The sequence below is a fragment of the Larimichthys crocea genome, chromosome VIII (genome assembly GCF_000972845.2).
Source record: "Larimichthys crocea isolate SSNF chromosome VIII, L_crocea_2.0, whole genome shotgun sequence".
NCBI classification, from domain to species: Eukaryota; Metazoa; Chordata; class Actinopteri; family Sciaenidae; genus Larimichthys; species Larimichthys crocea.
The window spans coordinates 2,236,160-2,297,107 of record NC_040018.1 but is presented as its reverse complement, the minus strand read 5'-3'; the positions used below and the strand labels follow the sequence as shown (position 1 = coordinate 2,297,107).

At 39.9% G+C, this 60,948-nt stretch overlaps 3 protein-coding genes across 3 annotated transcripts in view; 1 reads left to right on the top strand and 2 right to left on the bottom strand.

The window, feature by feature from the left end:
- Positions 1–9,962: 9,962 nt before the first annotated feature.
- Positions 9,963–30,618, bottom strand: LOC104930524 (mothers against decapentaplegic homolog 6). The gene is made up of 4 exons (XM_010745329.3): positions 29,186–30,618; positions 26,684–26,737; positions 26,176–26,253; positions 9,963–10,864 (listed from the first exon to the last, which is right to left on the bottom strand). The coding sequence occupies exons 1-4, from the start codon at positions 29,925–29,927 to the stop codon at positions 10,218–10,220; spliced, it is 1,521 nt and encodes a 506-aa protein (XP_010743631.1). The 5' UTR covers positions 29,928–30,618; the 3' UTR covers positions 9,963–10,217.
- A 16,482-nt stretch (positions 30,619–47,100) lies between these two features.
- On the bottom strand, positions 47,101–52,070 carry tmem208 (transmembrane protein 208). The gene is made up of 6 exons (XM_027280982.1): positions 51,817–52,070; positions 50,329–50,424; positions 49,640–49,699; positions 49,417–49,553; positions 47,975–48,059; positions 47,101–47,855 (listed from the first exon to the last, which is right to left on the bottom strand). The coding sequence occupies exons 1-6, from the start codon at positions 51,820–51,822 to the stop codon at positions 47,718–47,720; spliced, it is 522 nt and encodes a 173-aa protein (XP_027136783.1). The 5' UTR covers positions 51,823–52,070; the 3' UTR covers positions 47,101–47,717.
- Positions 52,071–55,577: 3,507 nt separating this feature from the next.
- Positions 55,578–60,948, top strand: part of slc39a1 (solute carrier family 39 member 1) — a 6,363-nt gene continuing 992 nt past the window's right edge. The window contains exons 1-4 of the mRNA XM_010745332.3: positions 55,578–55,858; positions 57,141–57,271; positions 57,941–58,255; positions 60,084–60,948. The exon at positions 60,084–60,948 is cut by the window's right edge and continues 992 nt beyond it. Of these exons, the coding sequence (XP_010743634.2) occupies positions 55,744–55,858; positions 57,141–57,271; positions 57,941–58,255; positions 60,084–60,437 (915 nt within the window). The 5' untranslated portion in view covers positions 55,578–55,743 and the 3' untranslated portion in view covers positions 60,438–60,948. The remainder of the gene's footprint in view (positions 55,859–57,140; positions 57,272–57,940; positions 58,256–60,083) is intronic.

The window sequence follows — 60,948 nt, the reverse complement described above, 5'->3', positions numbered from 1 at the left end:
AATTACTCCTGCATTCCTGTATATTTTTATTTTTACATACTTTATACTGTTGGCTAGTTTAATCTACAGCAATACATCATGGTCTATGAGATCATCATGTAGTATTTGTAGCTGTCCTGTAAGAACTTACGATACATTTTCCATTTTAAAGAAGTGAGCAAATTTCCTGAACATACAAAGGAACATTTCATCCTTCAGTTTATGAGTTTGTTTGGAGATACAGTATGAATAATTGTAATCTGAAAAGTAACTAGTAACTAAAGCTGTCAGGCAAATAGAAGTACAAAAATTGCCTCTGAGGTGTCATAAAAAGAAATTCTTAAGGAAAGTACCTCAAATTTGTACTTGAGTGCCTGAGTGAAGACGAGTATTGTTACATTCCACCTCTGCTGTGTTGATGGTATGTCACAGTTTGAACTCTGATGAATGTTCACCCAACACAAATCATTACTGAGTGTTCAGGACTATGTTGTGCAGTGTGATGACAAAAAGTTACATTTATGTCACATTTTGGCCAAAACTTCAACTTCAGAGGAGTGGATGTTGTCGGTAAAACAGAGCATTATCTTCAAGATAAAAGTTAAAGATTACGTTTTTTTCTTATGAAATGAGACTAATGGTGTTTAAGAAGCTCATAATATGCTTTTTATTCATACAATGTATCTGTATTTGTGGTTGTGACAGAGGAAATTAAACTGTCCAGTCAGCACAAAGAAGCAAACAGATTAAATGATGGCGTAAATGTTTCATGACTAATTTAAAAAGAATGTTGAGATTCTGAGACATGACAGATAATTATTCTCATTATATACCGTAATAATATATACCGTCTCATTATATACCATCATAGTTCTCAGTATATTTATGCTCATTTAATGTTTAGATCCTAAAAACCATTCAATAAATTCCACGTCAGTCATTTTCCATGACCTCCTCCAGTTGTTCTCTGCCTCTCAGATCCGACCTCTTGAGGAAACCGTCAGGTGATTTGGAAGAAAGAGCTCTTTGGATGATCTAAGGGGTTAAACAGGAGTCGAAGAGTCTCCTGGCTGCTTTTCAAGAGGCGAGCAGCTTCAGGCGGTGCTGGTCGCGGCTCACAGCAGCTGAAAGAGAAGGCTGTCTCCAACGCCTCCCCCCCTCCTGTGTCTCTGTCTCCATATAATTACACTATGGCTGACAGACATGGTGCTTAAAGTAACAAAACAAAGACGGACTGGAAAATAAACAGCACCTCCGTCATTCATTGAATGGGTGAGCCTGAGATATGTACATTGCTTTTCTACTGATAGTTTACTGGAGACCTTGTTTAGTTTACAGTGGAGGCAAAGTTATGACCTTAGAAAGCATAAAGATGACAGCCAGTCATCCTATTAGTCATTTCCATGTATTAATGATGTAACAAGAGCTTTAACCACAACTGTTATTATTCTTTTATTTCCGGTGACACAAGTGAGTCATGTTCTTTAGTCTGTAATTAGTTTACATTGATTTCATGCTTTAAATTTCAGAAATAAAGCTGACAAACCTCTGTGGATGGATGTGTGTGTGTGTGTGTGTGTGTGTCACACAAGTCATTTGTGCATGAGTATGTGCGCTAATGTTTGCTGAAGAGAAAGTGATAGCAGAACATTCAAATGAAAAAATATGATGATGACATCAGCAAAGAGTCTGTACTCTATATTTAAATGGTTTAAATGAACGTCAGTCACTTAACAATGTAATATTTTAAACCTAATGATAAAACCTTTCATGAAAACATGCAGCTGTTTCACAGAACAAAAGCTAAAAATAGAAATAGACAAGGAACACATTCAGTTTGGCCAAACAATGATAAAATGTTCTAAGGTTATATAAAAAGCGAATAATAAAAATAAAAATAAGCTTAATAAATAAATAAACAAACACATGGAAAAAGTTACCAGTGAATAGAAACCAAGGACCAATTCACCAAGACCTAAACATTGTAACAATAAAAACAAAAAAATGTTACAAGTAAATTAAAGTCTATTGGGTGAATAAACACAGGAAATGAGACGTATCATGATCGAGGCTTAAAAACAAGGCAGTAAATGACGAGGCACCTTAAATAATTTATTTAATTTATCAAGTAAAAATTATTTACTGGTTACTGCTCCAAGACTAGCTCATATCATCAGTAAATAAATTATATATTAATACAAAACCGAGTATTGTGGCTGTGAGTGAGAAGTGAAAGACAAACTAGGATCAGTTCAAAGCATGCGTCTAATTAATTAAAAATAATAATGATGAATAAAATAAACAATAATAAAATAATGATATATATTTTTTAGCTGCTTCAGTTGCAGAGTCCTGTGTCTCGGATACTCTGTAAGTACACTTCTATGTAGTACACTGTGTACTACTCTACTCTCTGCTCGGCACGGTAGATGTTGACAATCCCAACATTTTACCACATTTTCTAATTCTTTGCCAAATTGCAACTGGGTGGAGCATTAACGCCAACATTGAACTGCCAAACTATAAATATATAAAACAACTTACATTGGTATATTGCCATACTCACTGCAACCACTTCCAGGGCCCCAAACTTTCACAATGCTGATGGTTCCTCCCCTTTTTTGAGCATTATGAGTGCACCGTGTGGGTACTCACATGCATTTTGCCATAACTGAGTATGCAAATTGAGACACAGCACTGGTAGTAACAAGTCAAAATGTCTGACGGACCCATGTTCTCATATGAAACACAAATATTTTGATTCTTGGTGTGTCCAAAGTGTCTTTGTGCCCAAGCTACTTCATAATCGTCGGCACGTTGCCACAAAATCTGCTTCATCATTATTATTATTATTGTTATTGTCTGAAAGACTTAATAAGGTTCCCTGGCTAACCGTCATGGCATTACAGCAGCCTTTCGTCTGGCCTTACTGAAAGTACCCGAGTTAATTAAAGTCATTAAGCCACAGTCTGCTTTTTCAGCCACAAAAGTTTACCTTCATTCCTGAGGTGCTGTGTCTCGTCTTCAGAGTGGATCAGATTATGAAAAAATTTAATTTTGCCAGCAGTAAATCCACCGCTGAACTGTCCACCAAAGAAGCCAGACACACACAAAAAAATGGCATGACTACAGTTTCTATTACAAAAGGCACCCTAGGAGGCAGCGTATCACGTTTTCTCCATTTTAGGGGCACCCAATTAGGGAACTGCAAGTTTTCTCCACTGGAAGGCACCAAAGAGGGAACTTTATTGTGTTTTATTAACAGTTTATTTCAAATATGGGAGCAAAGGGCGGCTTCATGAAAAATATCATTTTAATGTTGAAACTGGTCACAGATTAAATGCGTATATTATATTTTAAGGGTTGAGTAACTGAACTGAACTTGATCTTTGTTTATATCGCTCTAACATACATTTATTTTGAGTTTTCTGGTATTAAAATGACTGTTGAGATAAGACTGATGCAGCAGCATGTCACACCTCTATCCTTTGGGATATTTACTCTTCACTTACTGATGACTTCTTCTCGATATTGACTTTAAAGTTAGTGAATTTGTTTGTTGCAGAGATCTGTCTGAATTTTAGCATCTTCCAAGAGCCACGCCTTTAATCCCAGACTACACGTGGATTAACAAACATCAGAAATGTGTGTGTACGTTTGTAGTTTTTCAGCTGTTTATTTTAGAATTAGTGAGAACCTACTCAGGAAATGTCTGTCACCATTATTCGGGTTGTGAGGATGACATTAATAAACACTGATATGCAATCAGCAACAAGACAGTGATGGGATGTCTGAGCTGTCTGTGGTTTCACACAAGAGAGCTCACTAACAGCGGAGGTATCGATCCACATGCACTCTGAGCAGCAAAGTGACAAAACACTGTCAAGATGATGACGGTGTGATGAAGGAGGAAGAGTGTGGATTTGTGTTTTGCTCTGGTGATCACTTGTGCTGCTTCAAATTTCTGCACTTGTGGGATTATCAGAAAAAAACTGGTGACACCTCTTTAGGTATCAAATTAGGCTATGTTACTGACCAGCACGGGTAAAATCTGGAACTGGAGTGGTGTCTTGACCAGGCTTTAGCAGGAGTGATTGCTGGATGAGAGACAGGTGTGCCTTGTTACTGAGATCAGCACAGACAGCCACGCCCTCCGGCAAAAGCACAGGGAACAAAACCAAACAGCAAAACGAGACTAACCATGACAATGCAGTTATACTGAATTTGATGCCTGCAACACGTTCCAAAAAAACAACCATGAACCATTTCACAACCAGGAAGATTGTGAAATGTTAATAACAAACAAAAAAAACAAAAAAACAAAACACCTGTTGCACAGATTCCACAGGTAAATGGGTGAATTGTTAACAGGTGATAGTATCATGATGGGGCTCTAAAAAAAACTGCAGATAGTCCAACAGTTGAAGAAAAATATTTCTCATTGCACAATTGCACAAAAATTTTGTGATTTCACCATCTTCAATCTATAATAGAAATAACGCTGTGGCCTTCAATCCCTCAGACAGAGCAGTGTTAAAAAGCCGACATGATTGTGTAAAGGATATTACTACATGGGGTTGGGAACACTTTGGAAAACCATGTTTGGTAAAGCTGCAATCTAAAAGTTCAACCATACAAAGTGAAAGCCAACATTCAGAAATGCTGCTGACTTCTCTGGTGTTCTGCGGTCGGACGAGTCAGATTGTTTTTGGAAATCATGGACATCGTGTCCTCCAGACCAATTTACATTTTAGACAGTGTCTAACTTTTTTTTTGTGGAGTCAGGGCTGTAGGTAGGAAGAATGGCTTTATTGAAAATAAAAAAAAAAACTGTTATTTGGTGTGCTTACTGAAGAAAAATCATTACATTACATACAATTATATTATTAATAAGTTAGGTTACTAGCACTGCTAACAACAAAACAAGCTACCTGTCTTTGTTGTGGTAAAATTAACAAAATACATTTTAAGTAAACTTCATTCAGATTTAAAGAAATACCCTGAAACTTGACCAGAAGTGTAACTAAAACCACTTTTTTCAGATGACACTGACATTTTGACATTTTAGTGCAAAGTATTTTACTTCTACATATTGTGCTTTAACTATGCAGTGCAACTCCTATGCAGTGTTGAATTTCTTGATTGACTGATCTGGAGGCAGGCAACATGTATGTAGTTCTGGCCGAGAGGAAGCTAGCAGCTAGACTTTAACTTTAACTCCGTATTTTTATGGCAGTATGTTTTCTTCTCCTTTGTTGACCTTAAATGGCTGCAGTACAATGACATCACTTTTGGGGGTGGTTACAGGTGCGACAAAGCTCATTTTTGACCACACCCAGATGTGAAACAAGTTCAAAACTTTCAACCAGAGAAAGCAGCAAAACATTTTCCAGCCTGTTGTTACAGCAAGTTAAATCAAGCTTGTCAGATTTTACAGCGTGCCTGCTGTTGATCGAGTTCAATTGGACCTGAAACAATTCAAAGTAATACCATCATCAATCATTGGCGCAACATGCTGTCTGAATTAGCTTCTTCGTTTGTTTTGTGAAATGTTACTCAGTCAGCACAAAGCTGGAGCATACCAGTTGTTTCTTCATGTTTTAGCCTGTTTACTGAATCACCAAATCATCAAGTATTTTGCAAAACAGTGCTGATGTAATTTTGAAGTTTACAACTATTTTGTTTTCCAATCAGTCCATGCATTTATTGGCTACTACTTCTCTACTCATCATACGGTATGAAACCCTATTAGCAAGGCATTAAGAGAGCACTAAGTCTGCTTCAGTGTTCACGCAACGATAATGTGACTTTAAAGAGAACCGATGCAGATTTGATCTGTGATGAATTACGTTAATTGATTTATATGGAAATGAATGGAAGCTAACCTGAAAATCAAAAACTCTAGACCAGCGATTCCTAAACTTTTTAGCTTGTTACTAATGAAAATTAAAGTAATGTCTATGCCAGATGTGACCTTAAAATTCTCACAATTGACAAGAAATAAAGCAACCATAAGAGGAATGTCCCAAAAATGTCAAAACCATCGGAGGGAAATCTTGTTAATCTTGCAGCCCCTCAGATTTTGAAACTCTTTAAAAAGGGCTCCAGCCCACAAGTGGGGAACCATTGCATTAAACCAGACATTTGAAAATGATCAATAAAAATATGTAGTATACAGTTAAGGAGCAAAAACTTGTAAACACAGTGGTACGGTCCTTCAAGCGATCGCTCATCTTGTTTGTAGCAAAAACAGAAAATGTCTTCCATTAATTACCCATCCCTGATGTATTCATTAACATAATTATAACATCATAATCTGGACAGGGATAATTATATGGTGAAGGGGTGGAGCTGGAGAGCCAGCGGCAGAATTAGCCCATTTTCCTTCAGTTCACAGTGAGGTCAGCACACACCGCAGCCCTGACGACGAGGGCCAAAAACCCTCCTCCACTGCTCGCTGCCTGGGATCCATTTCATCGTCTCCATGACTCTGAATCCTGACAAAGGAAAACAATTAAGACAGGAGACTGGGCAGGGGTGTTTTCAGATGAGAAAACCAAAAAAGAGATGGAAGAGAAACATGGTAAGTTTTTAGACTAGTCCTGCCAGCAGCAACTCTCCCACCCCGATCCCTCCTCTGAATCCTTCCATTGTATCCTAACCACAAATCCCACACTTTGCCTGGAAAAGCAGAGAGGAGACTTGACTGAAATATACATTGGAATTTTTGGGGGGTGTATGGGAATGCCCAAAGCTTTTATAAAAGTTGTATTCACTTTAGCATGTTGTTACATACAAATACTTGTCTTTCTGTGTGTCCTTAATGCTTTATTTAACATATTTTAAGGTCCGAGTGCAACACTGGAGAGATCTCTGAATGTTGTAATGCTTCATTTTTCCTCAGGAGTGCTGCGACTTTGTAATCAAGCCCTCTTTACTTTTACAGCTAAAGTTAATTACAGGTTTCAGCAAGCAGCCTGCAGAGGTTCAAGGTCAAAACAAAAATGCCTGACTGCTGGAGCTCGGCGAGGAGCTGCTTGCCTCTCGAAAACGTTTCTAGCTTTTGTTTTAACTGCTTACATTGCTTTTTCATCTCACTGTTCTTGCTCTTCAACCTCTTAACCAAATATGAGTTTCCATAAATAATTGTGTTGTTGAAAGACTCAAACAGGATGCCATTAGACATAAACACAGAACTTTCTCCTACCAGAGTCGGTTTGGGCCCCGGGTGCCCTGCTGTGGTTTGTTGTGTAATCTCTCAGTTATGCACTTTATTTTCTTACCACTGGCACTGTAACGCCTTGCACTGTTTTCCATTGCCACTGGTCCCCTTTCAACGCCAAGAAGATAGTTAAAACCTGATCATGATTCATATAGTTTGAATACTTTTTTAGAAAACTATGTAGTGCATTCATAGTGAAACCTTTTGCAAATATACAGACACAAAAAACAAAACATTTGTGCATGATATGCCATTCTTGGCCTTTGGGAACAGAATAATCAAAGCTCAATGTAAACGTATTAGCTTTTCAGAGCTTTGAATTGCATCTTCCTCAGCAAGTCCAGCTCAGCTCAATCAAGTTTTACTTGACAAAAGGAGCGTTTTACCATCTGATAGTACCTCTGCAACACTAGATGTATTGTGCATGGCTGTGCTGTGTTGTCCTTTAATTATATTGCCTACAGTAACTCTGTTTACATACTTTCATTTACTTTGCGATAGGAGTGAAGGTGGGTTGTGCTCATACAGTAAGAGCTGGAGTTACACCAGATAACCTCTATTTTGCATGTTGATGTCATGCAATCACCATGTTTACGTCCTTTCATTTACTATGATAGAGAGTGGTGATCGCAGTGTTGCAGTGGAGATGGCTTTGTTAGAGATGTGATACTGAAAAGGAGAAGATAACTGAGGGTTCCTTCAACTTTCTTAATCTCTTGTCTACACTGTCAACAATCCTTACTGGAACTGGAAACTTGTGGGAGAAAACACAGCATTCTGCAATGTGGATATTACATTTTTGAAGAGCTGCACATCAGCTTCAGTGTAGATACTTGCTTGTAAGGTCACAGCATCAACTTGAAGAATATCAGTCAACGACTGGAGCCACTGTTATGCCCAGCTCATTCAAGAGCACAACCAAGAAGGGAGAACCACAGCAACCAGTTAAATGAACCATGAATTTATTAGAGAACTGAATTTAAGTGTAATCAAAAAAAACTAACAGAACAAAACTATGCAGGGTGCCCGGAGGCACCAGCCATCCAGGAGGGGGAGAGAGAGACTGCCATCTTAGAAAGGCCATGCCTTTATAGATGAGGCCACAGGTGAGGTGAATCTCCCTGACGAGTTAGGAGGGGAACAGGCAGGGAGAACCTATGAAGGGAGGAGCACAGAAAGCAGCAAAACACAAAATGGCAGAGGGCTATCGCACCACCGATAAGCCATCCCTGAACAGAGACATAGGTTATGATCATGGGCAGTATAAGGAATTGATGTTATATCCATGAAGTCTCCCACAGGTTTCTGAAGAGCCGTTGTCAAGCTCAGAGTGTGGTGCCACTGGCTGTCGCCATCTTGGCAGTCCTGCCTCTGTCGCTTCTAAAAAAAAAATCCCCAAATTGGCAAATGACACCTCAGGGTTCAAACAAGCCATCTGTAATGACACCCATCTGTCAATCAAAGTAGCCACACTCTTAATTATGCATACGCCTTAATATAATTTGAACACACAAGTTTTGCCTCAGTACAGTTGTTTTTTGTACCAGGCTGTAAACATGTTTATATCTGCTGTGAATTTTAACATGGGGGCTTATGGAGACTGACTTGTTCTGTAGTCAGCCTCAAGTGGACGTTTGAGGAACAGCAGTTTTTGGTACCACATTGGTTTCACTTCACTTGGTTATAATCTCTCCCAAATATACCACCACGTTATCACATTACTGGAGATCCATTGTTCTTTAACTGTGAGACTGTGAGATGCAGTTTAAAATTCCAAAAAGACAGAAAAGAGCTTTGACCTGAACGTTTTGTCCCTGTGAAGGGACAGAAAACAATTAAAATATATATTCCTCCTGTGTGGAATGCAATTATAGGTATGAATTTATCTGTGGAAGGTATTTATTGTTAATTCAATGATATTTCACTTCCACAAAAATATCATTAGTGCTAATAAATGGAGATTACCCTTTCAACCTTATCCACTTTACCCACCATAAATAGTGTTGTTTTTTCTCAAACTGCTTCCAGACCTGAACTTCACAGCAGCTGATGGCTCGTTCAGTACACATTTGACTCGCCTCTAAAAGAAACAGTTTAACATTATGGAAATTATACTTATTATTAAGAATCAGTATTATTCTAATATTTGCCGGGACATGGTCACTTATCTTAGCATAAAACTGGGAGAAGGGTACAAGCCAGCCTTGATCTGTCAAAAGGTAAAAATCTGCACCTGAAACAAGCATCTGTGGAATATAAAAGTTTCGAGTCAGTCTTCTGGCAAAAAAGTTTAAAAGACTTTATTCAGATGGTTATTTCATGAAGGTGAAATTCTAAAAACATAAACAGTGTTTGTACATGTTAAAATAGAGCTGGGTAACAACCCACTGTCGACATGAATAAAAGTTTTATAACTTTATGCCAGAAGAATGTCTTGGACATCTTTTTTTGAACTTCCTCACCACAGAGCACCTACATTACGCTCATTTAAACTTCTGATTGCTCTGAACCTTTTCTTTAAAAGAAGAATACTGAGAGATGAGAAGTGTTTGTCTTGCTAAAATGTTGATGAAAATGTCATTAATGGAAAGTATTAGTAAAGAGGTGCCAAGTCCATACAAGTCAAAGACTGATCTATAGCTCAGGGAGAAGCACTTGAGACCACCTTCATTTAATACAAATACTTTATTGACAATGTGTGTATAGTATACTCTTTGATGGAACTGCAAAATCATGAGAACATAAACCAGGTTTTGTTTTATTTTTACAGTTTGTATTTGCAAAACGACGCTGAGAAACTGTAATGCATATATATAATCAAAAGTGCATATTCTTGTTCCTTTTTTATTTTGTCCATATACACACTATACATAAATAATTGCATTGTAAAAATGACTCAAGTATTTACATGTATAATATATTTTATATAATATATAAATTTTATATTAAATCTAGGTAGATTACAATAAGGATACTGGGTCAGGAAACCTCATACGAGTCTGTGAGTGTATGTGTGCTATCTGTGGTTGTTGAGTAGCACCTCCAGCCAGCACGGACAGGAGGTGATGAACTGTCTCGAGTAGCAGGGGCCCCATCCTTTAGCAAAACTGATCCGAACACTGTGGGGGTCCCAGGGCCCTTCTTGGCTCTCAGGTTTAACGCCGTGCTCCGCCATCCAGCTGGAGCGCTCATAGTCAAACACCTTAAGGGAGAAGCCCGGCATTACCCTCTTAACACTCAGCCCTCGAGCACTGGGTGGGTCCAGAGTGGGTGAGTGGACAAACACTGGGTGCTGGCTGCGATTGTACACCCACACTCCATCCGGCTCTCGGCTCAGCACGATGCCGCAGCCGATTTTACTGCGAATCTGTTGCACACTGCTGCTGCTGCTGCTGCTATTCCCTCCACTTCCATGGGTGGGATGTCCGTGAAGACCCGATGTGCCGTGGCTGCCAGGGTCGTCCCGGCGGCTGTGGTAGGCGTTGGCGTGGAGCTGGCCGAGGCAGAGGCCCGTGCCTTGAGGTAGGTCATAGAAGATGTTGAGCGAGGGCTCGTAGGCTGGATAAAGGCGACCCACGCGAGTGCGCTGCTCCCAATAGGCAACACTGCACCAGTGAGAGCGATGTCCGCCGGAAGTCGAGGAGCCGATGGAGGTACCAGTGTCTGCGGAGAAGAAAGGAGGAAGAATGAATGTTTGCGTTGGTAAGTGGGCTTATTTCTGGGCGGCGGTAATAACTCTTGAAGGGAAGAGGATGATATTATGTTAAGGGGGATGGAAGAGGAAGTCTTTATGAAAGCATGAGTGGATGCTCATTCTCTGTTTTCACTTGGCATGGACAATAATTAATACCAGAGCCTGAATCATTACCAACACTTTAATATTAGAAGCAGCTAATGTGCTATCACGTAGTGGAGGGCCATGTGTCATGTGATTTATGAGGAGAATGCATCATTTACAGGGCTACATCTGAATTTGTTTTCATTACAAGCAAATACTTTGCAAAACATTAAGTGTTTCTTTATACTATGTGGTAATTTCTTGATTAAATGCACATTACAAAGGCATTTATCTTATGCCCAGAATGTTCTTGGTATCAATCCTGTTGATCTGAATTACCCCGAAGACCACCCGTAGATTTTACCCTGCAACAGAACACATGCACGCCTCAAAACAACAGAAATAAAATAAAAAAATGAAGAGAAGCTTCAGTATTGTTTGCCAAAGTGTCTTATGCATAAGTGGGCTACAATCTGATGGCTGCAAAGGCTAAAGTATACGATTAAAAGATGAAAAAGATACATGCACGCTGCTATTTCGTTCCCAGTTCTTGTTCTATTCAGAAACGAGCTGCAAAGTAGCGTTAACATTACATCTTCCTTATCCTTGTCATGTCTGCCCCAAGTGATCTTGCTCACTTTTTAAAGGTCTTAGTATTGTCTTCGATCGCATTTTTACTCAAATTTGTCTGACGACAGGACTCTAGGACTAAAAGGATTTTAGTTCAAGACCGATCAAGATTGTCTGATTTATTCATTTTTTTATTGAACTGTCTGGACTAAACTTTGGTTTCCTAAACCACAAAGTGTTCTTGCGTCCAAGAGAACACACAGCAGTGTAAATATTTCAAGGTGACTCTTCATGAGGTTCGGTGAATATGCAGTAGGCTATATACTGTCTGGTCTTGGTCTTGACTCTGTCTCAACTCCTCAAAGTCTTGGTCTTGTCTCTGTCTTGATACACTGACTACAACACTGCCTTTCAGTGACCTTAAATTCTGGGTTCACTGTGTTTCTTCTCTCATTTATTTATGCTTTTTCTAATTTATCTGACTTCTGTCAGCCCACTTCCTCCACTGACATCCCTCCCTGAACACTTCTTCAGGTCCAGAGTTAAAGAGGAGGTGGAGAGCAGCAGAGAGGGGAGTCGGAGGTGGGGTGGAAAGCATTCAGCTCTCTGTCAACCTAGCACAAGCCTGTGAACCCTTGACCCCCCAGCCCTCATGCTATCAGCTCACATTAACTCCCACACAGAGTGATGCCATTATTTTGCTCCAGATACTCTATTGACACAGAGAATTTAAAGACCCATGTGCCTGTGGCCCCATTCCTTTCATATTCCAGCGAGCACCTCCTCTTCATCCACAAGGGGCCAGGACGGCTGTGGCCCTTCTCCCATTAACAAGCTGCTTTTGGGTGAAACCAGGACCGAGATTAGGCTAGGTGTGTTATGTTTGCACAGCGGCCATTTTCATTTCAGGAGGAGGGGGAGAAGAGGAGGTGGTAGTACACAGAGTTGAGAAGAGGAGGAGGAGGAGGAGGAGGAGGAGAAAATGTGTGTTTGTGCACAAATACAAGCACACACGCACAAACACACTAGATGATGAGATAGGGTCTCATACAAACACATGTACACACACAAATTGGGCCTTCTGATGCAAACAGTATGACTATAATACACACACACTGACACACACACTAACACACACAAAATTGCACTTCTCATCTGAGGCCCACGTGTGTCATTAGTGAATTCCAGGCTGGCAACTCCTGCGGTCTGGAGTTTTTACAGCTCTCCAATCAGAGAGCAGGCTGCTCAGCTAGCAGGATCTCACTCTTTCTCTCACTCTATCTTTTTCTAACTCTCTTACACCCACACACACACACACACGCACACACACACACACACACACACACACACACACACACACACACACACACACACACTTTTACAAGCCATGCTCTTCCCTGTAATAAGGCAACACAAACATGTCTGGGGAAACACAGGGAGACTTTATGAGCTCACGATCAAATTAATTCCCAAGACATAAAACAAACTGGGACTTTTTAGGGGTTTTAGACATAGTACACTTTAATTTCTCTCATATAATGAATGACGCTGATGTAGTATTAAATCCCGGCTTTTAAGTTTCTAATGTTCTCAGTATTTGTAGCACAGATAGTATGATACAAAGAGAGAAACCTGAACTCAAGACTGTGATGTGATTCAACGCTCATTCATTGGATCCGCTAATTTCTTATTCACTTGGATATATTTTTTATTAGAAGCAGTAGATTTAAGGTGCTGTTGCTCTGTGTTTTTGTTTTTTAGATAAAAGTTAAGGTTGTTCTTTTCCCTTTTGATTTTGTTTAGCTAGTTGAGACTCTTTCTAGAGAGGACTCCATTTATTTCGTTGGTTTGAACATCATCCGCTCGCCTTTTATTTCCCCTGTAGTTTACTTCACCTCCTTTTGTCTTGTTCTTATCATTAATCCAAGTTCCTGGAAAGTAAAACTACAACTGTTACTTCCTTTTCCTCAAGCTTGGTCGTAACAATGGCGGATTCCTTGAACCTGCAGCGTCTGTTCATAGAAAAGGCTCAGTCTAAGGTAACAAAAAAAAAACCCTAAATGTGACTCACTGGATCTTAAAATCCAATTTATGCATGTTTTTTTATATTGTCTTGTGTTTGTTTTATATCTTTTGTATCTTACAAAAACAAACTTTCATACTATTCAAACTTTTCATACTTTTTATACAATTCATACAATTACTATTCAATATTTACCTTGTTTTTTTTACTTATTTATTGTGATTATTAATTACTGGGCTACAAGTTACTTTATTTTAATTTCTTAGTTTTCTGTCACATGTAACTCATACACGTCCTCAGGAGGCATTGAGGGATAAAGAAAACTTCCAGAAAGTTTACAAGGTCATGAAAAGGCCCCGAAACTGAGAAACATGTGAATGAGAGCATTCTTCACATAAAGCATTAGCACCACAGCCCTCTGAAGATTGACTGATATGCTGCGAAGTAAAAACACTCAGTCATGATTTCCACCAGTGTTTGACAGCGCGAGTGGTACAGCATGTCATGTTTAATGTTTCTGGCACAGTCCTTAGTGTCATCATGCTCAGCCTGGCTATCATCCAACTAAAGGTATAATGAATGACCTTGTGTGAGAATGACGAGGCGAGGAGCGAGGAGGGAGGAGGCAGAAGGGGTGGCTGCCCACTTCTTCAATTGAATTTTTACAGACGGGTTCAAACGGGAGGTTATCAGTATGTTTATGTTCGAGCGGAGGAAGTCGAAAAAACTGTGTGCTAGTGTGTGACTGTGCATGACTGCATCTGTATGTGAGGGCTGGCAGCAATTACAGTGTCCTGCAAGCATTTAAGCCAACCACCATTTAACGGCTCTGTTTACCAATTAGATAAGTAGCCTTTGTTATTTCATTTCAAAATCACTGTCTCTTAGTGCCAATCTCATCGAAAAACGGGCCCGGTACACTTCACTGTTGTTTTTTAGTCCAAGGCCTGAACAAAAGTGGGAAGATAAAACTAACAAACTGCTGTAATTAAATCACAATAATCCACATCTTTAATGTACGGGCTGGTTTTGTTTTTGGACTCATAAGAGGCGGTGGCAATTCAAAGTTTAGAGGTCAGACAGTTTCCTGTCGGCTAACCACAGACTGTCGGACGTGGGCTTCGAATGATGACAGCAACACTCGTCTTTCCTCGTCCTCCTCCCGTCACAACTGGATACAAACTAAAGATATACATTTTGGGGAATATCCTTTTCATGCTGAGATGTTTGCCATGTCTGCACAGAAATAATAAAGCTTCAACTTTAGCTTAGCTCAGCACAAAGACTGGAAACAGAGGGAACCAGCTAGCCAGACTTTGCCCAAAGGTAACAAAATCTGACTTCTGGCACTTCTAAAGCTTACTAATTAGCATGTTATGTCTCATTTTATTTCATTTGTACAATAAACAAAATGTAAAAAAACACAATTTGTGATTTTATGAAGGGTTGTGTGGATTATTTATTGGCCAGGAGCAGTGACTTCCTGGTTGTGGTGACAAGACATTGTTTTTTGTACTAATTCAATAAATTAGGTACAACCTGTTAATTTGTGAGGTTTAGAGATGCAAGAAGGTGGATTTTTGAATTCTCAGCTATGAAACGTCCAACGATTCCTTCAAACTCCCTGAATTTCTCTCTCCTTTCCTAAACTCAACCTGCACGGAGAAGAAGAAAGTTGTGAGGGGGAAAAAACGGGAAGTAGAGGAGTAAAAAAAAAAAAAGAGAGAGAGAGAGAGACTGGGTGAAAGAGGGAGCGGGAAAATGAGAGGGAGAGAGGGAGAGAACCTGCCAAGCATAACCAGCATCCACGGAAAAAATGAAGAGAGAAAGAGACTGTGAGAAAGAGAGGGAGGGAGGGAGACCCTCGTCTTTCATCCAGTGCCAAGGATTAGATTCCCCTCCAGTTATTAGACTCTTCCACTGTGCTGAAAGAAGTGGGTGGGTTGGGGAGAGGGATAAAGAGGCGAGGGAGTGAAGCAGGGGGGGTGGACAGAGGGACGAGAGGGGAGGATAGGATTCAGCTACTGACCATTGTCGGTCGCCTCTAAGATGCTTTGTTTTGATTCAATTTCCTCCCCAAAGCTCTAAAAAAAAAAAAAAAAGACTAGAAATAAAATAAAATGAGTGGAAAAAAACAGAAAAAGAAAAAGAAAGCACCCCTCCCTGGCTACAAATGGTAGGTTCTGTATTGCTTGAGACAACTATCATTACAGGGCAACTTCAATCCAGCAAGCCACATTTAAGCTGGCGTCTCGACTATCTCTGCCATCAGAGGGCTGCGTTATCGCCAGACATGGGCTTTACAGTCGAACACAACAGGGCTCTCGCTCACGAACACATACAAACACACACATTCTTGCACACACACACACACACATACACACACTCCTTCCTTCTCTTTTCTCATTGTAAAGTGGCTCTTGTGTTGCAGCCTGCTTTTGCATCTTTCTCTGCTTCTTGTATAATAACACAAGAAATACAATTCTACTAACGCCGATCTAATATTTTATACAAACCACATTCCTCGAGCCTGCAGAGGACAACCGAGCCACAGGAAAGTTACTGTGTGTACCGGTAAAATTCCTAGGAAGACGTGTTTGGAGGCAGTTTATAAAGCTCCTCCAAGAGGAAGAGAGAAAGTAACCAGTTTCCTGCATTTCTGCTGCTGCTACTTCAAAGTGCCAAAAAAAGTCTTAAGCCAAGGAATGTCTCAGGTTTTGCATACATCATTGCATCCTGGACAAACTCTGCCTGTCATGTCGTATATCATCGACAAGACACACACAAGTTCACAGTGTCTCTGCGTACATAAAAACACTGGGAATCAAAATGTAGGTGAAGAAACTAAAACATGATGAAAGCTGGTCTGAGTTCCTTAAAAGCTGACACTTTGGAAATAAAAGGTGGTGTGAGTTTACTGAATCGATTATGTATCATTTCTCTGTTTGAAATTGGCACTTTCAAACAACAGATCTACATAACAATAACTACTAACTACTTTTCTTGTCTCTCTATCCTGTTGGTATATTAAATAAAGGTTCGCATATCTCAAACATTAGGAGTAAAGTGAGAATCCAGCCAGAAAATCTACGTCCATCGTGGGGAAACTGTTGAACCTTTTGTTCTTGGTTTAATTTGAATAAATTCAATAAGAGGAGAGTGTACTAAATTGTATAAGTTTCTATAAAATGACATATCAGTTTACACGCAATCACTCAACGTCCTCTTGTAGAACGTGCACAAAGGCACGTTTACATCAGATTCAGAGCTCAGTGGCTCCAGCACATGATAACAGCTCTCACTGATGCAGTCTGGGTTTGTTTCTTCAACTTTGCGATTTGATGATTGTGAGTCGGCGAGCTCGAGATTTCACAGTTTTCTGCAGGTAAACGCTAGAACAACACAAGCAGATGTGACGCTTGAAGTAGTAAAATGCCCCTTACATCTGAAGATCTACGTAATAAATAAGCAGCAGAGAAAATGTTTGAACAATGAGAGTGCACTGCGAGGACTGCTGATGTTATTATTCTTATTTGACAGCAAGCTACCTCACCAGAAGGATTTATTAGATTCATGAGCAGCTAAAACTTCTTGTTTACTTAGAAACTACTTAGAAAATGTGTGTTATGGTGGATGGTCTTGAACTTTGTATCACCCCTGATCAGATTTTTATCTCTGTCAAGCAAGTTTCAGTACATTTACAACTGTTTTTTAGTGCAACTTAACGAACCAAGCAAGAGGCGGGGTGGGACTGAAGCTAAAATTATACTTCTACAGTACATTAAGGTGTCACAGCAGCTACAGCATGAAGTGATATATTGTTCTTCACCGTAGTAGAGTAAAAGCAGCAGAATGTTTGATCGATTGCTCGGCGTTCCTCCTGTTCCTGATGTGATCACGGTCATTCATAATTAATTTGTGACTGAGAGGGCAGTGAAAACAATCACATCAAAGTTTCAAAGTTTGCACCGCTGGATGAGGACGAGCTAATCTGTGGACTGTTTTTGATAAAGAGAACATTGGACCTTTCTTCAGTCTGCTTTATGTTGTCTTCACTATCAACAAACAGCTCAGTCACAGTTCATGTGGGGTCTGAGGAGCCCGTACAGCCCCTATACATGTGGTTACATTTTTCAAAACCAGACACACATAAACAGGTATCACTGCGACAGAGACTTAATCACGCTTCACTGAGACACTTCACTCCTTTCGTGAAAGAAGATGCTATATTATAGCTTTAAGAATAACCGGCGCTGACAAAGAAAGATGATTTAAATCCAAATAGAGAAACAAAAGCAGACGCAGAGAAGCAGAGCTCTGCAGTTGACAAGCCTCCCCTCCCAACACATTCCTGGACAGGCCCTCTTCCTCGACACTTCCTCCCCCCGCTCAGCCAGTCACAGGGGTCAAGTTGACAAGTCTCTCATTGAGCCTCACGTGGTCCGACTATATGGCCTTCACTCCTCACAACATAATTACGCACATTTATTGGTGGAATGCATCCATTTGTTCCACTATGAAGAGGGAATTATGAAATTCCTGCTAAAACTTAATTTGGGAGAATTATCTGAATGTGAAACTCTCTCTCCGTGTAGACGCACTGAAAACAAACAATGCACAATCATTATGCATAACTCACACACACACGGTCAGGAGGTGACACGAGGATTGTGAGGCCTAATTTAATAGCTCTTAGTTAGAAAATGTGCTTAAAAGAAGTGCAAACACAAGCACGTTTGACATTTGACACATTTTTTAGTTGTTAAATTTTCTTTAATTTGGGAAAGAAGCAAAACAACTTAGCAAACAGTTGCTTTTACACATCCAGCACCCACTTGATGAATTTCAGGCCAATACTCGCTCTGATTTTAGCTCGTCTGGCTTTTAAGTTCCTCCACTATGTTCATCTTTGTTTATCTGTCATTTAGTTCAGGTAGTGTGAAATCGGTTTAGAAAGACGAGTCATGCAAATGCCATGTAGACACACCCTGTGAGGAGTTAACAGTTCAGTACCTTGCTCAAGGCCACATTGGAAATGCCCAGGAGCCCCATGTTGTGGTCCACACTAGACCTGAACCAACCAGCCTCCTCCGGTCCCTACAGACTAAGCCACCATGGAGAGATTTGTCACTTGCGCCCATTTTCACATCAGTATTTGATCAGAAATAATTGATTGTTGCAGCTTTACCCTTGAGTATTCAGTATTTAATAAAATACACTGCTTCGCATAAAAAAAACTCTTGTGATGGTTGTTGTTTTGTTTATAAGGCATTTAAACAATATTGTGAACTGAAACTGGTCCAAGAATCACATGACAAACGGGACTGTTTGCTTATGTGGTGTTAATCACAAATATTTAGCCACTGCACTGAGTAAACAAGCAATCGCTGGATTTGATTCACCATTGTTTAAATCAAATACAGACATAATTTCAGTATGACCGATATTCGAAGCATCTTTCACTTTAGCTTTCCAGGTTTGACATTTAATATCTCTTTAAATGGTTAAATGAAAAGATTACGGCGTGATTGTAATCCTTGACATTCCACATGAGTTTGCAGTTTTATAAAAAAAAAGACCTGAACAATGATCGATAGCTGCTGAAAGCTGTGTCTGCCTATGCAGTATATGTACAGTATATATGGCCTCTGGTTACTCATCTGATAGTGAAGCTTGAATACTGTATGTGTTTGACTGTCAGTGTGAGCTCCAATAACATGGATGAATGCTTAGCACAAACACACACACACACACACACAATTCTCACTACAGGCAGCTTCGTCACCTGAAAACTGCAGAAAAGTTTGCCTCCCTCCAACATACTTCAGTCTTAACTTCAGAGCTCGCAGCACAGGCGACAGTTTCCTACATTTCATAGAGTCAGAGCCTGTCCACATCTGCAAAGAATCTTTAGGTTCAGCAGCATGGCAGGATTCCATTAAAAGCCAAATTGCGGGTTGGCAAAAACTCTGAGGGAACAACGGAAAGCCACAGCCAGTCCTGTAATTTAAACCTTATTTTAAATTGTGATGGCCTGACAACATGGACTGAAAAGAGAGGGGGCGAGAATAAGAGTTACAAAGACGGAGAGAAAGAGGATAAGAGACAGAAAAAGAGAGTGTGGACAACAAACAGTAGAGGCTATGAGGGCAGAAGTCGAATTAACACAAAGGACAGTAAACGTGGGCTACAACATGAGAAGGAAAGGATGAGGGGATAGCAAAAGAAGGAAGCAAAGCCAATAAAAACATTTCTGTGATTCTGCACAATATAAGACCATGTCAGCTCGATAATCAGTATTGCTTCTGATGTGTAACACTTCCTTAATCCATGAACTTGGAGAGGTCAAGAGCTGTCAGTTCAGTGTCACTCACAATAAAATGTAAATGCCTGAAACATGCTTCCTTAAATATATTCATATCTGGCTGCAAACTGCAGTGTTAACACAAATATATAAAGTAGTGTGGCATCTACAAAAAGACACTAAAAATAAAAATGTCAAAATAGGAAACTAAATATATAATATACCCTTAAATACTTGGAGTATTTTGACTATTTGGGGGCATCTACTCAACCCAGAAACTAGCTTTCTGTGTATCCACACAACATCAGCTCAGAGTTTACAGCTTATTTATACAAGAGATGATTAAATACAGACGAGAAAGACGGGAGAGATATAATAGAATTAGAAGTTGAATCATTGCAGACTTTTTCTGTATTAAACCAACAATCCTCCCTCAAAACCTTAGGTCCAGTGTGGAGGATTTGGTGGCATCTATAGCTGTAAGGCTGCAGGCTTCCAAGCTTGTAGGAGAAACTATGGTGGTTGCAAAATTTGCAGAAAATACAAAAGGCCCGACTAGATCAGTTTGGTTTGTCTGTTCTGGGCTACTGTAGAAACATCATGTTTCAACATGGCGGACTCTGTGTAAGAGATCCACCTCTTTCTATAGAAAGGCTCATTCTAAGGTAATTGCCAATAGATCCTCCTAAGGGTAAATTAAAACCGTGGCAAATTGGGGCAGGGTGTGTCTATTTGTGCTGAAAGTAACCGCTGTGAAACAATCAGGAAATAACTTTTTATTCCGTCGATGCCAGCGCTCACTCACTCTCATTCACTATCTATGTCATTCAACTACTGCTCACTCTCTCTCTCTCGCTCTCAAACCATCAGACACAAACCAAATGAATCTTCCTGTCACTGTGAGCTAGACAGATTTAGAAGCTGGGTACAGGTACACAACAGGTAGAGTGTCAGAGTTTAGTCCATGAATACACCTGGATGGTCTCAGCTTCACAGACATTTCAAGCTTACTGTGGAGGTTTGACCAGCTACCGCCACTCAAATTAATGGCAAAACCCACCTGCGTTTTCGCAGCATTGTACCTGAATGGTGTAGCCTGCAACCAACTGAATAATGTTCGCCTCACCTTGTTTTTCTTGTTGCTTGTAGGAGAAACTACGGTGGTCCCTACCTAGAGCCAGTGTGGTACTTACTTGGCTACTATAGAAACATGAAGAAATCTATGTAAGAAAACCAACTCTTTTTGTAGATATAAAGAGCTCATCTAAGGTGACGATACACAAATAAAATTGCTAATAGATCCTCAGAAATGTTACACACTGGACCTTTAAGCAAGTGTTGGGCGAAGTGTGAGCAAACAACATAATGTGTTGTCAGTGAACATTTTGCTGATACATTCGGTAGCAACATTTTTGTTACTTTCCAGATAAGTTAATTAACATTTCCTTGTTAGATTAATAGGAAACACATTATGTTTCCTTCATAGCACGTCGTTAGGACTTTTTAGGATAAAGGATTGTTAACAGCAGTGTTAACTTTCTGGCATTCAGCCTAATTTGTGCAAAACCAACTAAAGAAAACAAAAAAAAAGAGGAGCTCTGGGTGAGTTGTGCACTTCATCCTCAGCTGCTTGTAGTGAAAAAGAGGCATGATGGAAAATATTTGAGGAAATGGCAAATGGTTAATGGGCCAGCACTTGATGTTGAATTCCATAGTCTAATGTGTCTCAGTCAGGCATAAGAGCAAGTGTTGTACGCGTGCCAGCAAACAGGCTGGAGGTTCAGGTCACTGAGAGGACCCGTCCAGACTTTGACGGATAGAGTCTCACTAAAGGCAGCATAATATGGGTGTTTACTCTTTCTATTTGTGCAATTTTCACCTCTCAAGACTTCGACACACTGTTAAAATTAAGTCTACATTTAATATTCATCCTTCTGTGAGCCTGAGCCTCAGTAGATAATTTACAAAAACCTCGACTGACCTGGAAAGCTTCACACTCTCTGAACTAAACTCACTAAAACAGCACGGCGCGGTCACACTCTTAAAACTGTCTCCCAGGCTTCCAAGAATTTCGGCTCAAGCTCCGTGTTTCTTAAGTATTAACGGTGATATGTTCAAACATGTATCAGATGTCACTCTCCAGAGTCAGACCCCCTTATCCCCCCCTCTCCTACCTCTTTCACTCCGAGACCCTACTCCCCCTCACCTTCCCAATTTCCCAACATTCCTGGACCGTGCCCCATCAGTCAAAGGGCCAATTCATGGGGTTAATGCTGCAGCGAGTGCAGACAGGGCTTTGAGACAGGATGTTTGGCTGATACCTTGCTCTGCTTAAGCAAACAAGCCACCAAAATATGATTACTGAGAGGGCAGAGAGGAAGCAGTCTCCTTGTCTTACTTCAGTGCATCCAGGCCATGCTAATGTCCACTAAGTATCATTGCTTTACTTGTTTCCACATGTTCAAAAAGCTCAAGCCTAATGACAACAAGGTGGGCGAAATGTTTGACAAGTACAATGATGTCATGCGGTGAAAGCTGACGTGGGCATCGATAACTCTTTGGTATTGTCTCTCAATCCTTTAAGATAAAAAACAATGCACTTGCACAGTGAAATGCTGGTAAAAACAAGACCCTGCAAGCAAATCCATGAGGCTGTAACGTTCATTGCACAACATTAAAAGTCCATTGTCTTACATAAAGGAGTTTATCCTACATACAGTGGACATTTTATGTAATTGTGTGTCACATTTATCAACTTTATTGCACACAAATAAATACGAGAAGTTGTAGGGGAACCACCATTAACGTCAACCCCCTACTTTTAATTACATGAGGGAGAAATGGGGGATTTCTGACATTAATAATATCTTCTACTGGGAAAGAACTAAAGGAGTGTCAACAATGCTCAGGTCAATGTAAATAAAATCCAATATCAAATGATTTACCCCATTATAGATTAGATATAGAATACACAGTTTGTTTATATGTCACTTAACCTGCAGAGAACATGAAGAGCAGGTAATCTATGCTATATTTCACTTATATGGTGTGACGACAGGACTCGCAACACTGCTAAATAATGTGCGAACAGTTTATGTTTCTTCACATTCAGACATTCAGATATTTGTGTCATACTAACCTAGGCTAACCTATCAGTCTGGTAGTTGTGCTTTGAGCTAAATGCTAACAGCCATAGATACATTAATTAACGTAAATAACGTACATACAGTACATCAACAGCTTTGATATTGAGTTGCAGTAGTGATTGCTAGAGGGCATGTAGCATATTCTCACACTCAGAACAGATTACAAGTTGTTCATACAGTTGTTTCGTATGTTGATTTACAACAACCTGCACAGCTGTGTTGGACCATGATTCAGATGTCTGGAACGATACTATCAACATTTTATGTTAGCTATTATCTAAGTACAGCTGAGGATGACAGAAACTAATTTTATAGGTATCCTGTGATGCACAATGCCAATACAGCCACACCACGTTTGTGTTCTTGTAAACAGTGTTCATGATTATAGGTTCATCACAGAAAGAGCAGAAAGTAGTGCAGATACAAATAATGTGTATTTAGATTTTTAAAAATAACACACTGCAGGAGTGTAATTTTTAGTTATAGATCAGTTATGACGCAAAAAAAAAAAAAGCAGAACTTTGTCTCCCGTCCAGCACATCGCGTGATTGTTGAATGTGCGTGTGTGTGCATGTGTGTGTGTTTTTGTCCTGATAGAACCCCTATGTAAGTACTCTGAGACGATCTTATCACTGAGTCAGACAGAAATTCCTCCCTTTCTGTCTCCTTGTCACACAAACACACACACACACACACACACACACACACACACACACACACACACTAATAAGCAGCTGAATGACACGTTTTGTTGGAGTCAGAGTGGGATGGTCCAACTAGATATAAGTCTACTAAACTTCCAGTAGACATTTCCCTTTTTCAAAGCAGGGCTGTTTGCTGCGGTTTAAAGGGAACGTTAACTGATCGAATGATAAAAGAGGCCAGGGCAAAGGTATGTATGGACCACACCCTGCCTGCTGCAGTCTTTTTTTTTTTCTCCCCCCTTAAAGCTTGCTGGTTTAAAAGGAATGAAAAGATGCTGGAGCACATGTTCAATGATTGTATTTGTTGTAAAGAAAACACCACAGGCTTCAGATGATATGCCAGAAAGATCACCTGAACAAAAACAAAAAAAAAAAGATTTTGCATTTCTAACCAACATCAAGGGCCACATACAATTCTTTGACACAAGCTTAATTTCCTGTTATTAAACCAGCTGTAGCTCAAAGGACGAGTCAATAACCTGGAAAAGTTAAAAAGCTACATGCAGATTTCTTGGCTACCTCTGTTTAGCCAAGTCTCCTTCCTACTCATGCTCTTGGCCTGAGCTCCAGTTCTTGGCTCCAGCGTTCTGGTGTGGGGGGCAGGGGGATCAGAGACCACACACACACACACACCAGATCTTGTGAGAAAACTGATCTATTTCCACTCAGTTCACCAGGCAGACAATAGGAGGTAGCCTCCTCTCACTGCTCGGCTTGGACATGGCTCAAAATCACAACCTAAAACTTGGACTCTTGATTGATGTGCGACCATAACTTTGAACATTTACATTCACTTTCATCCAAAGTGACAAGGACATGTTAGTGCTACTCTACTCTGCTAGATCTAGCATGTCCAGTTGTTGCTAGTGCTCTGAGAGGAGGTACTACTCTGAAGAGCTGGGTCTTCAGGACTGTTTTGAAGGTACTTTGTAGGCAAGTATTTGGCTGCTACAGGTAGCCAGTGGAGCTCGATGAATAGCAGGGGTAACATGTGCCCTTTTGGGTCAATTAAAGGCCAGACGGGCCGCCGTGTTCTGGTTCATTGCGTTCATAGCTGTCCTTGTTTTGCCAGTCAACTTAAAAAAAAGTATAAACTAGGCAGATTTGTTTAAATTGTCTAATGAGAGATACAAGCAGGGAAAAATGGCATGATTAACTGTATTAAAATTATATCTAAAACGTCCAGTCCAGTGCAAAAAACCCTAAACATGAATATATAGCTACTAGAGTGGACACTGAGGTCTGCATTTCATATTTTTTGTGTGTTTGTGAAGGAGTTTACATTTATTAAAGTGTTTTTAAGCTGATTCAATATATAAAATTTAATAACTTTTAGACTTTTAGAAAGGTTTCAGCATTTATGTTTCCAGATTTTTATTCTGGCCCTGTGGAGATGGCTTTAAAACAACATTTAGACCTTCATGTTGGGAAATAAAATGCTCAGAAATCATGGTGAATGGTCAATATCTTCTGAGAGTAGTGATCTATGCATTGGGAGATCTTGTGACCTCAGTATCTTTAAAACTGTAAAACAAAGCCTTGAGTTAATTTCTGGCAAACACACCCAAATAAAGTCTCTCCGGGGGTTACTGCCGACTCACAGACAGACAGACAGGCCCATGACGCCGTGACTACACTACGCAGACTTCATAGGTGCCCATTCACCTTTCAGCACCGTCCACAAGCGAGCCGAGGGAGGCTTGATCGAGTGGGTTTGTGGGTTTCTTCTAACGCTTACAAGGACCTCTCCACCCGACCCCAGCACGTAAACAAATAAAGCTCCAGTTTCATCATCTAGAGGGGGCTGTTTCCTGTCCAAACGCAGCCCTCGGCCTGCACCCCCCCCCCTACACACACACACACACACACACTTTCCACATATACACACATGCACACAAAACTCTACACCTCCGCCTCATCAGAGCTGCTCTGCTCCCCCCGCCCCCAAAATGCCAGCCTCTTTCCACTGCTCAATTGCCGAGAGGAATGGAGGGATTTGAGGGAAGAAAGAGGGAAAGAGGGGGGATGGGTGGTTCGAGAGGCAAAGGGGATTGGGAGTATGCACGGGGATCTTATTGCAGCTTCATCCCAGTGAAATATTTTGCTGTGGAGAAAGCGTAGGGAGAGAGAGAGCGAGAGGGAGACAGAAAGGCTACACTGCTGTGGCATCTAGATAGTGAGAGACCCCCAGACCCCCACCGAGCCCTCCATGCCTCTCTGACAATAGGAGCTTTATGCAGTGGAGTTTTTGGTTGTCTTAACAGCCTTTGAAAATAAGGAAGGAAAGCACAACATAATAACACCAGCAAATGTAATTTACTCATAGAGGATGCATGCTATGTGCATGCAAGTACACTCAACATGCAGCTCCAAAACTTTTATGGAAAGTTCGGGAACTTTCACGACTTGAAACAAACATCTGGCTCATGTACGTCTGCAGGTTACTCACCTGTGTAGTCTCTTGGCGTAATGTGAGGCGGACTGGAGAGGAGGGGGGGCACAGTTTCAGTGTAAGACAGACTTGAGTCTGGAAAAACGTGGAGAAAGCACAAACATAGAGAAGAAGAGTGAAATCCGGGTTATCAATTGACAACAAATCCGTCAGTTGAGTGATCGTTTAAGTCACTTATAAGGCAAAAATGCCAAATATTCTCTGGTTACAGCTTCTTAAAAGGGTTGTCGGTCGGAAAAAAGCTGCAAATGCAATCCCTCAAACTGTAGAGCCTGTTTGCACAATCACAGCCTCCCTATTGTAAACTGTGGATGTCATCAAAAGGAAGATGAGAACAGGTTAAAGCCTTAAAAACTATTTCTATGTCATCGTGTTTCGACACAAGCAGCTTTTCAAAAACAATCTGTGTTTCCAGTCTAAAAATATGTCTGTGATGACATCCCCCCTCTCTGTGTCTGTGTCATTTATTGGTTTGTAAAGTGGTAGACATTTTTTCCAAACTCACCCAGTGGCTTATGTTCATCTGAACGGGACAGAGAGTACGGGGGAGGAGGTGATTCTGGAAAGACAACAAGAGTTAAGGTGAAGTTTAAGGCTGTACGGTACTTAAACTAAACATGCCCCACATCGTATTATCTGCTGGGAATCAATCAGAAACTTAAAGTCTTACAGTAATGCTACCAGATGTTGGTTTTACTATGTGAAAATTACAATTTGCATCGTTGGTTTGTTCGTTAACGGGTCATGAACATAGAAGAGCTCAGCCCACGTGTACTCAAAAGACACCAGACAAGAATATAAATAATTACATAAAACATTACATCACAAACAACTAACTTCTCAACACACAGCTCAAATTTCTTCCCTTTTTATACATCGAGAAGAACTCAAGGACATTTTACTGGAAACTGGAGCCTGTAAATCATCATATAATGAATGTTAAATCGTCAGTTAGGCCAATAAACTCAAACTCTGTCTATGTTAAAGACACCTGAATGTAGCTGTGCACACATTCAGTCAGGTGATTCTTGTGCTCATTTAAAAAGAAAGGTAACATGCACACATACTCATTTCATTTGTATCTGATAGTTCTGTGTAAAAATGATAAACACGCTCGCCGAGGCTTAACATGAAACAACAAGGACTTTAAGTGATAGGAAAATCCGCAGTAGCATACTTCAGATTTTAAATACACTCATTGAATTAGTGACGTTTCGTCAATTGGAAATCTTGAAATTTCATCTGATCACTAATATATCCAGGTTAATGAAATAAAGTGCTTTTGCAATGTAATTAAATGTAAAAAAAAAACAAGAATATTTTCTGTATCGTGGATACGGGTTATTGCATATTGCTTTTTTTTCGAATGTGAAATTCACATTCGGCTCTGAACTGTTTTTCATGATGATGGTTCGTGCCAAACATCAACAGATCATCTTTCTTCATACATCTTTGCTCTGGGCATATGATTGCAAACCATTGCATTGCGTGACGTCACTCATAGCTTTCTGAAGAGCTGCTTTGAATCTCAAAATTTGTGGTTCTGGCTGCCGCCTGACTAATTACATAAGACAAATAACTTCTGAAGGACCAAAAAGCTCAACACCGCTGGCTCTTCCTCTTCCCGGCTAATCTAAAAATCAGCAAAGACACGGATCATCGATGGACCTGAGGCAGGCTGAATGACGCCTTGGTGTTCAAACAAACCATCTGTAACGGCGACTAACTGTCAATAAAAGCGACCACACTATTAATTCTGCATAACTTTGAGCCTTAATATAATTTGAACAGTTATATAAATTCACCCTTAATACAGTTGTTATAGAGACCAAAACGTGTTTTTTTGTACCAGGCTGTAAACATGTTTATTACTGCTGTGAAGCATTTTAACATGGAGACTTATGGAGGCTGACTCGCTCCAGCCTCAAGTGGACGTTTGAGAAACTGCAGTTTTCTGCATAGGCTTCACTTCACAGCCATGGTGATTACAGCTTGTTGCACACCTGTAAATATATCTAGTCTGTCTTTGGAGCTTCTAATATGTATAACTCAACATCAAAACTCAGATGCAAGCAGGCTGTTTCATGGTTTTATCCTCCTGCTTATTGTTCATTTCTCTTCTTTAAATCCCAGCTAAGACATTTTATATTCACACACACACTCCAGCTTTAAGCAAAGCAATGCTTCTTCTGTTACTGCTGTGATAGTCCCTTCAGTCCAAAGTGGACATGGGTTTGTGGCTGCGGCCCCTTTAAGAGCAGAGCCAGTAATTGCCGGAGTCCTCAGTCAGTCAGATACCCAGCGAGTCAGTCTGGCGCCAGCACTATGCAAACTGTATATTATCGGCACTCCTTCACCTAAATAACAAGAGGAGGACCTCCTTGTCAGAGAAAAAAGAGCCTAAGTGCAACTTGAGAGCGACCTTCAATTGGGTGATGTGGGAAGGAGAGCAAAGTTTTGCGCAAATTTAAATAAGTGTGTAATGTGTTAGGAATGTCGAGAGGAAATCAAAGTAATGGCTGAGCAGAGTAAACGTCGACTTATGGAAATGTTAAAGTGTAAGGCGTTGTGCAACATGACTGATTTATTCTCAGAGCTGCATTATGAGCCAAATTAATCAGCACACTCCTGCAAATGTAACATTACTTCATCGGTAATAACTGGTGCTTGTGACGTTGTTTGTGATATAACATATTTCTTGAGCTGCAGGCAAACAACTATTTATTGGGTTAATTTAATGATATCTGTAATACTGTATGAGCCATCAATCTTTATGATGCATAAAAGTCTAATTAAATTCATGACGCCCTTTCTGCAAGGCCCGCCATCTGACTTTGGACCTCCAGGGGTTCTGGATGGGGTCCAATGGGGGGCTCCATGAAGCTGTGTGGTGGTTTTGGGTGTATTTACTGCATACTTGTGTATTTTAAAGGTCTTTTCTGGGTGGGAAAGATCTCTTCTGGATCTACCCCCCTCCCCCTCCCCCTCCTTTGGACGATGTTCTTACCTGGCCCACACAGGCGGCTGTAGTGATAGGGGTTGCAGCACACCTTTGCGCTGTCTTCTGCGCCGAAGCTCTGGCAGTGGCACAGCGTTTTGAGCCTGGCCGAGAGCTGCAGGTCGCTCCAGCGGTACATCTTACACATAAGATACTGTGGAGAGATGTGATGAGCACCAAGACGCAGCTCAGTGCTCGGCACCATGACGCACTCGCTGGATATCCCTCCTTTGGTCTCCACAGTCTTCACCAAGGCGTCCAGAGATCTCTCTTTGAGTCTTTTCAGAAAAGCATGAGCAGTGCTCGCGAGTTCCTCCTCCAGTCCCGCATGCCTCGGTGCGCACTGATAAGGGCCCCCTCCGTCTTTTCTTGGGGCCCAATAAGGGCTCCGAGGTCTGATATCCCATTCCCCAAACAAACAACACGTCACCGTCCTACTGTCGCCCTCCTGTCCCAGTCGAGAGCCTCTGTGCTCCGGGACGCACATGGCACCTCGGTCATCGTCAGGCTGCTCCTCTTCCTCCCTCTCCACGCTCTCCGTCAGGTCTCCAGCCTCCCCTGTGAGTCCCGGAGCTGGGTCAGTGTGTGTCACCGACCGCTGCTCATGTCTGTGGAGCTTTCCTGAGTGTCTGCCACACGGACCGTTCCGTCCTCCCTCACCTCGTCTGTTTCCATCCCGCCCGTCGCTCTCGGTGACCAGACGGCTTCTCCAGAGTCGCCGTACAAGACCTGAGCGTTTCGACTTGAACATACGACAACCTAGACAGTTTTGGATGTGTCCTGTCGGTCCCGTCCGGGTCCCGGGAGATGCCACATCGATTTACACTCGTCGCGCAAGACCGGGGGTTTGTGCACGGTGCGCACAACATGCGCAGCCGGTGGTCACCGTTTCCAGGCTCTCCCGCAGCATTAGAAAGTAATATTCAACCATGCGTTGCGTTAAACATCACTAAACGTCTGAAGAAGGAGAAGGCTACACACAGTCACTGCTCAGTGACCTGCTGTCGCCAACTCAATTAAGCCACAACTTTTGCCAGCCCTCTCACAAAGCCTTCAACTCCCCAACACTCTGGAGATCCCGCACACAATCCGCAAACCATAGTTAAGGTTGGCAATATCAGTTTACATGAACAAAAACATAAATCCAAAAGTTTTCCAGAGTTTCTCCTTGAGCTCCTTGAACCCCTTGATCCTTCTTTCACCCAGAAATAAATCCTCAACAACGCTGAAAACCCGTTGACTTTCTGTCACTGTGCTGGAGAGCGATAATCCCGTTGCACAGTCCCGGGATAAAGCGAGAGATGGTCGGGGGGACTGCAGTGCCAAACTCCGGGACGGATTCCGTGCTGAGAAGTTGTTTTAAAGAGAACTGGAATTACTCCACTCTCCACTCCCCTGCAAGTCCTTTTCGGACGCACACACACAAAGAGGCACACACACTTCACAGGCAAAAGCACACGCGCGCCTCCTGTACGCACACACACACACACACACACACACACACACACACACACACCAGAGTCAAGTCAGACAGAATGAAACCAAGCTTATTCGACTGTGATTTTCAAAATAAAAGCATCACTGTGAACACATTTGTCAGTCAAAAATAGAAATAAAAGCTTTTAAGATGGAAATCTATAATTTCTCAATAATTTCTTGTGTTACTGTGAAAGCAAAGCCAGATACAAATGACGTTATTTACCTTTTTCAAATAGATATTAAGTCACAGACCTTAGCTGCCTAATTAGTGAGTGTGCACACAGTTGATGACAGGGACCTATTGATCATTATCACAGAGCATGATGGGTAGATGGGGGGTAAACAGGAGGTTAGGGTATCCTCCCCAAAAAGTGGCATCATGCCAGTCCCCCCACTGCCCAGTCTCTGCGCCAAGCTGACCACCTCCACCACTGCTCGAGACTGGCATAAGTTCAAGACACACCTCATAATTTAAAGGTCCAGTGTGAAGGAGCAGTGAAGTTAAGCAGATTGCAACCAAATGAATCTCCCACTTCTCACCCTCTCCTTCAAAGCATGTTGGAAAAAAGCTGCCAACATAAAAAGCAAAAGGTTGGATCAAGTTTGTTTTTTCTGGCGGTTCAACATGGCAGACTCCATGGAAGAGGACCCACTCCCACCGTATATATAGTGTGCACATTTTAAGACAACAAAAACACTATTACACTATACACTATATATAATAATCACATTTCAGGTGATTATAAACTGATATAATAATATCCTATTCTATTCCAGCCAATAGATACTCCTAAATCTGACACACTGGACCGTTAAACCTAATTAAATATCAATGAATCATTTGCATATTACTGGAAACTTTCTTTGTCATATATGTTAGGTTGTTTCATTTTATTCAAACTGACCTGCTGTAACTGGTTAAAAGACGAGGATAAGCTAGTAAATAACTGGAAGTAATGAATTGGAAGTGTACCATTGGAGGAGTTTTTATTTTCCGAAATTTTGTACCAAAATAAAATTCAAAGTTCACAAAGTCCTTTCCAGGAAATATTACACAGTTGTCATAAAGACTCTTTTAAAAAAAGTAAACATTTCATTTTTCCAAAACTTAAACATCATGCTTTTATTTTGAAACAAAGATTATGTATGACATGGCATAGGTTCAAGAGGATGTTACAGTCATAAGATTAGTTCAGTCGTCCCATTCACACCTCATATCAGAAGATGGTGGATTGTCCAGTACTGTACCAGGACCTCAAGCATCTATCTATCAAATAATAAGAGGTCCACCTGAAAGGACTCGGGAACATCACCTTAGAAACTAGTCCAGTCTCTGGGATTTAAGCAGGTCAGGCCACTGGCTGCAGGTGAGCATACTTCTAAAGAAGAGCCACACCAAGTAAAACAATATGAATGTGTATATTAAGATAATATATTGAAATGATTTGGGTGATATTATTATGTATTCAGGAAAAACAGTGAGTGAATTGTTGTTGCTAATAGTATTTTAGATGCTCCTTTACTTACAATAACAACATCCGGGTCCATAGTTCTTTGCTGGGCTTCATGCAATAGTTTGACATATGGAAAATACACTAGTCTGCCTTCTTACAGACGACAACATTGATACCTTAGAGACTAGACTAGAAGACTAGAAACAGGTGGGAAAGTTAGCCCAGCTCTGTATAAAAGTTCACATTATAGCTTGTTTTTTAGGGGGTTATGAGCTGTTTCTTGGTTAGGACCAGTACAGCAGAGACTCAGTAAATTTTTCCAGATAATTTCCTGGGACCTTTCCTGGAAATACCCGTTGTTTATTATTGATGATCAGGATAATAGTTATCTGGTTGATCCTGCCAGTAGCTTGTCTCAGATTAAGCCATGCAAGTTGAACACGGCCAATACAGTGGAACTGCAATCCTGAGATCCAGCTACGAGCTTTTTATCCAATTTAAACCCAATTAAATATCCATTAATCATTTGCATATAACTGGAAACTTTCTTTGTCACATATATTAGGTTGTTTTCCTTTATTCATGTTCAAACTGACCCACTGTTTTGGAAATTAATTTGAAATGCACTGTTGGAGGAGTTCCTATTTTCCCAATATTTTGTACCAAAATAAAATTCACAAAGTTCACAAACTCCTTTCCAGGAAATATCTATCACAAATCATGGATTCATTTGATTACACAGTTGTCATAGAGATCACTGAAATAAAGAAAACATAATTTTTCCAAAACTTAAACGTCATGCTTTTATTTTGAAACCAGCGCTCAGTGAGTCTCCCGTGTAATTCTGCCTGACTCTCTCTCTCTCTCTCTCTCTCTCTCTCTCTCTCTGGGCCCCAGAGGAAAGCTCTGGAGCCATTGGTTGATTCCCGCCATCATGTGCCAGTCTAGACACTTTGGCGGCTGGGAGCCGCACTGATTGTTGCGCAAACACGGTTTCAAGTTTCTTAACTCTTAAAGACGCAACATCCTGCTCTGCTGTGCACAATCTGGAAATGCCCTGTAAGCGTGGTGATCACAGAGAAAATCACCACATTGATTTCAGCTGAACAGATGAATGACAAATAGATGAATGAATACAAAATAATAAATGGCATCTAAATGTGCACATACAGCCCAAAAAGAGAGGAAATAATACAATAATACTAATACTAACAATAATTATATAACACCTGAAGAAGTATTAATTAATCTGAGATGTGTTATTGTCATCATATTATAATTATACAATAGAAAAAGGTGATTTTTAGTACTTTATATGCAGGGGATGAGTGTTTTAATTAGTCCAGATTTTCAAGTTTTAGCCCCAAATTAAAGTTTAACTATAAAAATACAAATATAGTGTTTATAGTGTGTAGCTTTACCCTTCTGATCTTACAAAAGAACAACCTGATCATATTTCTGATGCATTGTTATGGTCCTATACTGTATAAGTATTTGGATCTTTTCTTGTCCTACTACTTGATGATATGAACGTGCAGCTACTGTTGTCGCTGTTAAAGGGGGTTTTAACTTTATATAATGTGAAATAGTTTTAAATTTTCAGTAAAACATATATAAATAAATATAAATCTTTATTTATACAGCATTTTAAAGGAATTTAAACAGAATAAATCAGTATTTTTAAATGGCAGATGGTTAATTGTAACAGTAAAACATTTATTAACCGTTAAATCCATTTTTTAAAATACAACATTCATGCGGTATTTTCATCTCGGTTTTATGACAAAACAGTTTACCATACCATATTTATTATGGTAAAATTCTGGCAACCACAGCTGACAGTTTTTAGTGTTCAAGCTACATTTTTTTTACACTGAATGCATCATATTATAATCTGATTATGGTTTTGATATGTAAAATCTTGTATATGTTTATAGTTGTGCAATAAACGTAAAAAATAGAATATTTTTCTCTGAGGTGTTATGGGAATGTAAAGTAGTACTGAAAGGAAAATCACTTGCAAACTGTATAAACATTCAATATTATTAGATATCATTGTTATTTCCATATTATTATTACCATATGATTGATGTATGTTTGTGAAGTTTTTCGATGTATTTTACTGGAAAAATAAATTTTTGGAAGAATCAGAAATGGTTGTTTGATTTTCTTGTGTTAACAATGGTGGTGTTTATCTTATTTTATTATTTTATTTTATTCTCGACCCCTCCTGTCCATAATGTCGAAGGCAAGTAGTAACCTCCGTGGCCATTTGCTACAGAACGAGTCAGTCTTCACCGTACTCTGAGCTTCAAAATGTCTCTTCAGAAACCTGTGGGTGTCTTCACGTATACACTAAACCCCAAAACGGAACCCCAAACTGCTTAGTCCCTATACAAATGCAGCTCTCTTAACCTTTTACAGATAGAGGTTAAGTTACAAATCCTTCGCTGCCAAAGTACTGAGTGTGCACCCATTTGAGTAGATGGACCTGTTGGAAATTAGAAGCAAAGAGCGTGGGGGTCAGATGGAGGTAAACAGGGGGTTAGGGTATCCCCTAGTGGCTTCACGCCAGTCCTCCCACTGCCTGGTCTCTGCGCCAGTGTGAATGCTTCCACCACCACCGAAGATTGGCATTTTAACAACTCTACAAGCATTGGTTCAAGTGGATGTTACGGCCGTAGGATTAAGTCTTCCTGGTGGGTGACCATTCACACCTCGTATCAGCAGAGTTAACCCTGCGTGTCGGTGGTATGTCCAGTTACAGTACAGCGTGCTGTACCAGGACCAGTGTGCCCAAACTCTACTGGAGTATGTGAGGGACGACAGGGCTGGCTGAAGAAGTGGGAGTCAAGTTACAATGACAGAAGGAGAGAGTCGAGGAAGAAGAGGACAGCAGTATGAGGGGTTCACTGGGCACCTGTTCAAAATGTGTTCCCCTGTGTAACTCAATCAGATGCAGAGATGCAGCGTGAGACGTGTTTTGGAAGAGCTTCGTCCACATAAACACCACCGGGACTCACAGCTAAGGGGGAGGTGATTTATTGACGTTTATATAGCCATATATATTTTATCAGATAGATCACAGGCTAATGAGAACATCAACAGACGTCACACGCTGTCAACACTGTTGTTGTTGTTGTTTTCTGCAACTCAGTATTGGTTAAAAAACATAAAAAGAACAAGTCAGATGGCAGTTATTACTTCAGCTGAGTCAAACACATAAATCAAAGTGGGTGTAACATACATTCCTTGTAGTCAACGTTGGGTTTCAGAGTAAGTTGTCAAAGTGAAAACACAGCAGGTTTATTACTAGTTCAGGTGTGGCTAAAGGACTTGCATTTTTGTAATACTCATACTGATAATAGCTTCATATGGCATTAAATCAGTCTTTGAGGACAAACACAAAAATCAGAAGAAAAAAATAGCAAACGTTGGTATTATTTTATAATATTGCACTATGATTAGACAAAAAAATTGAAGTACAAAACTATGTAATAAAACAACAACAACACTGAAAGGCCCAGCCCAAAGTCCAACCAAGTAGTAATTAATGTGAGTCAGACAGGATGTCGTTAACCTGAGCAATATTCCCTCCCTATCACATCCAACCTCCTTTGGTACATCCTGCATGCAATCATGGACAAATACATTTCCCATAGTGTGCAATACAATAACTGTGGCTTAAATAAATAAATACCAAGTGCAATAAATGTACATGATTCCCAGAATGTGCAATAAGACGATTATGTATATGAATTGCACAGAGAGAAATAGCAATAACTAATCTCCCGACCGCATTCTTGCTTTATCACTAATCATGCAATTTGATATTTATATTCGACATTCATACTTTGATGGTCTTTTTTTAGTCTGTGCTTTTATAGTGCACATTTATGCAAGTGTAATTATGCTGGAGACAATGACAATAAAGCTCTAAATGATCTGAATCTTGAATCAATAGTCAGGGAACTGTTGGGTCTAGCATCCTAAAATTCAAGGAGGACAAACTGGCTGGCTGACCTGAGAGAAACTGGTTATTGGACACTTGACAAAAAAGCAATAGTCTGTGCAGGCCACACCATCATTGAATTACATGTTCACTTATTATTACTGTACTGTGTGCATTGATCCCCTAAACAGAAATAGAAGATAAATAGTTGAAAGAAGAAGAAGACTGGAAGATGAGAAGCGTAGCTTTTATTCAATAAAATGAGAGAGTTTCTTAACGCGAGCTGCGTTCGATAGATGATCACAAAATTTTTCTTTTCTGTTTCTAAAAGTGTTTTTTTGGACATTTTATTAGACACAATAGAGAGATGAAAAGAAATGAGGGGAGACAACAAGAGTCACCTCCCAGACTCTTGCCAGCTAATAATCACATTGAGCTTCATAGTATAGGAACTATACTCTTTGCACTGACATACAGTCACCAGTGGAGACTTGTATTTAACTAGACTTGTAAACTTAACATGTTTGCAGACCTCACTGTGAACAGTTTTCATTGGATTTACTTTCTACTGATGAAATCGTCCCAATAAAAACTGTTTAACAACCTCGTCTGTGGGTTATGCGTCTTTCTGTGGAGTGCAATTATTTCTGGAAAGACATCTTACTGTTGAAATCTTTGTTTTCAAACGCTCTGAGTACCTTCAATTTGTACTGGATTAGTGGCAGAAATCTCAGAGACGTATAATTCAAAAACCAGGAGTGAATAAATGAAAACCACAACTATCTGCACGAATAAATACCAGTATGTCCTGTGGATGAACTGACCCTTTAATCAAATCTGTGTCAGCCCAACAATCTACTGACGCCATTCAAAAATGTCCTGGTTGCATGTGTTATGGTGATAAGGTGCGTGTGTTGTTTTGAGTGTGGGAAGAAGGGGGGGTGGGCAGTGTATAGAGGTTGGTGGGAGAGTAGACAGGGTGTCCGGCACCAAACCACCTCCCAAAATAAACGCAGCCCCTGCGTCTCTGTGTCTGTCCAGTGGCAGACCCTCGGGCTCCCACAGCTCCAGCAGCAGCTCCAGCAGAGAGGAGTCTGGGACCAGGCGGCCTGTCACAGGAACAACATGTCATCAGCTTCATCGCTCTCCTAATGGCTCTCCTTTAGACCAGACATGGCAGACAGTGTGTTGCCCCACCAAGGCGGCAGTTTACTCTGCACTCACACACACACATACATACGTACATAAACATTCATGCATGCACAAACACTCCTGCTGCCCACTCCCATCCACTTACAGGCCAACACTGGAGAGACTAGGAGGCCCCCTTATGAAAACATGCAGGGGTGCTGGAGATAATGTCTAGCCAGACCTCTGGACTCATGCCAGGCTGTCCTCTTAGTATGAGGTCCATAGGAATCTCTGCACAGAAACACTGCCAAGAGTTAGTAACATTAGCCAGTTAAAATATTTATCTGTTTGGAGTTGATCTGGACTTAAAAGAATAGTTCAAATTTTTAGAGAAGTACACTTCAATTTGCGTTCTTGGAGAGAGTTAGATGAGAAGATCAACATGATTTTTATATATGTCTGTCAACTATGAAGCTACAGCTAGCAGAAGGTTAACGTAGCTGAGAACAAAGACACAAATTAATTTGATTTTGTTTGATTTCCATCTTAAACAAACAAAATGTCGCCATAATTAGTGCACTTTAGAAGTGCCGTTAGTGTGATTTTGCTCCCATTGGACAGTTTCTCATCCTTATGCTAAGCTAAGCTAACTGGCTGCTGTCTGTAGCTCCAGATTTAAAGTGAAATTGTGAAACTTTTCTAACATAAATTAACAGATTTTAAATCACGTTGATGGTACATAGACATGAAGTCTGGTGTAGAGCTGGGAATCTTTGCCTGAACCCGTCGGGACCCGACGGGACCTGTTGGGTTCGGGCATAATTTTTATCATTTGAATCGGGCCCGGGGCGGGCTCGAGCTTGCGTTATGACATGTGGTAAATGAGCGATGTTCAAAATGTACAGCACAAATGACTCATTCTTGACTGTTATGCCATATGCGCACATTTGAATAACGTCGGGCTGCAAACGGATTCGGGCTCTACAAAGCTGTCAATCAAAACGGGCCAGGCCAGGCTCGGGTCGAATTCTATTTGGGCCCGGGCCGGGTGGGGCCTGACTTCTAAGGCCCGTTTCATGCTCTAGTCTGGTGAACGGCATCTCAAAGAGTCGGTGTTGTGACAGAACCGGAGCTGGCTAAGTGGGCAATGTAACCTTCACATAATTAATGCAATCATAACAAACGGACATGTACAACTGTCCATATTTTTGACACATAACATATACAGGTAGAAACAGCCAGTCTGGCTCCGTCCAAATGTTTAAAATATCTGTATACCTCCACGGCTAAGGCTCACTAACTGACAAGTTGTATCTTGTTTGTTAATTATGAGAGGAGCAGTGCTCTCCCTTCGCTTCCAGTCTTTATGTTAAACTAACCAACTGCTGGCTGATTTGCAAACAGACATCAGACATCTTGTCATCGAACGCTTGGCAGGACACTCACACCTTAAGAGACCCACAGGAGTCAAGAAGCGGTCTGAACTGCCTTCCTTGTTAACAGTTCTCCAGTTCAGCACACACCCATCCCGGTCTGCTGGACTTCTGGCACCAGAGAGGGCGTAATCAGGCCTCGCTCTGCCCTCTCACTCACAGTTCAGCTCTAATGCTCCACCATCCCTTTGAAACTGCACTCAGCTACCCGTTCAATGAATTTCCATGCACTTCTTTTTTTTTTTTTTCCAAAGTACCACATATTTATTTTCTTTCTCTCTCATTGCGGGTCCGACTCTCACGCTCACCACTGGAGCTAGGCGAGCCGTTGGCTGCACTAGTTAGCTCATTAATCACTCTTCTCCTCTCCCCCTCCCACCCCCCTCCGTTCTGAGAAACAGAGTCACTAATTAATGGAAAGCACTTTATGACAGAACACAGGGGTTTCCTGGAAATTAACCATTAATCTAGACTTCCATTATAGGTCTAATAGCATGAGGTGGGCGTGGGATGGATGGGTTTGAAATGGTGTAAAACGGTGATGGCAGTAACACGACGCTAGCGAAAAGCTGCTTAAAGGAGTGTGTAAAAACTCATTAATGTTAATGCAGGCATTAGCCAAGTTAACAACGGTGGAGGTTGATGGATGCTGCATCAACAGGTGTACGTTCAGAGAAAGAGTCGGAATATTTAAGTGGAGGCTAGTTGTGTTTACGTGCACAAACGCAGACTTGCATGTCAAATATTTTGTTATAACTGAGAAGATACCGGGATATCGTGCAATACAGGTCCTAGTCTCTCACACAGAACATTGCAATTACATGCTCGGTGCCACAGACCATCAGGACATTACCGTTATCATTGGATGCATCATGTTTCCCCATGTCTAACAGAGTCGCTGGGGCATACATTCCTCTTGATTTGAGATCCTGTTACAGTTAAAGGACATTTGAGGTCTGACAGTATCCTTCCTTATCAACCAGTTCATTGGGAACTTGGTTGCTAGAAAACACTCGTGCTTTCAGGGCTCGGCGTTGCATTAAAGAATACATTTTGAAATGAGTTTGACAAAAAGCTATTTTGGCAGAGTTTGGGGCAGAGTATGAGCTCAGGATTTAAGATCTGATGTAGGTCTAACATAAAAGTAAACATAAGTACTCTGTAGTACTCACTGAAGCAGATGTTTCCAAGTGAACTATTCCTCTTTTCAAGATTTTCTCTGAGGCAAACAGACAAAGACTCTACCTGTCACCTAGTTATTATACAATCGTGTTTCTTTCTGAATCAGCTAGCTCACTTTAGCTTTGTAAACATATGTAAAAATCCAAAAGTAATCATGTCTTTTATTGCACCAGAGTCACAATCCACAATCATACATGGAATTCCAGTCAATCAGTATTGCATCTCCTTGGGCAGGCACCAAAAAAATCATACACCACAAAGCTTCCCCGTCCTGAGATCCTCATAAAAACCGAGCCTGGTTTTGGTGAGGTCCAAGGTTGTAGGACATGATATTTGTGCATTTGTTTACTTTCACAGTATTGTATTTTGTTTAGACTTCCATCGGGGGGAACAGTATCTAAGAAAACGAGGAAGGAAACGGGATGAAAACAAAGGAAGAGGAAGGGAACCCAATGTGATGGAGCCTGTCCCTCACTGATCCTGGTTCAGCCGGAGTCATGCGGACACTGGCGCCACCGCTGCAACTAATAGCAGTGGTCATTCACAGAGGACCTTTTTTATTTATTTTTTTTAAAACGAAAGCACAAACAAGCAAACAAAAAAATGAATGGAGGGAGAAATGATGTGGCCTGTTTTTGTTGTTATCGCAGCTTGGAATCAAGTGAGGTCAAGTGCTTGCGGATGAACATGAAAGTTTACAGCTTGGGTGCATCGCGACGCTGCGACTGAAATAGTCTGCAGGGATGTCAGTGCATTGTTTTTAAGTACTTGTGGACATTTTTATGCATTTATTAGAGAGATTGCAGTGGAGAGAAGACAGGAAATGAGAAGAGAGAGAGTGAGAGGAGAAGGGCGACAAAGGTCCACAGCCAGATTTGAACAGGGATGTTGTGGTTCATGGTCGGCGCCTTAACTCAAGGCCATCAGGGTGCCACTGTTGTTTGCTTCTTTTAAAGGAGACATAAACAATTTGAGGCTTTGCTTTAAATCCTGTGGAGACACAACATGTTCACAATGAAATGAATAAATAAGACATTATGAAACAAGCAGACAAAATATGTCCGGTAACCATAAAATTGTGAAGAAATTCATTTTTGCTTCATGACGTGAAATTCATCCAGCTTCTTTTCACAGTCAGACTTTCTGGCATGTCACTTTGCTTTCGTCCCCGTGCTTTGTTCTGTTTTTGAAACGTTTACAAATTTTGCTTATATTTCACAAAAGCATTTTTCCTAATTGCTGTTTTATTCCATAATAAAACCCGCAACATTTTTGTCTGTCAAACAAGACAAAACAGAGGCAGTTAAGTGGACGGCGCCGTCCTGTTTGTTTTAAAAGATTTGATTTGATTACACGACAATGTCACGGTTATATTACATATTTTGTCTTTATTTAGTCACATAATGATTTATTTCATAATGTCTTGTGTATTTATTTAATACTGAACCCTTTGGGTCTCCATAGAAATCAAAGTTTAAACATTGTTGCTGACTGCTGTGCTGCAAAATCACCTTGTTCACACACTGTTTTCTCTACAGATGACCGTGCAGGACCTTGGATGGACCTTGGGGACCAATGACTCTTCCTTAGATTCAGTTTAAGGTACCAGAAGATGATGAAAAGCCAGATTTAAGATATGATATACAGCAAGTACATGCCTGTGTGGTTCATTCAAAGTGTTTAAGGATGTTTAAGCAAGTTATTACAAACTGTAAGAACGTAACACATTCCTTCTCATACTGCGAGTTATTTATGATCAATGTAGCTCAGAGCAGAACATTCATCATTAATCTGACATGCATGCCTGTTGTCTGATTTGTCCCCGAATCAACTCAAATACATGCATCCACAAAGCACTTTATGGAGATGATGTTCCTCTTAATCAAGTACAACATGGGACTGATTTTCTTGTCTCTCACAGTGGACTATTTATTAATGAGATGGCAGTTGCACAGGGTTGCTTAAGCCAGCAAATTCAAATGTAAAAAAAACACAACTTTTATGTCTTGAAGTTCATGACCTTTCCAGTGAGGACTTGGCAGACAACAGTGAGTAACCTAATATAGACGAGCTAACAAGGCTGAACTGAGATTGATGACTAAAACAAACCTTGAGATCCTCAGGATGTTTCAGTCATGATGTTCATGATTTTCCAGGTTCAAATCACGGGGTTATCTTTGCTGTACTGATGTCTGAAACTCTGAAGCAATTTATCAGGTCGCCTGGCGCTGTTTTTGTTTTTTAGTCTCCCTTATAAACCCCCATTTTTAGATAAATGTCATCAATCACAGCTGCTTACATGACAGCGCTTTGTCATGTTACCACCTAATGATACCATTTTGTTTATTTACTGGCTTGTTTTTGTTCAGATTTTGTGGGGTAATTATTTGATAACAGACGGAAAAACAGGAACCATTCAGGCATTCAGAAATGACGGGGTATGACATGCAACAAAGATCACTTACAGGAAGGTTTCAGTTTTATGGTATATGTCTTAATCATTAATGGCTTATAATTATGTATTTTTTAGGGCAGAGCTTTCTGGGTTACCTATTTAATTTTATTCCCCCACTGTAGAAAGCATTTTGTACTTGTTTGGGGTATTTGAAGACATTTATTCTAATAAAACAAATAGTACATAATTATTATTATTATATTTAAATCCTGTGCTTACATTTGTAACCCAGTTAAGCTGCAACCGTGGCTGTGAATGAAGTCAATGTGGAAAACTGCAGTTCCTCAAACGACCAGTTGAGGCTGGCTACAGAACGAGTCAGTCTCCATAGGCCCCCATGTGAAAACAAACGTCTTTACAGTCTGGTACAAAAAGCAGTTTTGGTCTCTATAGCTAATTTCCCCATTTATGTCACCCGTACTGAGGGTGAATTTATATATAACTCACTTGTTCAAATTATATTAAGGCTTAAAGTTATGTATAATAAACAGCATTTGATTGATGGGTAGGTGTTGTTAAAAGCTTTTTAGATGAGAGGTCAAATGTCTTCATGGATCCAGTTGCCTCAGATTTGACTCGACTGAGAGCCGTCACAGACTTCATTAAACTGTGAATAATCCACTGATTTAACATTGTACTTCTCTTGCATGGATTCTTCTTCTTCGTTGTCAAAACCTTTTTTTATTATTTTATCTCTTTTTATTACATTTGTTTTGCACAATTCTCCAAGAACTGTAAACAGACTTGAAATGTGTACATTTGCTGCAGTTCTCCTTCAAATCTACTCGTAGTTTTCTGGATTAGTCAAGACATTTTGTAGAATGTTGGCTCTTTCTCAACGAAGTGTTGCTTTACAGCAATGGTAACACTTTGGCAGTAGAGCTTATGACCTCAATAAAGAAGTGCACAGGATTCATTTCAATTAATGTAAAAGATAAACAACTGGATCAATCTTTTTCAGGGAGGTGTTTACGTGCAGACATCGAATTCATCATCTTCTTGTGCAATATTTCAAAAGCAGCATGTTACATAGAAATTTAACCAAATTTTATGGAATATTCTGGTAATTGAATCTGCTAATAGCTATGGTGCATTAACAGATACAACATTACAGCTATGGTTTTAATGATTTGTCATATCTGTGTTCACTTTGCAGATGGCGACAAACAGGAGCAGGTGACAGGCCGGCAGAGCAAGATGTTAAACCGAGGTGACAATCTCTGAGGAGGGTGGAATATTTGCCACCGTGTCCGACGCTCAAGATGTTTCAGACACACACACACACTAACACATACACAGGTCAAATGCAGTAGGAATTCTTGACAGCTTCCTTTTAAGGCTACGGTGGGAGCTGTGAGTGCTTGCCTGGCCCGGTGTCGTCTTTATGCTATAGGATGATGCTGGAAACAGTGATGCTTATTTGCTGTTAGCGAGAGAAAACATGTGGATCACGAATGAAAAATGGAAATAATTTCCCAGAGAACACTGCGCCACTCCTTCGCTACAACCCAAACTGTGAGAAGTGTTTTGGTCAGTTTAGTCTGAGTCAAAACAAGGTCGAAACAGAGCAGAGATTATAAACTTGAAGCGGACTACACCCACAGCTCTACCAAACACACACACGGAGAGCTCTGATTCTGTTTACACAGTGGAGGCTTAATGTTCAAGGGAACACACTCTGCATCCAGTGTAATTGCTTGTGATTCTCTCTCTTGCCTTCAAAGACAGGGAGGGCTGTAGTTCAAGGGTCAAAGGCTTGCCTGTTGCCCAAATGCCCCCCAATTTCCTGTTTTGTCTGGCTCTTTGAGTGTAAAAGGATCTAAAATGTGAAGGCCATGTTCTGCTGGAGCCACTGAGACAAAAGGCTCTCCACTTCAACTCCACCCCCTCCCCACCCTGCCTTTCTATCTCAGGCTGACTGGTTTGTATTACGCATTTATTCTACTCTTACACACTGAGAATGGGTTTAAACTGTTAAGTTATGTAGCATGTAAAGCTACACACAAAGCCTGGAAAATGGAATGCAGCATCGACTCCCTTATTTCATCTTGTCAGGATGAACCCTGTTTTACTGCCATGGTAAACAAGAACCTCTCTCTCCCACTCCCTTCTTTTTTATCTTCATCTTAAATCAGCAGCCAAGACAGGGACTCTCACATGTTATTTTAGGAGATACTTCTCTATTTTGTGTTGCACCTCAAAGTAAGTAAGAGCAGACATTTTAGTAAGACAAAAAAAAAAAAGAAAGAAAAAGATATGCAACCAGCCACGAGGTAGAATTTGTTTCATAGCAGACAATTGGTTGAGATAAACACACATAAAATCCCCAGTTTCTGCACATCTTCCTCTTAGAAAACACAAAGTACATATGTGAGTTTTGAGGGGGTGGGGTAACGTGCAAGTAAGTGTCCCCAGTGCTAAATTACACTGCAACATGGTCCCTCTCACAGCCCACATCTGGGATTGGCCCTGACAACTGGATGCCGTACTGCTCTAATTTTGGTTACTTTGTTTATAACCCTATAATAGAGACAGTATAGGACCACAGGGCTGGAATGAAGGAGGGCAGGACACAGGCAAAGTAAAAACAGTCATTTTGAAAAGGCTTGTGGGGATATTGACATTTTAGGAAAAGCATAAAGTTAGGTTAAAAAAAAAGAAAAAAAAGGGAGATAGAGAGAGCTCTTTGAATTCTTTTATGGATTTGATTAGAAGGCAAACTTTGTAGTTGCCTCGCTGTTTTGTTTCCTTTTTAAAAGGATTTACACCATCGCAGTGATTCCCCCTTCAAACCTGCACACTGCAGGTTGTAGCTTGTTGAGTTGGGTAAGCATGGATGTAACAATAATGGGAAATCTGTAATTATATTGGGAGCAGATCTGGGCTTAGCCAGCCCACTCACTCTCTTTGGAGTCTGAGCACGAACATAATCACTGAATACACTTTGTCAACACTGGATAGACAGTATAAAGTCACTTAGAAGACTTGATAATAAACAACAGTTTTGCCCTGAGGGCAAGGATCAACTCACCGGATGGAAATACAAATGTTGAATGCAGCCGTGCACTGAGGGGTTGACATTTCTTCAGTATTTGGGGATTAAACTGTCATCTAAACGCTGATTTGTCGGCTCTATTCTTAAATCTCTAATCTCAAATATGTGAGCAGTTTCGAGAGCCATTAAGAAAAAACAGTTGATGATGCCTGAAGTTCTGCAACCAGTAACTTTAACATCTCATCCCACATTTAAAACTATAAATGAACAACCTGCGTGCAGTCCAACAAAGTCTGGAGCTGCCACATCATTCAGGAGGCTGCGGCACTTGTATCTATCATCAGAGTGAATTGTACATTCAAATGCTGAGTCTCTGCCCAGTGAAAACTATAAATCTCCAGGTTTGGAGGTGTGACGTTTTGTTCTCAGATACAGTAAATTTAAGGATTACATGACTGGATTGAGAACACCCGCTCAATACACACTGGATTATAGTGAAGAGTACCGACTCAATGAATCAATCAACAGTGAATCAACAATGTCAACAAATGGATTTTGAGAGAAAGCAATCTGACAACATCAACTAGAGCTCTGTGATAATTTCCTGACTTCTTGTAGACCAAGTAAGGAGCTGATTAATCTAAAAGACAATCAGCATATTAACTGATAATAAATATAGCTGTTAGTTGCATCCATAGAAAGGCTAAAACATGGGGAAAAAAATAAAAGTTTCATAAAGCTTTTAACTACTAAAAGCTCTGAGTGTACAATTCTGACATCACAATTATTCCTGCCTGCTCGTCAAACATTTCTAGAAGTAATGACGGGAAAACCAAATGTCCGCTGGGTTCTTTCATCTCCTCCAATGAACACATCAACCAACTCAAACCTCTGCTGAAAAAATAATGAATTTCTGCATCCCATGTACAAAGGCAGGCCCAGGTGGCAACCTCCAGCCAAAAACTGCAGTTCTTCAAACATCCACTTAAAGGCTGGCTACAGAACAAGTCAGTCTCCATAAGCCCCCATGTTAAAATGTCCAACTTCACAGCAGAAATAAACATGTTTACAGCCTGGTACAAAAAAATGTTTTGGTCAAATTATATTAAGAATTAACAGCATGGCCGCTTTGACAGATATGTGCAGTTACAGGTGGCTTTTTTGAGCATCCAGGCGTCCTTTGGCCCGCCTCATGGAAGAGACAAGAAAACCAACATGACGGCGGCCAACGCTGCATATTTGATGAGCTTCAATATGGTGCTTTAGAAACCTATCGGTGATCTCACTCCATTTTTTATACCACCAGTGGTCCTTGTTGTTACAGCGTCAAATTTGACCTGTGGCCCTTTGCTGTATGGTTCAAAAAGCCAAAAATAAATAATCTCAATTTCTAAATTTCTAGCCAACCAAACTGATAAGATATTTCGTACGATTAGTTACACTTGAGTATGGCAGATTGACAAAAGTAAAAAATAAAGTTTTAGATCAATGAAATCACTTTAATGTAACAATAACTAGTTCCAGTTGCTCTTAAAAGGAAAAGAAAGAAACCTCTAATGTGAACGGTCATGGCTTTCACAGTACATGACTTTAACTTTGGCTGAACATTTCTACTTTTGATTCAGGCTAAAATTCCACATTTTCCTGACAATTACATTATAACCACTTTCAGGCACACAGAGCTATTTAAAAAACTATAGCGTCTTACACTCAAATGATTTTATTAGGGCACCAGAGGCAGGCTGTAGCATCCTGGGATTATGGAAAATAAGCGTAGTCATGACTGAGGAAGAAGACGCTGAGCCTTTCTCACAACTTCGATAATAAAACTTCTCGAAACACATTTGATGATCAACTCCACACACTGGAGGAAGATTTTTTATTTATTTATTTCTTTTATTGCAAAAAAGTTTCCTATTAAACTTCATTCATATCCCGTTGATTTTATAAGACTTAACAGCTTACAAACAAAATATCTCAGCTCTGAAATGGAGGCTCACCGATGAATTCTGTTACATTTTTTGGGGGGAAATTAAATAAAAGTAAAAGACATGCCATGATTAAATTGCCACTGACAAAATAAATTCAGCCAACTATGGTTTTGACTCATTTCGTTATTGTATTGCAGGGCTGTTAGGGGAATATTTAATGAAATTCTTCAGGGGGTAGAGTGATGGGCTTGTGCAACATCGAAACTCTTAAATCTCTGCATGAGGACAAATGAAGTTTGGACCATGACATTATCTAAATAGGGAAGATTTCATTTCATAATTTACGGAGAAAATCTGATTACAGGACAAGGCAGAAAGAAAACAAACATGGAAAACAAGATCCCACAGTATCAGATTTGGATCGAGTTTAACTTAATAACAAAATTTCTTCCTAAATAACTTATGAGTTCCTCACTATCTGTATATTAGATTCTGTGTATAAAAATACTGCTCCATCTGCTCTGCAGCATCAGAATCTCTTCATCTGTCTGCGTTCTTGTCTCCTCTGCTTCTTCTCATTCACTTCCTCCGGTGCCGACGGACTTTCTGCCATAAACCAGGGACCCAGAAAGTTCACCCAGAGCAGGTGTATAGCACGAGCCGGGGCCTGAAACACACACACACACACACACACACACACACACACACAGAAGGCAAGATCAAAAAATGAGACAAGAGAAAAGCAAGGAAGGAAACTGGACACATAACATCTACAAAAGCGCTTACCAGCAGCCAAAGATACCAGAAATAAGAGGAGATGACGCTGAGCACTTGGACTATGGCTGTGAGCAGGATGACGTCCTTCAGGTGCCTGAAACCAGAACACACAGACGATTGTTTATCAATGTAATAAATGAATTAAACAAATGAAACACTGTGAGCACAGAAGAAGAACTTTGTGTTCTTCAGCAAGGGCAGAGGTTTAGTTTCTAAAGATGAGGGGCACGATGAAGAATATAGTTTAATTACAGTCTTTGTGGAGCAGAAATAAAATAGAAATGTGGACAGAAGTTCAATAATATTAATGCACAAACGCTGCCGAATATTACATTTAGTTTCTTTGATAAAAGACTGAACTTGCAAAGCTGTAATATCATCTCTAACCACAAATAGAATTAATACACAATCCAGAGACTAAAATATAGTTTTTAAAAAAGATCTATTCATGTCTCAGGAGCACTGCCCCTTCATTGAATTTAAAGACCACTTTGTCGGATTTAGTATCAACTCGCAGTGTAGCTGCTGCCTCGCCTCGCCCTCCTGTTCCAAGTGTGTAGGAGAAACTATGGTTGGTCACAAAACAGATGAAAAATATGAAGCTCCCGATCTAGAACCAGTGTTTAGTCGAAGCTAAAGTGTGAGTGTGAGCGTGAAAGAGAAATTACAGTGACTGTGAAATTCACATCACATTAACGTGGCGGACTCCAGTGGGGTGCCCTGGTAGCTGTTGTTGAAGGAGCTTGCAGTGTGCATGTGGTCCCAAATCACAGTGATACTTATTGTCAGGTTATGATACACTAAAGAAAACATACTTTCTGCCATATTCTGTGAATATAGCCCTTTAAATCTTACACCCAGGTCCTTTAAACTGATGTTAAGTTGCAGCATGCTTTTTATTCAAATTTGAAATCAAACTTCGTCGCCTCTAAACAAAGATACAAATTCAATTATTTTTACTCAGTGGATGAGGGAGAGCAGTATTTTTAGCCCTGAGTAATGTCTGCAAAGCTTCCTGTCCCCAATATACTCCATCAATTAGAGGGTTGGGACAGACAGAATGTAGCCTGATAGGTGAAACCCAGGGCAAAAAAAAAGTCAGCCAAGAATTCGCCAGTGCTCACAAGGCGTATCATTACCAGGAGAGCAAAGTAACATTTGAAAGGGACCTTAATAATACATCTACTGTCTGCTGCATCTACTGCACGCTGAAAAATGCATTTCTCTTTCCCTCTGTGCTTGGCAAGCCCTTTGCTTCGTGTACAGAATCCAGAAATAACTTGAAACTTGATACTATTTTTGACACTTTTTAAGCCAAATCACACTTCATTTGTTAAATGAGCCACCTAAATAACATAGTCAGATTGTTTTTATAGCTTACGTGGACTAAAGATGGGAGTCTCACTTCCCAGTACATTTGAATCCTGCTCTGTATTTTGTATTTTACTTACTCTGCCATTCCCTGCTCCATGTTTAAGTCTATTCCTCCGTCCAGGAGACTTCCATCCTCAGCAAACGCTGGCTTGGCCATGGCAGACATGGAGCGGTAACTCCCGATATACACTGCTAGTGCAAACACCAGCAGTAGCTACAGGAAGAAATACAAGGTTTAGGACTGGGGAAGGAGGTGGTGTTATAAGAACTCACGTTAGATTTGTGGATAAATACACCCACCCATGTCCAAAATGTGGACGAACTGTAGAAAACCAAAAGATTTACAGCACCATATATTGCCTGCGGAGAAAGAGCAGAAAGGTTTAGTGGATTATTTTGATAACAGATCAATAATTTATTAATTTTACAAGTATAAACACTAAACATTATCTGGTTCAAGATTCTCAAATAAAAAGATTTGCTGTTTATTTGTCACATATGACAGTAAACTGAATGTGAGCTTTTAGACAGACAAAACAAACGGTGCCCTCTAAGAAATTACTAATAAAAATGTATTGTATTTTTTTACATTTCATAGACAAAACAATAACTCAGTTCCTCAAGAAAATATACACTAGATTGAATAATTAACAATAATTGTAAGTTGCAGCTCTACAGTATGATTTATCAAAGACTTTTATATACAATTCATGCCAAAGCATCAATATCTCTGCTAGTTTTAGGACCAGTGAGCAGGTGATGAAGTAAATTCATTTTTCAGACATTTATTTCACTGTAAATATCAGATAACAGATAATTTATGTGAAAAAATATATTTATAGATTCACAATTGAAAATGATTAAACCATAAAAGAGGATTTTGTTTGACAAAGACATGAACACGACTTGATGATGACGATGAGAATAAAGTTTTAATTGAAACATTTCATTTGACTATAACGACACAAACACAGCACTGAGTTTCTCACGTTAGCTCCGAGGATGACTCTTGTGTAAAACTTCAGCGTTGCTTCGTTCTCCTCATAAATCTGCTTCTTTCCTTTTGTGCCAACTTTACCTTTGGGCTGATGGGAGAGAGAAAAAACACCAAGAGTAATTTCAGGAATGTCAACTAATCAATGCAGTTTGTGTAAATACAGGTGCCTTTATTTAGTTTTTGGTGTGATATTCTTGACTGATGATTTTTGTTTGTCCTGTACATTTTGCATTGGTGTCTTCTTGAATTAGTAGAAGAGATTAAATCAAAAGTTTTCACAATCAAAATCAGATTAATTGACAAGTCGGTTTTCACACACGAGGAAATTGTCTTGGTGTTTTTGAGTCATAACAAACATTAAATAAAAAATATAAGATAAATAATCTAAAAATATGTACAATATGTTTTTAAAATGAAAAGAGCTGTACAGTTTTAGGCAGAAATGTGCAAGTATTATTTTGTGCAGTAAGTATTTGCCTGGTGACGTGCAGGCTGTCACAGTATGTAGAATATTTTAAAGTCGTCCAAATCATGTTAAATAACAGCAGACACTATGTCCATGTAATGTGTAGGGTGGGTGGATGGTAGGAGTCAGTGTCAGAGTGTTGTTGAGGCCAGCGGCAGTCAGGAAAAAATTAGTTTTTGTGGCATGATGGACAACAGACTCCTTCTCTTTGCCATCTTATTTCCACATACAGTAACATGAAGGAGCCCTTTTCTTGTCTGTAAAAAGGAACGGAACATATATTTTTATACAATTACTTTTGTTGCAAATAATAGTTTGTTTTATGTATATTGTTTTATGTCCCCCCTCCTTAAAATGTATTCTATTTATACTGTTGTCACCAAATGTTTTACCTCATGCCTTGTATATAGTGTGTGGCTGATCTGTGTTGTTACTTGTAATGCTGCTGCTTTGTGGGATCAATAAAGTATCTATCTATCTATCTATCTATCTATCTATCTATCTATCTATCGGCCCTATTGTGTATGTAAACGGTGTGGCCAAAGTATTAGAAACACCTCGTAATATCACACAGTTTGCACACTACTGCAAACTACAACCATAATAAGTATTAGTAGTAGTAATAGTAAATTAATAATAAGTAAATGAATACCACTCTGACAGCGTCAGTAATAAAACATATATAATAAGATAAAAGCAGCATTGATGGCAGAGTGGTATCTCATGAAGTGGCCTGTCAGTGTATGTCAGGTGTCAAATCTTTATCACACCTGAACAGATTTAACACCTGTGATGTCTGAGGAGGATTAAAGCAGCTTTTGATGATCATGCACACTCTTTAAAATGATCAGAAATGTGTGACTCTTCCTGTTTATTTTATCACTTTGCATGTATCATTGCAGCTTGTGTCTCCTCCTGCATGCTGAGTCACTTTGAGCTGTAGTAAACTGTTGAAGTAAATGCAGAAGTGCATGAGTCAGTGTGTCTCTGCTGTTAGCTGCATGTGTCTCTCACCGCCATTGGCTCTGTTGCTCTCTTCCTCTGCGTCCTTCTTCTTCTTTGACATGGACCTGTGCACCCGCCTCCTCTTCTCTCCGTGTGTTATTGTTTCACTGCATCAAACAAAAACTCAAAGAAGCTCAGGAGTCTGCACAGCGGTGGGATTTCTTGTAACACATCAGCATTTGGAGGTTTCCCACATTTCCGGCGCGCGAGAGCACCGTCATCGACGTCCGCTATGCTCGCGTGCTGCTGCTCGTGGTGTCAGGATGCCTCCTGCTGGTTGTTTTTTTTTTTTAAATCAATGAATAGTCAAATGAACTTATTAAATTATTAGTTAAATAATAAGTTTACCAGTTGAAAAAGATGATTAATAAGAATAAGGCTGTCCAAATAACATTACCCTGCAAGTCTTTGCAATAACCTGTAAACATATATATATATATATATATTATTAGATATATTATCTATTATAGTATATATATAATATCTATAATTATATTATATATATATATATACAAATTATATTTTTACTCTATATTGAGTTTTACATTTTACAAGCTTAAACTAAGAGAACAGTGGAAATTAAAAAAAAGATAAATAAATAAATAAATAATAAAAAAATAAGACAAAGTCAAGATAAAATATAATAATAAAATAATAAAACATAAAAATGACAAATAGAAAATGAAATAAAATAAATACATAACAAGTCCCAGACAGATACATCAGTCCATGCTCCATATGTTAAGCAGTCCATTTACCAGGAAACAACCACTGTACTGTTGTTGTCCCATGTGAAATTCACTGACCACAAGTAGACTTCCGGAAAATGGATCCCTGCATAACTTCCAGTCCACCTCCATCTTCATTTCCATCCCGCTCCCCCACAAACAGCCCATTATGATCAATGTATGCAGAAATATTTTAGCTACCCTGTAAAGAATACAGTCTTAAAAACATTCCCCATTTCTCATTATATTTATTAGTATCATTTGTTATACTATAGGATATTCTTTCAAAAGCAACTACTTTACCTCTGCACCTGTTAAAATGTATTTATTTATCCACTGTTTACATTTAGTCTGTTGTACATAGATATGTATATACTGTCATATCCACCTATCTCATGTAAGAGACAGGACAGTTTCTAGCTGTTTGGGGGGCCCTGTGCAAGATGCTATTTGGGTTTTAGTTCAAACTCTGAGGTAGAGCTTCCTAACCTTTTCAGTAGATCTGTGGTAATGCAAGAGTCTGAAAACAGGCTTCAGTACATTGATAAATGCAACGTGCAGCACGTTTCCTGCTCTGATAGGGAAGCTGTGATTGTTTGTGGGGTCGTCAAGTCAAAATCATCTTTGGGCTGTCTGCCGACATGTGACGCCTACAAATAAAGACAAGTACTTTAAATTCTCCCAAAATATATTAAGGCTGAACTTGCAGCTCAGGGGCCCCCTTGGTGGCTACGGCCCTGTGTACAGAACACAACCGTTTGTAGAAACCATATTTATTCCATCACGTGCATCATTGCACTATCGCCAGTCGTCTACCCAGTTAAATACTCATGTCCATCTATATTTATATATATATATTTTTTAAGTTTAAGTTTTTATGTTTTTTTATGTTTATGTTTTATGTTATGTTTGCATCCACCTGTTATGTCCCTTGTCTTTTAAACTGTTCTTATGTCTATACCTGTATGTACAATTGAGAATAAAGTGAACCGGACTCAATTTCCTTGTGTGTGTACACACTTGGCCAATAAAGTGATTCTGATTCATTACAGCAAATAAAGTTGGCCTTGTGAATCACATAAATCATAAACATAAAAAAGAGTCATATCAAACAATAAAAAGGAATCTGCGGTCATAAAAGCAGGTTTTATTTATTCATCAGTGAAAAAAACAATATACATAATAGTTATCTCAATCGTAGTTCCCCCCAGTTTCAGAGTGTAATCTCACTGACATCCGTACATGTGTCTTTGTTATGATTAGTTGGAAGTAGATGGTTAGCTGCTCGGCCTGGTTACATTGCCTGCTTGCACAGCTCCAGTTCTAGCATGACACCGACTCTGCTCCCCTGCACCCCCAGGCCTGAAAACCTCCTCTTCTTCACAATGGCCTAAAATGCCTTTGGTACAAACACTAACTTCCCCGGTGCTCTGAGCTCACAGTCCAGGCAGTCCGGCTATAAACTGAAAATTACACAATGTTGCTTTAACAGTAGCTACAGTAGCTGTAAGAGCTAGTTAGAATGTCGACTATAGGAGGTCTGTTTGTGGTTTGACATTACAGGAAGTGTACTTATATAGTGCCTTTCTGGTCTGACCACTCAAGGTGCTTTTACACTTCACACATTCATACACTGATGGCACTGGCTGCCATACAGATGCAAGGTGCCAAGTGCCATCAGTTTTAGGGAGCTAACCATTGATACACATTCACACACCAATGGACCGAACCATTGATCATCTGATTAGCCCCTATCATGTATCATGTTTTGAGCATTAAAGATATTGTAACAGATTTTTGTCTCCTTCCTCTGTGTCAAAGTTGATTTCCTGAAATGCCACAACCCTGACCCTTTGAAGGGGTCTGAAACCAATGGACTACCATGGCTCCACTAGACCAAGGGTTTACAAAATTTTAGCTAGTGTTGTTGTTGCTGCTAATGTTGTTAATCAGTCGTAATCACCTCAGGGGTCAGAAGGGGTAAAGAAAATCAAAAGGCTTTTATTTGAAATGTGTTTTAAATGTTAAAATGTTTTTTGTTACAATTATGGCTAAAATATGCTATTTGTAAACATTTAAAAATTTAATTTGATTTCTGAAAATCATCTTGCCCCGATCTCTGGAACAGCCTGTCTAAGGATCTGAGGGACTGCACCTCTGTAGACATTTCTAAAGAACAACTTAAGACATACCTTTTTAGCCTGGCTTTTACCTAAAGTGTCTGACCATTCACTGCTGAGTTTTAAGGTCCTGATCACTCCCTGTACAGGTCTGCAACTGTTCTTAAATTATGCGTTTTACCCTAAGGGTCTTAATTTGACTTTTCATTTGTTTCATTGTTGCAGTTTTACGTTTTTTACTTTTTGTTCTAATCACTAGTTTTCCATGCAACTGCTCTCTTACCTTAAGAACTGTTAGTTTTTGACAATTTCTGTTTTTACTCTGCTCTGTGAAGCACTTTTGGCTACAATTCTGTATGAAAGGTGCTATATAAATATATAAAGTTGAGTTGCAACTCAACTTAACTTTCAGGGGTTGTTTAACTGATTGTAAACTGTCTAACTTGGAACCAGTTCTGAGCTGGAACAAGTTCTCGATTCTCACGCCTGACAATTGAAGCATCGCTTTCATTCATGTTTTCTTGGCACTAATGGTGTGACACTAATATCATATTATGTTAGATTGCAGGACTGCAAAAACACAAGGCGAAAATACACAAATTACCTTTTACTTTTGTTAACATTGCAAGATGGCTAACTGTAACACCGGTGTCCTTTTGAAAAACTAAACTCATCACTCATGTGTGAACCCAGTTGCAATTCAAGCAGATACACATAAAACAAAACAGTTTTTTTTTGACAACTTCTGTTTTTACTCTTGGGCTACATTTCTGTATAAAAAAGTGCTATATACATAAATAAAGTTGAAGTTATAAAAGAATTTAGTTTAAGAACAGTACTCTTTCTACAACATGTTTTGTTATTATGAGTATGCTGCAAAGAGCTGTGGCGCCCCCCTTTATCTTCGACATACTACTTTCGACCGTCTCGGCCACCGTCGCCACTTTCCAAATAACAACATTAGGCTGCTGCTGCTGGACTCAGTGAAACTCTTATCAAGCTGCGGCTTGCCTCATAGCTACTCCAATGATTGTACAGTTAGGTCACTGAAACTCAACTTTAAACTGACAGTTTCTACGCTTACGAACATGGAGTATCTCCTCCAGGTGAAGATAGGAGCTCTGATCGGTTTGTTACTGTTAACACTTCTTTTCGGATTCATCCCCGCTCGAGTCAAATGGTTCAGACACACCAATGGGACAGGTCGGTACACCTTAATATAACATTATATATATATATATATATATATATATCTATATATATATATATATATATACAGCTGTTAACTTAGCGTTAGTGTTTATTATAGTCTGTTTCGATGACAGGGCTGCCTTAAAATCTCATCAAATTTAAGCATTTTACTTTAAATACATCATTTGTTGTTGTATTACTCCAACGCCGATTTAAAAGGGGGAATTCACAGACTAACCTGCTGTTTTTATTTTTAATCTACGCTGTTTTATGATGTAGAAATAGCTAAACAAAGCTTGAATTGCTGTACGTTTAAATGGAGTTTGGTTGTCTCAGATTGTGTGTGGGATCGTTGCGGTGTTTCGGTTTAACGAGTGGCCGTGTTAACTAGTGACCAGCTAGCCGAATTTGGTTGCTGTGGTTACGACAGCCGTTGAAACACTAAAAAAGTCAAAGGAGACACCAAAGACGGATCAAGTAGTGTTTTTATATTTTACATTGTAACTTTAATAAAATGAAATAAATCATAGAGACTTATAGCGTAGCTACGTATCTCCCCGTTTTCAACGGCTGCCGTAACTACGGTCGCCAGTTAACACGGTCACTCGTTAAACCGAAACACCGTCACACGTCTATCTAACCAAATCACATGTTTTGTCTTTTGGCTGTAGACAGTGTTTTGAAAGTAATTAGCTACTGTTGATTCTATCAAGCGACACTTACAGAGCATTAACGAAGTGATGCTGTGAGCGGTGATTAACAACAGGATGCGTTTCCGTGATTTCAGTCACTCATCAGCCACTGTTATCAGCAAAACGAATGATGCTTACGGAAATGTTTTGTTTTTCTAAGATATTACCATGAAGATTGTGCTGATCTGATAATGTCCTTTTTGTCACCCTTTATCTGTAATGTGTAAGTTTATTATTACCATTTAATAAACTCCTCTCTGCCTGGGCTGGAGTCAGCTGACAGGGATGAAGCACATGGTCACATGTTATTTCATGTCTGGCTATCAAACTGAGGCTGTTGGGGATGGTGAAAAAATGGAAGTGAAAGTTTCATTTCTTTATATTACATCAATGTGCTGTGACCTGCTGAGTCATGTCAGTTTCTGTGCTTTCATATGCATGATGTGTCACATGATCCTTCAGAAAGTTTCAAAGCAATGGCAGGGATTTAATTAGCTCTTTCTACATGACCTAATGTGCTTAACTTCCTCTGCAGTTCATGGTATTATGTCTGTAGTAATTTTAGCATTGTGTAACTTCATGTTTTATCTTTCCATTTGCAGAAACCCACCGCACGGTTCTGAGTCTAATCAGCTGTTTCGCTGGTGGTGTTTTCCTGGCGGCATGTCTGCTCGACATCATCCCAGATTATCTGTCAGACATCAGCGCCGAGCTGGATGCTCAGAAGATAGAGGTACGTCTGATTTGGACAGACTTAGTCTGAAAAAAATCCTCATATATATACACTAACTACTGTTAACCCCACGCCCCCAAATTAATCTGTTATTGATTTAGTCCATAAAATGCCAGAATATTGTGAAAAATGTCCATCTAAATTGACTTCTTATACTATTATTGCCCAACCAGCAGTCCAAAACTCAAAAATGACCACTTCACGACAATATAAAGCAGGAAAAAAGTATGAAATTCTCACTTTGGAGACACTGGAAGGTTTTGCTTTGAAATTCTGGTGTTTTAACTTAATCTAAACAATTAATCAATGATCAAAATTGTTGGTGTGTCATCAGTTAAATAGCTGGTTCTCAAACTATGGTACAATTATCAGTGGTGCTACGTGACCTTGGAGTAGTAGAATCAAGTATCTGATGTTGTATTTGCAATTGTATCAGCTGTAAAAGAGCAAAAAAAAGACACTTTAATTTAAGCTTTATTGTAACTTTATTCTTCAAGAATAAAACAGCTCCAGTTACTTTTGACGTATCACTTTTAGATATTCTCTCCCTGATGACTGAAGGTCTTCATAGACTTACACCACTGTAGTCTGTTTACAATCTCTGCTCCCTCATTCTTGACTTCTTCAGGCCTACACGGTGATTAATCTCTCTATGCCGGTCTCAAACAGACCAGTTTCCCCCTTCCAGAGTTCATCATGGCTGCTGGCTTCTTCACGGTCCTCATACTGGAGCGGATTGTTCTGAACTGCCGGGAGGTGAGAGGGGCTCAGGACGAGAGGGCACCCCTTATATCAGACAATATAAATGGACACGGGCATGGTCACGGACATGGAACAACCCCCGATCTGGAGAGCAGCGGCCATCATGTCCATGTTGACTTTCAGGCTCACTCCCCTTTTCGTTCGTTCATGCTCTTCCTCTCACTCTCGCTGCACTCGGTTTTCGAGGGTCTTGCCATCGGCCTGCAGAGCACTGACTCAAAGGTAAGAGGACAGACTGTTGTTTGCCTGTGGAGTTTTCTTGTATATAACACAGCAGACTTGATAGAGGTAGAAAACCCCGCAGGGAACCTTTAAATCTGCTCAAAACTTGCACAGAATATGGAGCATTTGTTGTTTTTTGGGATCATATTCATAGCGCTCTCGTACAGTCAGAAGAAAGCAGGGTTTCAGTTCATAGCTTCAGGACGCTTTGAGAGGAAATGAATATCGCTATCATGCGAGTCTTATCTGTGTCTTGTGGTCACAAGACTGCATAAACCAGTCTTGGCTGTTTTGCCCCAGGACTTTTAATTCATGTATAATTGTGTGATGTTTGTGTGTGTTCAGCTGGAAACTTAAAAACAACACTAGAATTTAAAAGCATATTGCTAAAAAGCCTCAAGTGTTGACCTGATTTTACTGTATTAAAGGGGGGTCAGAGTATCGAGCTGAGCTGCAGTGGTTAAATTCGTCACCTTGCGACAGAAGAAGTGTCTTTAGACCGAGTCACTTAGCACTCGCATCACTGTTGGGATGTGCTCTTTATCGATTCCCTTATTTATTGCATAGAAAACAATGTATGCCTGCACAGGTTTACATCATCAAATGCAACTTTTGGATGATCTCTGAGTCTGAACAGTGTAAAAACACAGCACAGAGAAAAGCATGCATGTGACTGCACTTTAAAAAACAACTTAAGACATACCTCTTTAGCCTGGCTTTTTCCTAAGGTGCCTCACCATTCACTGCTGAATTTTAAGGTCCTGATCACTCCCTGTTACTTTTATCTCTGGTTCTTATTTACTGTACAGGTCTTATCTACTTTTACTGCAACTGTTCTTAAAGTATGCTTTTTACCCCTATAGGTCTTAATTTTACTTCTTATCTGTTTCGTTGTTGTAGTTTTATGCTTTTTACTCTTCTTCTTATGCTCTGTTGCCTTAAGAACTGCTAGTTGTTGTCTATTTCTTTCTCAAATAAAGTTGAGTTGCAACTCAACTTAAATTTCAGGGGTTGTTTGACTGCTTGTAAACTGTTTTACTTGGAACCAGTTCTCGATTATCATGCCTGACATTTGAAGCATCATTTTCATTCATGTTTTCGTGGCACTAATGGTGTGACACTAATATCATATTATGTTAGCTTGCTGGATTGTAAAAAAAAAACTGCTGGCCTGATTTTCATGAAATCGAATCACGAGGCGGATACACAAACTACCTTTCACTTTTGTTAACATTGCAAGATGACTAACTGTAACACCGGTGTCCTTTTGAAAAACTAAATTCATCACTCGTGTGAACCCAGTTGCAATTCAAGCAGATACACATAAAACAAAACAGGCACCTCAAACACTGTAGAAGCAACACGTCATTGTGGAGTATATGCACTCACCCCTGTAGTTAAAACAGGATATTTACCCTCGGTTACGGATGTGCTGCTTGATGTGACTCTTGTGTGCTGAGTGATTCAGACCAGCTCCAAAATTTGAGTCGTCTTCCTTCCTGCAAAATGAAAAGAGAAACAATTTATGTACGAAATAACCAGACATGAAGCTTGAAAGAACAAATTGAATACTTTATTAATAAAGTTAATATAAAAGTCTAATTTAGCTAAAGCAGTCTAGCTCTTTGTTTTTCAGCATTGACCACAATGACAAAACATTACCAGAGATGTTAAATCCAAAGCTGCCATGGTATAAACATATTATATATTGTATATATTGTAAGCCATCAACACTCACTATTGTTTCTTGCAGGCTGTTTATGAATAAAACAGGTATTAAGGTATTAAAGGAGGTATGAATAACCATGAAACCTCTTTATTTCTTCAGGTTTTAGAGATCTGCATCGCTATACTCGTTCACAAGAGCATCATCGTGTTCAGCCTGTCTGTGAAGCTGGTCCAGAGCGCAGTTCGTCCGTTATGGCTGGCCGCTTACATCGGAGTGTTTGCCCTGATGTCACCTATAGGCATCGCTATCGGCATCAGCGTGATGGAGGCTCAGCTCGAATCCGGAGCCCTGATCCAGGCCGTCCTGGAGGGGCTCGCCGCAGGGACGTTTGTTTACATCACCTTTCTGGAGATCCTCCCGCACGAGCTCAACTCGCCTGGAAAGCAGCTTCTCAAGGTGCTCTTCATACTGCTGGGGTTCAGCATCATGGCAGCCCTGACATTTCTGGGCTGAGGCCTGAGAAGCAGTCGTCATTTCAGACGTTAAGGATAATGCTTTGTGGCAACTACTGCAGCTTCCGCAAGTTTGTGGGAGACTTTTTTATGCAGGAAGACAAACTGTCGAACTGTTTCCTCCAATTCTGGAGTTTTTGATGTCAGACGGAGCATGACAAGAGATGGTGGTGTTTTATTGTTTTTAATTTTAATTTAATTTCCTCTCATTTATCACTGGCCTTGTCCTCAAATATGCTTTGCACCTGTAGACAACCACAGTCTCTGACCTTTGACACTATTGAGGAAACCACTGAAAACAAAGGTCTGTTTTATATGTGCGTGATAACTTGTAATTCATTCAATCATGGCAGTATATCAGTACCTCCAGACCTTTTTTAATGTTTACATTTTATTTTGAAGCTAATTCAAAAGGGAAGCTTCTTATTTCCAAAGTAGTGTTTTATGTGGAACGCTCTTTCCTACAGGCTCCGGTGGATGCTGGACTGTATTAAATGTAATTAACGTTGTTT

Excerpts from the sequence above, each read along its gene's own strand:
- LOC104930524 (XM_010745329.3), bottom strand. The coding sequence starts at position 29,927 with ATGTTCAAGTCGAAACGCTCAGGTCTTGTACGGCGACTCTGGAGAAGC. Across the intron at positions 26,738-29,185 it reads CAGCCGCCTGTGTGGGCCAG|AATCACCTCCTCCCCCGTAC; the intron begins GTAAGAACATCG and ends TTGTCTTTCCAG. Across the intron at positions 26,254-26,683 it reads AGATGAACATAAGCCACTGG|ACTCAAGTCTGTCTTACACT; the intron begins GTGAGTTTGGAA and ends ACGTTTTTCCAG.
- tmem208 (XM_027280982.1), bottom strand. Across the intron at positions 48,060-49,416 it reads ATGGAGCAGGGAATGGCAGA|GCACCTGAAGGACGTCATCC; the intron begins GTAAGTAAAATA and ends TTCTGGTTTCAG. Across the intron at positions 47,856-47,974 it reads TCTGGTATCTTTGGCTGCTG|GCCCCGGCTCGTGCTATACA; the intron begins GTAAGCGCTTTT and ends TGTGTGTTTCAG.